At 40.5% G+C, this 52,292-nt stretch overlaps 2 protein-coding genes across 8 annotated transcripts; both read left to right on the forward strand.

Moving 5' to 3' along the window:
• The first annotated feature begins 1,496 nt into the window (after positions 1 to 1,496).
• Positions 1,497 to 30,699, forward strand: LOC114559513 (CUGBP Elav-like family member 2). Of its 6 annotated transcripts, none has more exons than XM_028584166.1 (14): positions 1,497 to 1,868; positions 11,586 to 11,782; positions 15,002 to 15,084; positions 16,783 to 16,831; positions 17,338 to 17,472; positions 18,331 to 18,410; positions 19,573 to 19,734; positions 21,446 to 21,509; positions 22,880 to 23,014; positions 23,809 to 23,934; positions 24,788 to 24,964; positions 25,082 to 25,228; positions 27,534 to 27,714; positions 28,737 to 30,699. In XM_028584166.1, exons 1-13 carry the CDS (start codon positions 1,798 to 1,800, stop codon positions 27,659 to 27,661), a joined length of 1,554 nt encoding a protein of 517 aa, XP_028439967.1. In that variant the 5' UTR covers positions 1,497 to 1,797; the 3' UTR covers positions 27,662 to 27,714; positions 28,737 to 30,699. The 6 variants fall into 6 exon arrangements, with proteins under 6 accessions (XP_028439967.1, XP_028439965.1, XP_028439968.1 ...); XM_028584164.1 differs by having other exon boundaries at positions 1,498 to 1,868; positions 22,877 to 23,014; XM_028584167.1 differs by having other exon boundaries at positions 1,498 to 1,868; positions 25,085 to 25,228.
• A 3,805-nt stretch (positions 30,700 to 34,504) lies between these two features.
• On the forward strand, positions 34,505 to 50,699 carry dhtkd1 (dehydrogenase E1 and transketolase domain containing 1). 2 transcript variants are annotated; one of them, XM_028586103.1, is made up of 17 exons: positions 34,507 to 34,955; positions 35,269 to 35,421; positions 36,652 to 36,863; positions 36,997 to 37,191; positions 37,375 to 37,644; positions 38,903 to 39,074; positions 39,286 to 39,484; positions 40,032 to 40,344; positions 40,433 to 40,517; positions 40,628 to 40,767; positions 41,992 to 42,142; positions 42,257 to 42,363; positions 46,670 to 46,834; positions 46,914 to 46,996; positions 47,249 to 47,415; positions 49,532 to 49,617; positions 49,723 to 50,699. In XM_028586103.1, exons 1-17 carry the CDS (start codon positions 34,787 to 34,789, stop codon positions 49,822 to 49,824), a joined length of 2,769 nt encoding a protein of 922 aa, XP_028441904.1. In that variant the 5' UTR covers positions 34,507 to 34,786; the 3' UTR covers positions 49,825 to 50,699. The 2 variants fall into 2 exon arrangements, with proteins under 2 accessions (XP_028441905.1, XP_028441904.1); XM_028586104.1 differs by lacking the exons at positions 46,914 to 46,996; positions 47,249 to 47,415; positions 49,532 to 49,617; positions 49,723 to 50,699 and adding an exon at positions 43,941 to 44,055 and having other exon boundaries at positions 34,505 to 34,955; positions 46,670 to 46,756.
• The last annotated feature ends 1,593 nt before the right edge of the window (positions 50,700 to 52,292 follow it).

Raw genomic sequence — 52,292 nt, forward strand, 5'->3', positions numbered from 1 at the left:
AGTTCTCTCTCTCCATTTTAAGAGCCCTTTAGTTGGTCGCCATTCTGCAAATGCTTCCACAAAAGGCAAAGCGGAGAAAATGTGTCCTATTTGGATTTGAAGCTCGCCTATTTTTACACCATGCAGTTTGTCAAGAAGGTGTGCAAATTTAAATGCTGGATGATGATAATGATGATGTGTGAATGAGTGGGACTTTAGCTCCACTGCATGAGAGAAAAACATTTGATGTAAACAACAAAAGCATGGTACATGTGGATGATTATGATAGGATTACAGTAGTAATAATGTGAGATTAAGAATAGAAGGCTAGTATTAGAAAGTGCTAGCAACTAGGCATCTGCCTCTGGATTTCACTCCAACAAACATCTCTAAGAAAAGACAAGGAGACGCATAAACTTGTGCAATTGCATTATTAGCTGTACAGAAAGCAGTACAGTATATATTTTACATACCCACGAGAGTAACAGGAGCTGCTCTTTACAAGAATCCTGCTCCTCTTATAACAAATCTATTCAATTAGATCCCCTGAGATCTAATTGAGTCAAAGGAAATATGTGGATGCTGCAGATGGAATGACATTATTGTATTTTTCCTCCATTTTAATGAAACCTGATTCTCCTGAGGTTTAGAATCTTTTTATAGCAGCCCCTCAAGCTTAATGCATGTTGCAAAGTGGGCTCGTCTGCATGTATATGGTAAAATAGGTCGCATATCACATTATGCATACAAACCTCTTTTAGGCACATGCTCTGCACTGGTGCCAAGTTGCCTTGAAATTGCTATGGATACAAGGATTAAATCGGATTTCATAAATGGGATGTTTCTTAACACTCGCTATGAATAATATTTTTGGATTGTGCAGCTGCTGGAGCAATAAAGAATGATTTGATAATTATGCTAGCCCCCCTGCCTCTCTGCTTTGGCAAAAGGCCCCCCTACCTTTCCCCCCAAGTGGAGAGGCCTCGCCCTGCAAGTCCAACACAACAAAAGAAGATAAGCTTCCCCTCCCCCAGGGAAACAACAGCCCAGCACAAAGAGGAACATGACCTATGACCCTGTGGAAAAGCACCACAGCAAGAAAAACTGCATTTTAACCATCTCACTTTGACTGGAAAAGATTTACGGACCTACAAGCTACAATAAACAAGCTGTACATAGTCTTACTTATTTGCGTAATCCAAAAAAGCAGGTGCCTGTATTGGACTGAGATAATATGGAATCAGGAGCAGCATCATTAATCTTAATGATAATGGGTTCTATATTTAAATTGCTCTCTAATCATAATCATTAGATCCCTGACTCATTCTTATAATGTGCAATTTTTCTGAAAAGGCTGCAGAATATCAGTCCTTAAAAGAATATAAATAGTGATGACACACCCGATAAAACATCATAAACTACAAATAGGTCACTAAACTCTCTGTAGACCACGTACCAGTCCCTATGGGGACATTATTATTATTACTATAATTTTACATCGGGGTAGAGGCGCTGAGAAGCAGCAGTAGGCAGCATGGTTTCAGACTTTTGTTGAAAAGGCCACGCCTCTGGTTTGCTGCAGCTCGGTGTGCAGTGTGACAGCGGCTTGTCTGAATTTATTTCAGTCGGGGACGAGAGAGAAATTGGGAGGAAGGAATAAGGCGGATATCGGTACCCGCTCTCTCATGCAGTTTTGAAGAAGACGCCCCCTCCCTGCACCTGTTCTGCTTCGTCTTGTTACCGTCTCGTCGCAGGAGTTGAGCCTCTTGCGAGTGAGCGGACGTCGCTTCTCATTGTTAGATAGACGTTGTTTTCAGCATGACTTCGGCGTACAACCTGGATTTCCACCCTCTGGCCGAAAGTCGGTTAATGGCTTCGAGCGACACCGTGTAAGTATCCAACTAACGATCTACGTTGCATTTCCGTCTCTCTGTGTTAACAGCGCAAACATTTGTGAGTGCTTTTTTTTTATATATAAACAACAGCTCAGGGCGAGAGTTAGCTACCGTTAGCTTAACTGGGATGCTAACGTTGCTAGCAGTGGCGCTACCTTTACCCGGAGTTAAAGTAGTTTGTCTAACTTGGATAATAAGGGAAGTATCCTCAACAGAAGTCTGTAAAGTAAATTCAACACAAGGCCTAACTACCACTGAGCACACATGGTTTGGGCTAACGCCATATTACTCGAAGTGACTGGAACAAAACGCAGTTTGCTAGCAACGGAATCGGATACTAGGCGCCCTACAATAGTCAAGTGACATGTGCTTCCGGAGATCACTCGTTTCGGTATCAGTCTAGGAAAACAGCATCGATTAGCTTTTAATAACAACAACCCGGTTTGTCTGTGTTACTTTACTTGTATACACACACTGCACCACCGTCTTGTTTAGTTAGTTGCAAATGGACGTGTTTAACTTAGCTACGTTGACTTGTGCTCGATCGAAACGGTGACTGTTATGTGTTAAAGGGAGTTGAGTTACCGTGTTAAGTTGACGTAAAGTTTGCTAATAATGTGTTGCCGACCTGGTATGTTTTTGTTTTTAGTTTAATTGGCTAAAGCTCAACCGTAGAATTTAAGCTTGTTTGTAGGCAGCACACGGGCTATTAGCTCGGCTTCCCTGGCGCACTCCCAGTTCCTCTCTGCTAGCTATCATCGTTAGCTGCACCTCCGTAGGCTGTGGCGCTTCCGTCCATGTTGAATGTAGAGTGCTTACTTAACGGCAGAAAACACGTGCTTTGCTACATTATTGAGCCATTAATGGACATCTTGTGACAGGGCACGTACACAAAAGTATGAATGCCCATTTACACCGATGTGATAAGAAAACATGATCATGCAAGTCAATCGAATGAGTTAGCTAGTGTTTAAAAAAAAAAAAAAAAATGACATGGTATATAAAGTTTCTCATTATCTTGAGATACTAAGTCATTATTTTGAGATACTAAGTCATCGTTTTGTGAGTTTCTTATTGTCTTGAGATACTAAGTCATTATTTTGAGAAACTAAGTCATTATGACTTGCATGATCTTTTTTTCATCACATTGGCGCAAATGGGCCAAAGGAGAAGACATTCACCAAGCACAGAAGTCCATATTATAACGGTCCTTTAGAGATAACGCCAGCTAACCCTGCTTGACAAAGAACACTTCCAAAACTACAGCCTGCTTTTACAAGACTGTTTAAAATTTAAATGGTTACACTTTCAGGAGTGCTGTCTTATATTTGACAGTAAAATAGGCCTGGTCCTTTTTTATTTTTATTTTAATGGTCTTACACTTAAGGAAATGTCACGAAAAAAGTTATTTTTCTAACTTTATAATTTTGTCTTTATCAGTGTTGTTGACGTGATTGGCCGCAAGGTCAGTTGTTGATGGGTATTTTCCATCCTTTTACCCTTTATTTTGTTCTACTGTGCGACAGAAAAATAAATCAAATACCAAACATTACCTAGTTCCAACTTAACATTTGCTGCTTGGAAAGTAATGGGTGCCTGTATATAATGAATAGTTTGGATTTTTTGTATATATTTCACACTTTCACAGGATATTCTGAAAAGAATTTCTCATCTGTTGGACTTGAGATGGTGAGGTAGTGATTAGATCTTAAAGCTGTATTTGATTGATTTATCCCCCTGATTGTTGACAGTTAGTGACTTAAGTGTGATCCTTTGGCAGCCAACACATCCATAGTGCTGTATCAGTAAGCTAAGCGCCACAGTGATCCCTTTTGTTGTGGTCGGGAGCTGTTGATCTGTGCAAAGTGTAGGATCTTGGCACATGGTCTGAGGGCTGGCCGGGCCAGCTGTTCTGCTCACTGTGAGGGTGGTGGAGGTGGGGGGTGCCATGCAGCCAGATGTTGAAGGCTAAAGGCCCGACACACCAAGCCGTCGGCAAGGAACTAGTGGCGACGAAGGCCAACTGCCTCACGTCGCCTTTGTCTTGACCGAAAATTAGCACTAGAACACACAGCAGAGACAACAGCCGAAGGCCAAGTACCATGGACGTTCTGCAAGGTTTGTGTTTAGTGGTACAGACGGTGCAGAGAGAGGTAGGTCTTTTACGGTCTTTATGTCCAATTTAACTGTAACGTTAACGCTAGTTTATTTTGTAATGTGTAGGTATGTAGAGATCTTTTGAAAGACATGTTTATGTTGAAATAAATATACGCAAGTAGTTATGTATCTTGATGTACATAGGCCAACGTTTGCATCTTATGGACATAATGTGCAAAAATATATTTCAATTGCTCAAACCTGTTTTTTTTTTTTTTTTTTTTTTATTAGGAAAATTTGATTGTCATTTTTAGCCAGTTTTGACAGCTCTGTGTATTGGATTGATCAGATGGGATACAAATGAGAAGAGCCTTCTGTGTGCCCTCTCACAGTCCGTTGTTGGCTTTCCTTGCTACCGTTTTCAAGCAGAGCAGCCAATCGGATGGATTGTTTGTTCAGCACGTCAGACTTTTTTTCTGGGGAAAAAGGCAGACGTGGCGACGGTGCGGGACACACCGCACAAACTAGGGCGACGGACGCTCACCAACAGCCTAACTTGGTCGACAGTCGCCTTGGTGGGTCATGACCTTAAGAGTAGGAAGGCTCGGATCTGGCCTGTCACCTGTTTCTCTGCTCCTGTTGCTACCTTGGCTATGCAATAATTACACGACTGGCTGTCCTGGAGCTACATGTACAGCCTTGGAATGCTCATAAATACGTCCCCTATGTGGTACGGTGTGATCGAAGGTTGAACAAATTCCTCTGCAAGCTTAGCAAACAGATATTGTGGGTAAGAGTTACATAAGACCAGATGCACCCATCATGTCCATGTATTTGTCAGTACTATGCGGCTGTTTAGTTATTAACAAAGTCTACACTCATGTTAAATCGGTGAAATAGGCTATGGGATGTCTGAGCTTATGATTCTAAAATTGGGTATCAGTATAATATTTTCAAGATTATTCACTGTTCAGGTCAGCATGCTTGTGACAAGTCAGTGTCTGCAGTACGCATGAAGTCGAATTTGAAGAAAAAAAAAACCGTGCTTCCTGAGTGGAAGTGGATTCCAGTATTTGATTTCAATAGTCGAAATTGAAAGCTCATTTTGATCGATTTTTGATTTGAAATCGATTCGTGACACCCCTAATGATTAAGTCAGGACAGTAAGCACACTGTCAAAGTAATCAAGTGTAATTGCTGCTTTTAGTAAGAAGTTTGTCGGTTAATTTGAGAGGCATTAGTAAGTAAGGCTGAGCAATTTTATCAATTCTGCGATATAAATCGATATTTTTTCCCCCAAGAAAGTATCGATACATAAGTCCCATTCAAATCCCCCGTGTTTACCCCCGTTCACGTTGCAGGAAGAGCGATTTGGTCAGCCAGCTGCTAGTGTCGCTGTAGAGCAGCCAACATCAACTGGCGGCCCGCCGCCAAAGCTTTTAGTCTGGCCCGCAGAATAATCATGAATTCACAAAATGTAAAGAGGAAAAAAATGCGTTCTGTTATTTATCATTTAGAGCAAAAACCCAGCCCCCTGTATTTACATCTCTATTCACATGCCGGGATTCTGTAGCCTACAGTGATGCCCTAGCTCCACACACACGGCTGAGCCGAGATGTGTGTCCGTTAAAACACACACTGTGTGTGTGTGTGTGTGTGTGTGTGTGTGTGTGTGTGTGTGTGTGTGTGTGTGTGTGTGTGTGTGTGTGTGTGTGTGTGTGTGTGTGTGTGTGTGTGTGTGTGTGTGTGTGTGTGTGTGTGTGTGTTAAATATACAGAGTTACCAATGGCCGCTGGGGCAGATCAACTCACGCTGGTCTCTTTTCTGTAAATAGGCTACAATTAAACCTTCTTGAGTAGAAAGTCAATCCTTGATGCACTCAATGCACTCACCTGTGTAGACCGGCATAAACATGTAGAAAGCGATATTTCAATCTGCTCAGTCCACCGCGTTGTTTTACGCAAACACAGCTCTACTCTGCAAATAGCGAATTTTTACAAACGAGCTAAAACAAAAGCTGTTGGTTTGTAGTCTAACTGTTTATCTTAGGTTGCCGGGAATCTGGAAATTTTGACAAATTCTTGTAAACCTCACTGCTGGCTGAACAAACCAAACTCTCCGCTAGAGCGGACAATCTGGAGCTACTTAATATGCACGTGAATGACGCGATAGTTATGTTTGAGTGGTGATGATGATGGTTGTATTATTTTGCAACATCGTTTCATTGCAAATGAGGCATACATGACGAGTGCATAGCCTGCTTATCAGTCCATTCATCATTAAAGCTGGGCTTTTGGCTTTTCCACATCAACTTTTAGCTTCAGCGTCTTTGACAGTGACATGTTTACCTGACAACAGCCTTTCTTTCTGCAAGCATTTTCCACCAATCAGGATGCTGCATACTACAATAATGTTTCCATAATCACAGACTTTAACCATCACTCCTCAGTGAACTGCCTCCTAGTCTGAGATCTTTTTCTAGTTAAAGAGCCAGTTATCATTAGGGAGTTTCCATGTTTTTTAGGAGTTTGCTCACACTAATACATGTTAAAAAATAGTAGCATTAATTCAGTAAGAAAGTGAAAATTTCTAACAAGAATAGGCGTATTAGGTATAAATTCATTTTATTTTCTTTATTTGAAAGTCCGGCCGCCAGAGTGCTTAGAAAATTTCTGAAAAAAATGTAGTTGATGATCCCTGCTGTAGACTCTCTGTCCAGTCAGAGACATATATTGTGTAATTGATGTTTTCAGTTCAATTAATTAAATCCAAGTAAATGGAACACTCACAAGATGTCAACAAAATCACTCGGTCCCCTTTAAATCTTTCATAAAATGATGTAAGTGTATCGAAATATATCTAATCGTATCGCTGAATATCGTGATATATATCGTATCGTGAGCTGAATATCGTATCGTGAGATTAGTGTATCGCTACAGCCCTATTAGTAAGGCTGTTGCCTGCTCCGGTGAGCTCCACCTGAAGATTTGAATTAAATATTTAGTTGGATGTGTGACTGTTCATTCACACAAGCTTTGCTTTAGTAACGTCATTCGTAACCGCCAGTGATGCTTAATGTGATTATAGAACTAATGGGGCGGGCCTTGTCGTCAGATGCTGGCCGTCTGTTAACATGCAGGCCATTCAGAGGCTGACTGATCACGTCTGTCTTCATCAGGGAAAATGCAACGATGAAATCAGGCCATATTGAGCTGAATTGGAGTTAATGCCAGGAGGAAAATATCTTACTAACTTGTCATCAGAACCACAATGTGCTGATTAGAGTCGGCCAGTTGGTATGGAAATCAAATAACGCAGCCCTCATATTTCTGTTTTCTGGCCTCAAGCGACATCCATCCTTTTGTTGTCATTTGTTCTTTCAAACCTGGGCCACGAGTCTTGAGTAATTCTTCCTCATGGGTCCCACAGTAAATGTTATGTAAATCCTGCTGCTGTTTTCTGTGACCATTTTTTAAGTTGCAACTCCAAGCCTGTCATAAGGATATTTTTATGCCAAGCGTGTTAAACCTTATTCAACCTGTCAAAGGATATTCTGCCTCTTTTTGTAGTAGTAAAGAAAATAGATGGGACTAGAAGAAAGAGCCTTCATGTACTGCTTGACAGCTGTCAAAGATATTACCATGGCATTAGAGGCTTCTGTGTCTCGTTGAATCAGCTTATGAGGCCACTGGTTTCCTGAAAAAAGAAGTAACCCCTTTTATTTATTTCTTTAGGGTATTACTTGCAAACAGCTGTTTCAGTCAACTGAATTTCCTCTTTTCTCAGAAGCATTACGTGTGTCCATGTGATCTTTGACTTTTTTTTTTATCCCCAATAAGCATGACAGCCGTGTGCTGCTGGTTGCCAAAACAACCCAAGGCAAAGAAGTGTTATTAAATTACTCAAAACAGGAAGAGACTCAGCGTAATGTACAACGTTGCCCTAACAAGACTTGTTCGCTCAATATTTTTAATTAAAGCAACATTGTGATAGTTTAATTGAGTAGCAAATAACATTCATAAATGGCTAGTAATTATTAAAATACAATTATAGCAAGCAAGGGTTTTTAATCTAAGTGACTACAAATATTGCTTTCCATCAGCAGTACAAAACAAAATCATGTGACATGTGTTGCTGCTGTGACCCCTCATGGTTTAGGGTTGAGTAATGTCCAAACACCCAATGCTGAGCTTTCAAAATCGTGTACATTACTAGGCAAATTGGCTGGCTTTCTATTATGGGCATAGCAAAGGTGTCGCTGGCATACTTGCGCGGTCAGAGCTCACCAACAGGACAGACACATGGTCCAGATAAATCACCTGTTTTTATGGGTGGTGCAGCAGTAAGAATGCAACTGTCGTGGCTTTGGCTCTGCATGACTCGTCAGCTGCTGCAGGGCGTCTTGAAGCTCGATGAGCTGCCACATCGCAGGGCTGTTTGTGGAAGCTCAGCAAAAGACTTCATCACTCTGTCAGGTGGTGTAGGGAGCAGAACTGGGCAGTGTTGACATAATTATAATACTTTTGAGTTAGTACCCTTATCAATGATGGGCCAACATTTCTTGTTTGTCTGTTTGTGCCTTTTTATAAAATATTTAATCTGAAGCAGGGTTAATGAAAAGATCAGTGGGGGAGGGGGGGGAGTTGCTAAGGTGGATACAATGGTGGTCTTTTATGGGCAGACGTGTCACTAGAAACTGAATTTGAATTATTTATATTTGAATTGGCTATCTTGAACAATTGAAAATCTGAATAGAATAATTTGAAATTGAATTTATAAGTTTGGAACTAAATACAAACTGAAAGTACTATTAATTAAATTGATTTCAGTTGCTCTAAAACTGTATTTGGTCCTCAATGAAAATTCGACTCTACTTCCAGAGGTGCACCGCTGCTATATGTATATAGCTGGAACACTGCCCCTAGTGGTATTAAGCCATACAGCTTGCATTGGTTACATTTTGTCAGGTTTTGAGCTACAATGTCCATCTTGAGATCACAGGTGTCAACCCAATACAAGAGAGGTGAATGAAATTTCAATTGTGCTTAAATCTTTGAAAAGTACTTTAAAGTACTAACAGCATTGGTCCTGGTTACTCTGACATCACTGAACCCATTGTCTACCGTTTTCATTGAAAACTAATTTCTACTGAAGTATTAACTCTGCTGTATTGACATGACATTATGCAGCTTGACACTCAGGTTCCACTGATACTACTTAATGTCAGCAGGTGTCACTTAAAACTGACGTGCTACTGGCAGATACCGATCCGTGCAGCTGTCACCTTCTGGTAGCTTAGCTAGCATGTGTCTAGCCATAGTTAATTACTAGCCCTTTTTAAAGGAATGTTTCGACATTTGGGGAATGATTATTTGGTTTCTTATCAAGTTAGGTTAGCTGTTTCCCCCTATTTCCAGTCTTTGCGCTAAGGTAACTGGCCACTTGCTTCATATTTTACCTACAGATATGAGAGTGGTATAAATCTTCTCTTCTAACATTCTGCAAAAAAAGAGGCATATTTCCAAAAGATTTTAACTATTCATTAACGACAGCAACGTGAAATGCTCTTACATAATATTTGGCATTTTTTCACCTTCCTGTCTGTTCTTGCTCTTCTCTACAGTTTCAACACAAGTGGTCAATACAGCTCTTAGTGTGCTTATGGTCTGTGCACTTTGAAGAAGACAATTTGAATAAATGATTTTTATTACTATAGCAAGTAGTAAAAGTAAAGTAGCCTTGGATGTTTTTGAATGCTGTGACACAAATACAGTTTTTCAAGTGAGGTTTGCGGTTTCGACAGCAAGATTTCATTAAAGGGCCCTCAGCAAAATGGCGTCCGCATGCCACTGGCTAAACTGGATAAATGGTGTCACCCACCAGTGCTGTGGCCTTAGCAGACGTAGCCTTCGATGTGTTCCAAAGCATCTCTCTGACTTGGCCCATTGTGCTGTAGAGGAACGGTGAATAGTGTTCTCCAGCATGGGCGAACAATATGTGATTGTTCCCCTGCTGTGGCGAAGAAGCTGGAGGTTACTCTCTGTACCATCGCCAAAGCGCCTGAGAAGGAGTTGTACCGCAAAATCTCTGTCTGCAGACAGCGATTTTTGTAGGTTTAGATCTCTACAGTGCTGTTTTCCTTTAGCTGTCGGAGCTGGTGGAAGGGGGGCACTCACCTCTTTTTGGTGGAGAGAGGCTTTTGTTTCACTGGAGCTTTTTTTTTTTTTTTTTTTTTTTTTTTTGTTTATATCTCATCATTTAAATGTATTGACAACCTCCAGGGGAAAAAAACATTCAAACTGAGGTGTGGAGTTGGATTTCAGAAGAACAAGAACTGAAGTGTGATTTGTTAGCATGTCATTTAGGTCCCTCAAGGAGTTTGGTGTTTCTGCGGAACGACTGGGCTCAATTTGTAAGAGATGGATGGCTCGTGTCCAAAGGTCTGTGTGAGCTATTGTTTTTAGTGTGTGTTTTTTTTTTTTTTTTTTTTTTGTCAGTCCCTCCTTTTTACAGTGTTTTAAGAATTGTGGTACTGTGTGTGTGTGTGTGTGCCAGACATCGTTTGTACCATAGTCTACACATATTGTGTTGTACTCCTCTGTGGAACTAGATTGTGTATTGGGAATGATGCTTTATGCTTAGCATGATTTCTCTGCCTTGACATCCATGGATGGCTGTAGCCCCTGCCTCATTCCTGGTTTCCAGGACCTCTGCACCTGTCAGGGAATATTTGTGTGTGAGTGAGTGAGACAAAGGTGCTGTAGTCGTAGGTACACTGGTGGGTATTGATTCTCTGTCCCTACGGCTTGCCTCAAAGGAAAAATGGCTCGATTTAGTATTTCACTCCTCTCTATCGTTGCTTTTCTAACCCCCTAACAACACCCAGATTACTTGATATGTTGTTGACTATGCAATCAGAGTTATTGCACCATCCATTATTGTAAACAATATATTGTTTCAGCATCTACTTCTTTTAAATGCTCAGTTTGTAAAAATGGTTTTGTGGTTAAAGTGCCCATATTGTGAAAAAAACACGTTTTCTGGGATTTGGGGTGTTATTTTGTGTCTCTGGTGCTTCCACACGCATACAAACTTTGAAAAAAATCCATCCATGCTATTTTGAGTGAGATACGGTTTCTGAATGTGTCCTGCCTTCAGTCTCCGGATAAACACGGCTTTCTACGTCACAAGCCGAAACGAGCTGGCTAACGGCAACCGTAAGCATGCTAGCGTTAGGCGTGCTACCTTGTTCTCAATAGCAAAGCACTGCTACAACACACACAAGTTCACCATAATCTACAAAAAAACTACTTACATGTGCACCCTCGTTTAGAAGAAGTCTCCCAGCTAATCCTGCCTTGTAACTGACTCACTCTGTAGCTAAAACAGACAAGGTGAAAAGAGGAGCTGCAGCAGTGAGAGAGAGCTGTGCAGTACAACAAAAATATGGTGTTTTTTGAAAATTAAACAATATAAACTTATTGTGGTACAACCTTAAAATACAATTATGAACCTGAAAATGAGTATAATATGGACGCTTTAACAAAATACAATATCACAAATTAATTTTTGTTTTGGACCCTAGTATACTAATAACAGATTTGTTTGTCTTAGCAACGGCAACGGCAACAAGATGAACGGGTCACTTGAGCAATTGGACCAGCCGGACCTAGACTCCATCAAGATGTTTGTGGGACAGATCCCACGATCCTGGTCAGAAACGGAACTTAAAGAGCTTTTTGAGCCCTTCGGACCTGTGCACCAGATCAACATCCTACGTGATCGCACCCAGAATCCCCCTCAGAGCAAAGGTACGGTCAGAGCACTGAATTATTTTATAAAATAATTAATTTCATTTTAATTAATCAGTTGGATTAACCGATTAACAGGAATTGCACTGTTTACAATTTTACAGGAAGAGAAGATTTTATGTTTTTTTGGGTGTCTTGGTATGGAAGCAGACATTTTGGGGTCTTGTAACTTGTCATGGAATGTTGATCTTTATATTTTATAGAGTAAATGATTTGTTTCATTTAAAACATACATTGTTTATTTTATTTGTTAGAATCGTAATAAATTGGCAGATGTAAATTTGTTTGTTACCTTCCAAAAACGTAGACCTTTATATGGCCACCGTTGTCCTCTACCTGTATTTGCCTTGCTTTTAGTGGTCAAGCACTATACACAAAACCCTGTTATTGCCACGTCATCCACCATCACATTTCAGCACAATCCCCTTAGGCAGTGCACAGCATTGCTTGTCTGCACACGCAATGCAGCTAGGTTTGTGCTTACAGATGAGATGATTCAATAGTCTTCTGTTTTAAGGGTTAACAACTTAAAAAAAAAAAAATTGTCATAACCCTGCGTTATAGGAATATTCTTTTTAGTTTACTTTTGCTGTGCTGGCTTAAAAGCAGCATTGTATGAAGGAAGTGTTTCACAACTGCAATTTTTCATTAAGACATCTATTGATGTTCTTACTTTTAGAAATGGTGCTTGAGTTGAGCGTTTCAGTTTAGTTTCCAATTAGAAGAGATGGTGATACCTGCTGTGTCATTGGAAGTGTTCAGTCTCCTGTAACTAACTGCAGGTGACTAAAGTAAGCGACTTTTTCCCTGCTGTAACTGTCGTGGGTTTACAACATTACCCAAATTTCAATTCCCTTGATGGCTGGATGACTCACTATGGGTAAATGCACTAATCCACTCTGGGGTTTTAATGTAGTGGGACCCTGTTTGATGCTGGACTCCGCGTCTAAATGGACCCTGTTTTGGGCTATCAGTGGTTTCACGGCCCTGACGCACCAAGTCGTCCGGAGCTGTTTGGCCGTCATTAAAGGACTCTGGCCAACCATCGGCCATACTATTTGAGCTGTTTCCAGAGCCATTGGCATTATTTAACCCTTATAAGCCTCTGTTCCGTTGATTGAGTCTGTATAATACTAGTGGCGGCCGTCTGAGAGCGAGTGTTGCTTGACTGGCTGTTCAGCCAAGTGAATCAGTGATTTTACCCATTTAGCGCAGTCAGTCCTTATTTTTTTTTCCTCCACCTTTCCTTCTTTTACAAGTGAAAGACATGCTGACAACAACGCTGCTACTTGGAGACATCTTGCCTTTCTGGCACTTATACTCTCCCTCTTTTTTTCCAGAATTCAAACGTCAGTCTACAGCAGTAAATTATAACATGACAACTGTGTTGTCTGTGTAAATAAATCAGATGTCTTTTAAGTGATTAGCAGTATAATTTTCTAAATCTTCATGGGATGTGCAAAAAGGAACCTCTGGATTTAGATCTAGATTTAGATTCCAGGGTTCCTCACTTAACTGTAATTATTTGGCCAAAATAAGCATTTAGTATGTCAAGGCCCTATGGCAACACACCCTGTGACCAGGACAGCATTTGATTCACATGATCTTTTTTACAAAGATAAACACACATCTAATGTGACCAAATAATCCTTAGTGTGTTCAAAGGTATACTAGAACATCTCTAGGGGTGTGTGTGTGTGTGTGTGTGTGTGTGTGTGTGTGTGTGTGTGTGTGTGTGTGTGTGTGTGTGTGTGTGTGTGTGTGTGTGTGTGTGTGTGTGTGTGTGTGTGTGTGTGTGTGTGTGTGTGTGTGTGTGTGTGTGTGTGTGTGTGTGTGTGTGTGTGTGTGTGTGTGGCCAACACTGCAGTTCATTTGGAGGCTGAAGACTTCAAAAACCCCTCTTTTTTTTTTAGCAGAGCCCTCCCCAGTTCTATGTGGAGTGTCAGCTGTGATGGCCTATTGACATGTTAATGCAATGTTAATGTATTCTAATAGATAATCAGGCCTGATCACAGAGTTCTTTGGCTCACTCAGCCTGTGTGAGGTGAATATGTTGCAGCAGCACCCCCACGCCCATCAATTACTGCCGTCCTCCTTTCCCAGCAGTCCTACTTCTACTGGGAGGAGTAGGGGAAGATTATCTGTCCCTACTTCTACTACACCCTTCACCCCCTTCTTATGTCTTAATCTAGCTTTTGTTTGATTTGTTTGTGGAAAATGCTGTAATCCCACTTCCATTTTGGTTGTTTACTGTGCCACATATCTTCAGAGGAGCCATCAGATTTGCGTGTTTTTAGGTCACGTCTACTGCAGGCCATGAAAAAAATCATCTGATAACTATCACGCCTTTCTGGATGGTTTATTTAGCTCCGGTAAATCGGAGGCAGGGCTAAGCAGCAAAGAAAGGGAGAGAGCTCAGCTGGTTGTGAGAGAGAAGAGAGCAGCTCAATGCATATTGGAGTTCAACAGCCCTCCCTGCGGCCTGGGAGCTCCAGTAACAGCATAATACACACTATGTAGGTCAGAGACGCTGCAGTGCTCCACTTCCCCAACCCAGTGAAACTGACAGGCTGGAACGCCACTGGCGGTCTGCTGGGACGGAAGGATGAGAGGCTTTTTTTTTTTTTTTTTTTTTTCTCCTCTCCCTAGCTCTTATTTTCTTCATCCCCCTCCCCCACCTCCTCTCTCCTCCCATGATTCCTCATCCGTGCTTTCACTTCTGCTCTCTCTTGTTGCTTTGTGCTGTTTTCATGCTTCCTGTGTATATATATTTTTTTGTAATGCGACACCACTCTCTGATGTGTTGGCACTGTGCCCTGGCATGCCCGGGCTGTGTTGACCTGCGGACAGTGCATCAGTTCCTCCTGACAGTGACCTGTGGTCACTATGGCCATGTCACACATCAGCCTTCACCTATCTCATTACTCCATTGTCCTCGCTGCAAGCTCCTACATTAGCTGTGTGCACCATCTAACTGTTGGCGCTAAGAATATCCTGTCACATGTTTCTAACATGTGATATGCGGGGAACATACACTCATCCGTTTAGCTTCTTTCCTGCTCTGCAGCAGTCGTGGCATTACATTTACGGTCTGTATGCGCTGTGTTTTTAATGCTGTTTTTTGTCTCCTCCCCCCACCCATTGTTTGTCTCTCTCTCTCTCTCTCTCTCTCTCTCTCTCTCTCTCTCTCTCTCTCTCTCTCTCTCTGTGTGTGCGCAGGATGCTGTTTTGTAACTTTTTATACAAGAAAAGCTGCACTGGAGGCCCAGAATGCACTGCACAACATAAAGACTTTAAGTGGGGTGAGTAAGCACAGTATGGGCTGCTTTTAGCTGCTGAGCCCCTCAACATCCCTGGTGCAGGCTGTGAGCTGTGTGCTGGCCGATAATGAGCTCTCTGCTCACTGAACGCCTGTATAGCCTGAAAAATATCTTGGTTTCCACTATGCACTAACATCACACTGAGGACTGCCCTGATTCTTAACACACTGAATTGATAAGCCAGCTGACCCTACACACATGCATACACATGCAGGTAGCCGATAAAGTGTGCTTGACCAGGCAGCAGGTTATTCACTGAAGCACAAGACCCGATCGCAACAAAGTGGAACAAATTATCAATGCTTGTCTTCATGAATCATTGATGCACATCTACATTTTTATTTTCCAAAGTTGGCGGTATAAAAGGAGGCGAGTTGAAGTATTTTTAACAGTGAAGCCTGATGACAGGGGGACTATGGTCTCTTAATTCCTTACCTGATTTATCTAGAGATAAAGCCCGGTCAACTGGAATAAGTGCCGTTGCTTGTTAAACCCCCACAAATCTGCCACGTCTATACACAGTTCTAAAATACTCCCTTCCAATCAATTGAATCAATAACCAACAACTCCAGCCGTCGATTAAATCAATAGCCCAGTCTATTGAAAATGGAGCCACTGTCAGCGAGGTTACAGGTAAATATTGAAACCGGGTTGATAAATGAGTGTAGCAGGCTGAGTATACTGGCCTAGATCTCTTTACTGGAGGACTATCAATCAGCCAGACATTTCAAATAAAGTGTGGTCTAACAGCTCAGCTCCTGAATCCCAGTACCCGATCATACAGTTACTGGCATTGACTGCAGGTGACTGAGTTTGGTTGGCGTGACAGTGGAAAAGCTTGGTTCTGCTCCTGTTTTCTCTCCTTTGTGTCTCGCTCTCCTTGGTCAGTGACGTTAGCCAATACCCATACTGAGCAGGCCATCTGTCTGCTTGTTTTATTTAGTGCTTTTCAAAAACAAACCCACCACTTTTCATAAGTACAACCTGCTGAAGCATCTCATGGCTAGATTTATTTATTCTTTTTCATGTCACGTGGCAGGTAAAATGTGCTAAAAATATATTCACTTGAAGTTCTGTGAGTCGCCTCGGACAAATGTGTTTATTAAATTAAATGACCAATCCTAAAGCACTTTCTCGCATAATGAACACCGCTTCAGAAAAAGCGTCACGTTCAGAGATTTTAGGCTGTCTCAAATGAGATTTTACACAGCTCAGATTTGCCACACCTTGTTCTAATTGTATGTGCTATAATATATAATCAAAAACTAAGACTTACTGTACATTTGAAAGCCATACAGAACTGGCTTGCTTGTCCACCATATCTGTAAAATTCATCTAAAGAAGATGAGGGATGTTGACAGGAAAAATCAATAATTTCCATCACAAGTCTGCACTACAGTGAGGAGTGAAATTTGATACTGGAGAATTCGATCCCTGCCATCAACTCATACACTTCCTCCTGAATCTGGCAGTGGTAAGGAATGATGGTGTTTTGAGTGCGAGAACCAAACGAGAGGCAGAGAGGAATGCTTGAAGATGGAGGATATATATGTGAAGATATGAGACTCTTGTGATGAGGGATAACAAGGCCAATCACCTGCATAGTTTATAATGGTGACCGGTGCAGTGTTGACCATTTCTTTACCCTTTTTTTTTTTTTTTTTTTTCTTCCTTTTCCAGATGCATCATCCTATTCAGATGAAACCCGCTGACAGTGAGAAAACAAGTGGTAAGTATAATAGGAAGATAGAGTACAGAGATGTCTGTTGAGAAAACATCTTTTTAGATTTAGCCAAGATGAATGTAGTATAAGATTTTAAAAGAAGACGAGGGCTGGATTATGACTGTTTAATGCCAGATAAAGGCCGGAGAGGAACTTAGTTCAGGGAATGTGCAGCAATACACAATTTCTATATAGTGTCAGGGGTTAGGAGGATTAAGGGCTTTAAAAAGCACCAAGGGGAGAAGAGTGGAGCAGGTACAGAGGATCTGGAGGAGAGCACAAATGGATGATAGTTATCAGTTTCGAGAAGTAGACACTGAGGAAAACAAAGCTGCAAGTTGCAGAGATTTGTACAAGAGGCTGGCACCTTGAGTGAGAGGCAAAAAAATGTGGCAGCATGACAAGGAGAGAGCTGGAAAAAGAGAAGTGCAAAATGTAACGCCTGATGTAACTGCCGCTTTCATAGCTCTATAATTGTCTGAATAGCGTTCCTCTTTTTCATCCTTCTGCAGCGGTAGAAGACCGAAAACTCTTCATTGGAATGGTTTCAAAGAAATACGGCGAGAATGAGATCAGGATGATGTTCGCATCTTTCGGACAGATGGAGGAGTGCCGAATTCTCCGGGGACCAGATGGTCAGAGCAGAGGTAGGTGGGCTTTCAGCACAGGCACAGTGTTCTTCGCGTCACAGCCGCCACCTTCAGCGTAGCAGAGTACATATTCTCATCAAGTATTTATACAGGCCTCTCCCTACTTATTCATTTCACCCCCCCACCACCCCCTCACCCCCAAAATCAAGTGCTATTCACCTCCAGTGGCACCCATTCCATCCCCATAGTCTATCCTCCCTTCACTGTTAAACTCCACGTCTCGCAGCGAAGGACACTGCACTCGCTGTCCGGCACAATGGCCCGTCGCCTTGGCAACCACTGGTTGCTGGTGTTCGTGGGCTCAGCTGGCAGGCGGCTCAGCTCCTCCTTTACCGCCTCGTTCATCACACTCTACAAAGGCTAGAATTAGCTTGTCGTTGCATCTCGTGTTGATGTATACGATAAAACCTCACAGCAGAGACAGTTGGCCCTGAATTAATTTTTTTAAGTAAATGTAACCCCAGTTTGAAATGGACCCTAAACACCTTTTTAATGTTTGCACATTTTTCAAATTTTTAGCAAATCCAAGCATTTCAGTGTGTATTTATGTGTGCATTTTATGTGTTTGTAATCACGTGGACTGTTTCACCGTGATACCACATAGTCAAGCCTCTTTGGGTGGCAATTTAATCCGTCAATCACTGTGCTCATGTGACGTGTTACTGTTCTCCTTGTTGTGTTCTTTCTTCGTGTGCTAACCAGTGAGGGTGGTTCTGTGTGCTTGGGAGTTGCCATTCTTTGTACTGTAATGTGTTTTTTGGGGTTCATAACGAGTTGTCCAAACCTTTTGTCTTGTTTTGTTTCTTCTTGTCCCTCCCTCCCTCCCCCCCTCTCCTATTGTTCCCCCCCCTACAGGCTGTGCGTTTGTCACATTTGCTACCAGGGCAATGGCACAGAATGCAATCAAAACCATGCATCACTCTCAGACTATGGAGGTACTGTACCCCTTAGCACCTATTTCTCATTTCCCCCCTTCCCCCCCTCATACATTCTGCTGCCACCATGTGTTGGAAAGATGAAGAACCTGTCCAAACAGATGGAGTCCATTCATCACAGAGCATGAGTCATTTCCAAAACCACTCTTGCTTATTACAAAATTACATTGTCGTCTGCAAAATAATTGAATAAAACTTGAAACCTTGCCTCTCACATAGCTGCTGTATGCGGAGCTAACTGGACACGACGAGAATTGCTGTCTTCTCTCATTTTGGCCTAAACTAAATGCATCTCGTTAATTGATTCTGATAATATTCTAGAGCCTAGCCATCACAGTCTGCCATAATTAATCTATATAATTTGGACCACAGGAAAAAGAGCTCACACCATCGATAGTTAACAAGAATTAACCCAGACTGGAGTAGCAACTCTTAGATTTCTTAAAAAACTGGGTCCATGTCATCGTGTAGCCAATGGTATCTTTGTGGAAGTGGAGCAGCAGTAATTTGACAGCTAGCAGGTCAGAGGCTCCCCAGTGAAGCAGCAGACCAAGTCTAATTAGGAGCCCAACCAAACATAACACTCCTCCTACCAGATTAAACTCAGGCCCCAGTGGTACTGCCACCTATTGCCCCGCATATCATAACCTCCCCAATTCTCAGCTGCCATGGGAGGTGCTGCTGGTGCAGAAGCCATTTTCCCTGTCCAGCCTGGTCCCTGTCTGGCTCTCAACTCTCAAAATACGTTTGCATCGCATGCCTCGTGTCCATGCGTCTGTCTGAACAATATGGGACTGTCTGTTTGTGAGATTGTGTGTATGGTTATGCATTCTTCTTGTTACTGTCTGCTGACATATCCTTGTTTGAATGTCTGTTTTCTAAGTTTTGTCTCCATTTGTTGTCTGCTTGTCTGTGGACTTAATTCAGCTCCTTGAGAGTGTTAAAGATTCACTGTCTGCAGCATTGTCCTGTGCCCCTTTTTGGAATGTGGCCTGGCTCAGCTATGCATGGCAGATGTGTTAGCTTTGATATGAATGCAACATGCATAGAAAGCCCTTTTTGAAAAATTCAGTGCAATCACTGTCCTTGCTTGATGAATAAACTGGATTCTTCTGTGTGCTTCTGAAGCCGTCTAACGTCTCTGACCTCTTCACTGCTTCAGGGCTGTTCCTCACCTTTGGTGGTGAAGTTTGCCGACACACAGAGAGATAAGGAGCAGCGGCGCCTGCAGCAGCAGCTAGTGCAGCAGATTCAGCAGCTCAACAGCGCCTCCACCTGGGGAAACCTGGCCGGTCTGGGGACCCTCACACCGCAGTACCTGGCAGTAAGTGTTGCCCAAACACACACACTGCAGAGCTATACAGTTACTCATGTATTCATGTTTCAGTTTCAAAATGTATTAATAATTTAGCCATATAAGGCAATACATGGAATCAGATGGCAGAGAGGTGTTTTGTGATGGTGTGGGTGTTATTCGGGGTGCAATGGATCACAAAACTCACGGATTGGATCACGGTTTTGAGTCACGGATCAGATACATTTTCGGATCAGCACAAAAAAGGGGGGACAATACATATTTTTAAAATGCTTTCCATTTATAACTTAATGTCGCTAGTAGTAACTTTCAGTTTGTGTTGATTCTAGCGGCCGCTTTGGACAAAAGCGGTAGTGTTTTTACCACACCTGGTGCTGTATTACTAAGTTAGCTTTACCGGGAGGGCATATAGTTGTGATGAATATTTTGCACAGACAGAAAATCATTAATTTACAATAAGAGAATACGTTACATAATTTAATGTAGGCTACTGGCGTACAACCACATCTCTCATTGTAAAGTTATTTCATGAATAAAATGGACATGTTACATACCCGAGGGGGGAGGCATTAATAAAATCTATATAAAAATAGCGTTCTTTTCAGTCTTTTATGCTGTTACAGGTCATTTATGATAATTAGATGAAAAATTACACTTTCAGAAACCTAAAAAGGTACATATAGTAACTGTAAAGAACTATTACATTTAAAATAAATCATTTTAAATTGTTGTTTTAAAGTATGGATTCAGGCACTGTTTAGGCACCAGCACTGTTTTTAAAGTATCGTTTTTAGGACCAGTATTGGGGGGGGGAACCCAAACGATACCCAACCCTAATGGCAGATGTCATGTTTGCTTTTGATGCTACAACATCCTTCTATTTCCCTTAAATCAAATTGTATGTGATATTTGGATAGATGGAAAGAGCAGCTCAGTCAGTTCAGTCGGTTCAATCTAGTTAATGTGCATGCAGTAGCCTCAATATCTCTAGTTTTCCGGCCAGAACCTGCTCAGCTACTCATGTTATGTCCATGTTTAAGTCACATGCTCATTGGCTCCAAGTCAGTAAGCACATGCAGGTCACATGCCATGTGTCCTTCAGCCAGAACACAAACTGAGTGAAACAAGATATTTCTACTCTGAGCCGAAGAGAATCAGTTTAATGTGTAAACCTTTTATTTATTTGCATGCTCAACCATCACACTGTTTATATGTACTAGCCCCATAATAAGCTAATCTTTTTTAATTACTTTTTAATATTAAACATGTTTTGTTTACGAGGGAGTCTATATTGTAAACAAAGTGGCTACTGCATTTCCATCCAGTCACTGTTTAACAAACAGGTGAACAAAACAGGATCACCTAACAATATAATTCAATACAAAATATGCCTGAGGAAAAATCCTGCCTTTTTCAGTTTTTGTTGAGACTGCGTGGTCTGTTCAAACATGAACCTTAACACTTCCCAAATCTGCCGTTTGTGGCAGTTACCAAACAGCTCCAGGGGCATAACCACCTCTTCCTGGACTGGAGCAGACAGACCCTGATTTGCATTATCCAATCTTTGTCTCACATTCACTGTATAATGGCAACACTTGAAATGTCTGTTGTGAAATTCATCAAAACAAGCAACTGATTTATACTGTTGATGAATTTAGACCTAATAGTGTGCCCCCCATTTGATTCTTGAACTCAGTCTTTGTTTCTTTGTCCTCAACAGTTGCTCCAACAGGCCACATCTACCAGTAACCAAGGCAGTTTCAATAATATGCAGAGGCTAGGAGGTGAGTTCACCCTCTCTGATGTCAAGACCACGGTTCTTAAGTCATCCTCAATAAATGAACAAGCCAACACTTCTCATGTCAACAACCTTGTGACTCTGCCTGACGCACACATGTTTTTAACTACTGTAAATCACATTACGCTTTCAGATCAGTGGCACATTCATAATCAGTGCTGTTATTCCAGGCCTGTGTAGGCTGCTTAAAGACAAACATGCAGCACATAACCATGAATTGATTAAATTAAACAAGACTAGGTCAAAACCTAGTACATGGCTGCACCGTGTATGTTTAATGTGCTTAATTGTGGCCAAATAATTACAGGGATATTCAGCGGTAGTGTCTATAATGGGAATATAGATATTACATGGTCATCTGTTGTGTTCCCAGTTTTGTTTGTTTACTGGAGTATCTTATTCCATGACATGGTAAAGAAACATTAAAGACAAATAATTGAGGAGTGCTTTTCACTACCAAAGTGAATTAATGTTACTTTGTTAAATGGACCAGACCTAGGTTGCACCCCATGACAACTGAACCGCATCCTCAAATGTTGGTCTTGAGGAGCTGCAGTATTTATTCATGCATAGACTGAAACCTACACTGAACATTTACTACCACCTGACAACTTTACGGTGTATTTCTTCTCTGCTGTCTCTGTATTGCGGAAGTTAATCAGCTGATTGATGGGTGATAGCAGAGTTAAAAGCCTGTGTCGCGCCAATACATTTCGAAAGCGTAATGGCCTATCGGGAAACGCCAAAACTGACATCATCACGCTCACTCCGACCAGTGGTGGAACTTCATCACAGAAGGAAAGAATTTCGAGGTTATGAGCCTGGCCGAAAAGGCACACCCCATAACTATAGTGAGGCCATTTTTGTATGTTGAAATATTATTTCAGGTCAAATACTAAAAGCAGTACTGCATTTTCCCATTGGTATTAATAAAGTACTCTATCTAATACAACCCTGACACCAGTGTGAAAACTAAAAAAAACACATTTGGATTGTATTTGGTACAGTAATGCCAAAGTGACCAAATGCAATGGCTTGATTATGATTTAACAAAACAATGAGAGATGATGAAAGAACTCTATGGATGGGTTAGATGGTAACCTGACAAACAAGAGTGAATGGAAAACGGCAAGAAATATTACAAGAAAGCCATGTTGTGTCCAGGCAGTGTAAAATAGAGGAGGCTGAGAGAAAAAGTTTTTAATTGACAGTCCCATCTTAAACCGTAAAGATATATTCTCTATGCTTGAATTCTAGAGAAGTTTGTTCCCTCCTAAGACTTTTAGAAAGGTGCGTGTCTGCGAGAACTTTAGCGTAGCTTTGGAAGTCACCTTTGTTTCTTCGTTCTCGCAGCAGGCATGAACCCCCTTCAGCTGCAGAATTTGGCCACATTAGCTGCTGCTGCAGCTGCAGCCCAGAGCTCTGGCAGCCCGAACTCCACCAGCACCATGTCTGCAAACAGTGCAGCCCTGGGAGCCCTGGCCAGTCCAGGTAATAACTAAAACTAAAACCGACATGAGCCGTAGTATGTGCATGTACTGTGTATACAGTAATGAGCACCCAGTGCGAGTCGAACCCTGTTCGTGGTGATTTTTAGTTTAGTTAGAGTACTTGTTTATGGATGTTTTGCTTGCTGAGTTTTTGACCTTGTTTGCTAAATTTACATGTCTGTTATCTTAGTTTCTCTTCAGACATAACCGTTAAATCTTAAGTGTAAATAAAGAGATGAACATACATTTTCAGTTAGCCCTCATGCTGCTGTGATCGTATCAACCAACTGCTCTGCAAACCTCCCTCCGCTATTTGCCTAACAGCCCCCAGCCATTCCTCAATTATTTTATGGGAGTTAATCAGCCATATATACAATTTTATGAGAGCCCCCATTTCCCTTTTTAATATGTGTAAATATACATTGGCTCCATCTGTCTGAGTTTTGCATATTGCTGCTGCGGTAACGACCTCTCCGCTTTAAGAGACAGATTTTTAACTGCCCTCTCACTGCTGTGTCATCCTCTCGTAATCGTAACAATTTGTGGCAAAGATGCCAGACATACAGTATAGAGTGATATGAGGTGTGTTGAACATGTGCTAGTCATCCCTGTGGTAACGTTTTTATTTTTTATTACATATACTATGTGTGTGTGTATATATATATATATATATATATATATATATATATATATATATATATATATATATATATATATATATATATATATATATATATATATATATATATATATATATATATATATATATATATATATTTTTGTGTCTTGTAACAGTTGGTTCAACAGCAGCGTCCAGCGCGGGTGCTGCCATGAACACCTTGGCATCTCTGGGCACACTGCAGGGTCTCACTGGCACCTCTATGGGCCTCAACCTCAACGCTCTTACCAACAGCATCAGTGGTAAGTGTCTTTTTAATAGCTGGTTAAAAGCTAACAGTTGCACACTAATGTCAATGCTGCATTAAGAAATGGTTACCACTATGGAGCAGCGAGACTTAAAAACCTTACTGTTTTGGTTTGCTGGACTGAAAAGCAAATTTTGCTCTGTTCTTGCTGCTGCATGTTAAAGATAGACCCACTTTATTTGGTACACCTGTAAAACTTAATGCAAATCAATAGAACAGTCATAAATTCTACCTTTTACGAAGATGATAATGATCAATTTTGAGAGGTATTTATTCAACTATGTTTTTATTATTGAGGTTTGTAAATTCTTTTGTATTGTTATACTGGTATTTTTATATTCTTACAGTCATTTCGGTTTTTATTCTTAATATGTTAAGTGAGTGTTGTACTTTGAGAGCAAAGATTACCAGAGTCAAATTCCTTGTTTGTTTACGCAAACCTGGCCAATAAAGCTGATTTTGAGGTTGTAATTTGCTGTGGTGTTGGACTGCACTTCATGATATTGAGAGGTGTTTTGCCCATGCCATTTACAAACATGAGGGAGAAAGAATATTAGTAACTCATTTTAATATAATGCAGTCCAGAACAACAATACCACTAATTATGACCTCAGTAATAAACACATTCATGGAATTAACACTTAGGTAGAATATGTGGCAGAGCTTTTGTTCTGGACTGAATTAGCTTGTATAGGTGTACCTAATGAAGTGGCCATGGAGTGTAACTTGAGATTCAAAAGGCTTTGTTTTTCTGCCCCCTGGTGGCAAAAAACTTGTAATTCCTCAATTTTTTGTAAGCTGCAAAATGGGTTATGAGTGTACAACCCATTTGTTTTTCTGTTTCCCAGGTATGGGGGCCATGAACGGAGGCCTGGGAGCCTCCATGGCCAACGGGTCAGCAGCCAGCTCCATGGACGCTCTGACCCAGGCCTACTCAGGGATGCAGCAGTACACCGCCTCCGCCCTGCCCTCCCTCTATGGCCAGTCTCTCCTGCAGCAGAGCATTGCTGGCGGCCAGAAGGAAGGTGAGCATTATCACTTTTGTTAAATAACATTAACTTGAGGATTAACTAATTGTGTCTGTGGGTACATCTTAATACGTTTCTAACTTGAGTCTTGTCCGTTTTTCTTATCAAATGGAGTAGGGCCAGAGGGCGCCAACCTTTTCATCTACCACCTGCCCCAGGAGTTTGGGGACCAGGATCTTCTGCAGATGTTTATGCCTTTTGGAAATGTGGTTTCTGCCAAAGTCTTCATTGACAAGCAGACCAATCTGAGCAAGTGCTTTGGTAAGTGTGTTGGCACCACTGGGCCCTGAAGCCCTCTTTATTGTATAATTGATGTACGTGCCACGTTGTGTGGCACGTGTTCTTAAAGGAACACGCCAACTTATTGGGACTTTAGCTTATTCACCGTCTCCCCCAGAGTTGGATAAGTCCATACATACCCTTATCAGCTCCGTGCATGTAGTAACTCTGTCTGATGCCCCCACCACTAGCTTAGCTTAGCACAGATCCTGGAGGTAACCGGCTCCAACTAGCCTACTGCTCCGAATAAGTGACAAAATAACCCCAACATGTTCCTGTTTACATGTTGTGATTTGTAAAGTCACAGCGTGTACAAATAACAAGGTCACATTAACACAGCCATCTTCTAACAGTATATAAACTGGGAACTATATTCCCAGAAAAGCGAAGCACTGCCGGGCTTCTCAGGTGCTGCAAGCAAATCACTCCGCCCAAGTAGCAGAAGTTATGTAAAATTAATTAATTAGTTTGAATAATGAAATTATGCAACTCAGAGTTATCATGAAATATTGTGTTTTAAGAGTTAGTTTACTCAGATTTAGAGCACTAAATACTCTTTGAGTTAATAAATGATATGTTCGGTTACTTAATTATGGGGTCTTTTGTTTCTGGCACCAGTCTTGAAGCGTAACTCTTGCCAAAATGCAACCTAGGGTCGTTTTGTGAATGTACCCGGGTCAAACTTTAGTTTAAAAGCATAATTAGGACGGAAACGCCACTTTTAAGATTTACCGTTTTTCGGTCAAATGGCCTTTTGAATGGGAGAGCTAGGGGCTCTACTCTGGTCGCATCAAAATCACTATTTTTACAACACTAAGAGGGCTCAACACAACATGAAACTTTGCTCAAAGTATCACCAGGGGCTCTACGCATGAACTTGAGCATTGAGAACATTGTTTGTGTACACAGTTTACTAAAAAAGGTTTTGAACAACTCACTGTAACTGTTGTTATTCTGGTCGCCGTCCATCTCGTAAGTAAAAAATAGTTGAGGGAGGAGAGTAAAGATGGAAAGCTCCTAAAGCTTAGTTCCATATAAATAAACGGATAATTTGTTTTGTCATTTAGTAAAAAACAATATTGACCTTGTAGTTGAAAAAGGAGCCTCATATAAGAATGACATTTCCTCCTATAGAGTCCGTTCATTCGCATTCAGAGATCAACTCTTATTGACTGAGAAAATGGCGGATAGCCTAAACAACAACTGCTAACTGTAAACTGTGTACACAACCAATGTTCTCAATGCTCTAGTAGAGGCCCTGGTGATACTTGGAGCAAAGTTTCATGTTGTGTCGAGCCTTCTTAGTGTTTTAAAAATTGCGATTTTGATGCAACCATTGTAGAGCCCCTAGCTCTCCCATTCAAAAGGCCATTTGACCGAAAAACGAAAATACAGTAAATCTTAAAAGTGGCATTTCCATCCTAATTATGCTTTTAAACGAAAGTTTGACCCGGGGAACATTAACAAAAAGACCCTAGGTTGCATTTTGGCGAGACTTACGCTTCAAGTAATAATTGCAATGGCTTTCCTTTTTTCCAGAATAAATTCTCTCCTTTAAACCCCCCCACAAAATCTGATGTTGTACACCATGCCCTTGAAGTACCAGGCAATGTTGTGTTTAAAGGTCTCGTGGCATGAAAATTTCACTTTGAGGTTTTTTAACATTTAATATGCGTTCCCCCAGCCTGCCTATGGTCCCCCAGTGGCTAGAAACCGAGCCCTTGGTATCCTGTTCTGCCTTTGAGAAAATGAAAGCTCAGATGGGCCGATCTGGAATCTTGCTCCTTATGAGGTCATAAGGAGCAAGGTTACCTCCCCTTTCTCTTCTTTGCCCGCCCAGAGAATTTGGCCCACCCATGAACGAGAGACATCATGGCTTTCAAACAGGCAAAGTGGCAGTTGGTCAAGGCCACACCCCCACCCTCTACCTTACGTACGCTCAAGTCGGTGTCGCCTCAGTGTGTTTTGAGGCAGTTTTTGGGATCTCCGGGACCCGACTGATCAGTCCGACTGCTTTTTTTTCGAACGACGGTTGGCCGTCTGGTTAGTGTGTCAGCAACATAAGGAAAGCTCATTGTGGGACTGGCTCTAGTGGCTGTAATTCTGCACCAAGGCTGAATTTCGGGAAAGAGACTTCAGATACAGTATTAGGGGACCACTAAGGTCTATATAAAAGCCTCCAAAGAGCACCATGTCATGGGACCTTTTAAATGTGAAGGGGGTGTGTTGAAGTTCAAACGGGGTGTCAAATGTATGTAACATGTGCCCTCCACCTTTTTGTTATCAGGGTTTGTCAGCTATGACAATCCTGTGTCTGCGCAAGCTGCCATCCAGGCCATGAATGGTTTCCAGATCGGAATGAAGAGGCTGAAGGTTCAGCTGAAACGCTCCAAGAACGACAGCAAACCCTACTGATCCTAGCCCTGGGGCCTCCCCCCCTCCCCAGCTCTAATGCTAGCACTGCTAGGGTAAGTTCACCCTCCAGCCATGGTCACCACAGCAGAGACTCAGTGGGGCAGGGGGGAAGGAGTCCACCACAGGAGGGAGACTCATTCTACTCCTCTTAATTTAGAAGAAAAAAAAAAATGGTTACAATGATCTTTCCACATTTTACTGTATTTCATTCCTGCGGTTTTATCATGAAATTTGAGTCGGATTAAATATTTTAATGTATATGATTATTTATGACTATCACTGGAGTCAGTGTTCACTGGAGGTATTTTGTGTCACTGTAATTAGTGGAGACCATCAGGTGTGTTTCCATGCCATTTCATTGCCTTCAGGTCAAGCTAGACAGGTTGACTAAGGATCAGTTATTGTGTTGAAGAGCTGAAGCCAGGCCACGTAGACCCAGAGCTTCAACCTGTCTATGGCTTTTTACATTTAGTCTGTCTCATTTGTTTGTCATTCTTAATGTGAAAATCTTTTGCACTCTAAATTCTTAGATCATTGCTCTCTCTCTGTCTCTCTGTCTCTCTGTCTCTCTCTCTGTCTCTCTGTCTCTCTGTCTCTCTGTCTCTCTGTCTCTCTCTCTCTCTCTCTCTCTCTCTCTCTCTCTCTCTCTCTCTCTCTCTCATATATATATATATCTAAGCCATGTTAAGCTAGGCTACCTCTCTTTTCTCTATTAACAACTTCTTCCAGTCATTCCATCCATCCTCCAAGTCTCCTGCAAGGGAGACTGGTTCTAGATGGATCTCTTTGGGTGCCAAGTATACAGCATGTTGGAGTCTCTGCCATATGTCCTGGTGGTGTCCCTTCCTTAAATCTGTGTATTGTTTTTGTGTGTCAGGGGAGTAGGGGGGGATGTTTACCACACTGTCCTTAATGTATGTGGTGATTGGCATTGTTTTTGTTGGTTTTTGTGCCTCATGGCTAAACAATTCTTGTGCTGTGCCCCTAACTTTCTCTTCTCTCCTCTTTGTCTTCTCTCTCTTGCTCTCTCTCTTCCTCTCTCTCTCTTCCTTTTGTGTTTTTGTTCCTTTTTTAGAACAAATCTCCATGCCTGTTTGCTCATCATTAGCCTAGCATGTCTTCATGATGTTGAAAGCCAAGCCAAACTCCTGGCCTCATCATCCCACCATTGTCTGTGATGTCTCTCTAAGCTCGTCTGACCAATACCTGGCCACCCACTGACCCTTGACCTTAGCTCAACCTGATTTTTCTGCATGTGTATTCATTTTTTTTTTTTTTTTTTTTTATAGAAATGTGACAAGTGGGAGAGAGGTCAAGCAAATCAATGTGAAAAATTGCCTGTGTGCATTCATTTAATAAGAGAACTTTTTTCGAATGTTTTTCCTTTTTTTTTTTTTTTTTTTTTTTTTTTTTTGACTGTTTTAAAAACCAACCTGTGGGATTTCGTATTTTTAATTTAGCTTTGTTTTTTGTGTTTCTTTTTACCTCTCTCAGTAAAATTCACTTGAAAGTTGAATACAGGGATTGGCACACAGCTGTGCTATTTGGTGCCATTAGCAATACGTTGGCTTCTTTTAAAAAAAATTTAAAAAAAAAGGCGAAAATGCTACAGGCCACTTTTCAACACTTTTGAAAGTCTGACCAGTAAAACCCCTCTCAGTGCTCTGTAATGATCTCTACATTTTGCGGGCAGTGTGAAGATTTACACCAAGGCTATTTAAAAATATATTTTCTTTTCATTTACAAAAATCCAGTGTATTTACCTTTTTTTGAACTATTGATGGCACAATAAAAGGTACATTTGCTCTGCTTAGAGAAATGACTACCTACATGAGTCAACTTTTTTAGAACTGATTCACAAATAGACAATCTGTGGTTTAAATGCACACTTAGATTACCTATATTTTATACCATTGAATCTATAGAAGTTTAACTAACAGAACCCAGGCAAAACTTTGGGTTTTTTGTAGATTATGTTGTAATGTCATCTGTGTGTGTGTGGGGGCGGGGGTGGGTCTTCAGTGTATTACATTTTTAAAGAGGACTAAAATCAGTTTGATCAGCGTGAAAGTTTGAGGATCATTTATAGTAAATTAAAAACACTTGAAGTCAAAAAATTCCTCTGCATTAATTGTTATTTCAACATCTGGGAAAAAGTAAAAAAAAAAAAATTCCGTAAGGGTCACAGTATGTAGACTTAATTTCTTTTCAGCGTTTAAGAAAAATTTAGTGTTCAACTTCCACGGTACGTCTTGTTGACTTTCTGTGAGTTTGTCATTAATAATTTAATTAATGGATGTTTTACCTTGGTTTAGTTTGGATGCCTCATGTTGAAAGATGATTACAATGTCTGTTAATCATACAGATGCCAGACAATGTATTTTTGTTTTAATTTGATGTTAAAGTGCCCATGTGTCAAACTCAGTGTTTTTGAATTCACAAGTTTTTTCCTGTAATATTACCTAGTTTTCTTTACACACACACACACACACTCATACACGTGACCACACCGTGACACGCATAACACTTTCTGTGGTTGCAAATGTGGGAGCCCCTGAAGAAGAGATCACTTGGACACAACACACGACCTGTGGGTCTCTGCACATTTTATAGACACACGCACTCTTGCTTTTTTTTTTAATTTTAGTTTTTTGCTGATTGTTCTTTTAAGTGACTTCCAGTATCATGTTTCAGTCATACACGATGCACAGCACATTAATACTACTTACCAAGTCCACGACAAATAGTGTTGGTTTACAAATACATTCCATTTTTTCAACACAAAGTTTACATTTAGTTTTTGCCGGGGTGGTATTTTGTCTGTTGTACTACACGTTGAGACAACCCTGGTAAAATAACAACCACTTCACTCCCAAAGAAGGGTTCCCTAAAACTGCGTACCTGGTGGCGCTAAAAAGTTGTCAACTCAGGGGCTTTTTTTGTGTGTGAAACTAGACACTCACACAGGATTACGACACAAAAATGCACAATTATTCATCATTTGACCTTTTCGGTTTGGGATTTTTTTTTTTTTTTTCTCGAAATACATAAATATTCCAAAAAATATATAATATAAAGAGGTACCAAATTTGAAACTGAAAGTGCTCGAGGAAAGTGTTGTGGTTTTGTAAGGAAACATTAAGCACAATTGTGGGAGCTAATCACTTTTGCAGAATGGTGTGTGTGTGTGTGATTATAATCCCCAAATTTTCAAGGTACCACTGATTTCACTTTTTAATATGGGCATGTGCTTTTTACAGTGTGTTTTTTCTATCCAAATGCAATACAATATTCAAAGTGCCATATATACGTCTAGAAACTGCCTACACATCCTTATCAGGCCTTGGTTTAGAGATTGCTGCAGTTCGCCTTTTTTGTCTATTTATGCCAGTGTAATCGAAAGCTCTTGTCACCTGCTCATGTCCCCCCCCTTCTCTTTCTTCCCCCACACCTTGTGTGTTGAGTTATTGGTAAAATGTGTGTTGTGATGTACTCAATTTGAAGAGTTGGTTTAAAAAAAAAAAAAAAATTGTAGATAAACAATAAACTTCCCTATACATTTGAAGTTTAAACCTCTTTCTTAGTGAGTGTGAACACGTGTACTGTAACACTTTGCGATACAAACGATGGGTGACCAGATGTGTCAGGGAATTTGTTTCAAAATCAAAGTAAACAAGCTAAAACTCAAGTTAACAAAAAACGCTCAAGTGCCATGTTAAGATCTTGAAATGATAAAAAATGTGTCAAACACTGAAATGATTGCAGATCTGTGGTTGGTATGCAGTGTATGGTAAAGTGTTACTGTGAATGAATAAAAAAAGCACAATGTACGGTCCACAGCGGTCCTAACAGGAACTTGACTCACTTCAGGGGCTTCCATCACAAATCCCGTTCAAGCTCTAACAATCACTATTTTTTTGTTCTGTTTTCATATTCTGAAGTGCTATTTTTTTTGACAAGTGTGGTCGCTTTGCATCTCTATAGATATTGTCTTGATCTAAAAGAAAAGCGGAAAAAAAAAATCTTTTCCTGTTATTTTTCTTGTCTGATAATCGGTAGGACTTTGTTCATGTTCCACCAATAATTTAATAGATGTTTTATCTTGTCTTGATGAAAGCCAAAGTGGGTGCATCTTGATGTTATCTGTAATATGCATACAGTAGTTTTTTTTTTTTTTTTGTTTTCTTCTGCTCAGTCAATATAAATTTTTTGAAACTGGGTGGGATTTGAAAAAAAAAGATGCACAGGCTTTCCAATTTCTACAACTGGTTGTTCATATGTATTTTGTACCAGTGAAGCTTTTTATATTGGAAATTAAAGAAAAAAAAATTATATTGGAAAAAAAAAATTGTCTGGCCTCTCAATGTGGCCTCGCCTTGACCAGGTCTCGAGTTTGGCCTCTTGGTGGTGTCAAGCAATTTTTGTTTTGTTTTTTTGTCTCTAAAAGATGCCTGATTTTGATTTTACTCAAATCGCTTTGGGTTTCTCTATTCGTTAATCAGTTTCCGGTTTGTTTGTTTTTTTTTTTTTGGGGTGATCCTCTAAATCGTGGTAAGTTTCATGTTAGTATTTGTGCTGTCCACATAGTTTAATGGTCATGAGGATTTCAACAACTTTTGTGGATAATTGTCTTAGTTGAAGAGTTAACTGTTTAGTTTGAGCCTTGCTTTTTACCTGTGTAGAGTTTTCTGATTTTTCCCATAGCGGGGTGTGTAGCCGAAAGACTGTGTTCTTTTTTGGTCAATGTTTGTTCATGTGTGGTGTGTTTCTTTGCCTCTGTCTCCAAATTAAACCATTTCCCCTAATATGGACTGTGTGTCTTTGTGTGTTGTGCTTGTCCAGTGTTGTAAAGGCATTTTACAACCCCCCCCCCCTCCCCCCCCCTCCTCCTCCTCCCTCCCCCAGTGTGTCATGTCTCGCTAACTTGTTTCTCTTCGTTGTGCTTCTCTTTGCTTATTTTTACGCAGTAACCGATTAAGGAAAGCAGGTTTATCTAAAGATTAATGTGAACCTCCAGGTATCTGATGGGTGTGGGGGTGGTGTCATAGGTAATTACTTTGGGTTTCATTTATAAAATGCCATTCTACAGCTAGTTTGGGTTTCTTATACATCTGTGAAGCTGCACCCTGTGTTTACACAAATAAATGAACGTTTCCTGTCAAAAAAAGTTTGATTAGCAGTTAACACCTTGAGTTTAGACTGATGAGTTGATCAACAGAACATTAATGCTTTTATACCTGAAAATGATAGTCATCGGAAATTAATTGGCCATCATTTTGATAAAAGATCAATGATCATTACACTAGTTTCAGCTTCTCAAATGTAAGGATTTGAAGATATTCTCTGTCTTCCATGACATGAAAGAAAATATCTTTTGGTCTTGGATGTTTTTTAGGGGAGAAAACGAGTCCTTTGAAGATGTTAACTTTGGCTCTGCAAAATTGTGAAGAGAATTTTTTTGAACATTTTCTGAAATTTTTATAGACCAAATGATTAATCAATAATGGAAATGATCATTCGGTGCAACCCTGAAAGCAAATGTTTCTAACATTTGTTGGTTCCAGCTTCTCAAATGTGAGGATTTTCTTCTTATGTGTTATTACAATTTTACATTGGATATATTAGGGCTTTAAACCGTTAGTTGGGAAAAAAATCAATTAGAAAACGTCACCTAGAGTTCTGTAAATTATAATGGGTGTTTTCTCCATTTTCTGGCATTTTATAGACAAAATAACAAAAATAATTAGATTGATAAGGTAAATAATTATAAGTTGCAGCCCTATTCCATAGAAAAGCTCCAAAAACCAGGTGAGGGGTGTAAGGGGGATGGTCCAGAGGAATACCCCACTCTGAGAATTTTTGTGAAAGCCCAAATTTGGTGGCCTCTGGCACATTCTAATGCCACTATTCCATCATATACTACTCTTAATAATTGCATATTTTAATTTGCCTACCGGATTGTAAATGTGATGAATTATTGTAAACTAGAATGAGGCTTCTTGTGTGTTTTAGCTCACACAGTCTGTAAATAGCGATTTATATTTTAAGCCACCGATATTCCTGACTGATCAGAACTTTTGTATTTAAGGATAATTAGACCTTATTTATTGTGTTATTTATTGACTCTTTCATTGTAAGTTTTATCAAGACATGCCATAATGATGGTTAATGTAGGCCTATTGTTACAGAAACACACTCATATATCAGGCTACTGCAGGGAGTTCTATGACATGTTTTATTTTAAAAACATGATTGTGGGCATCTGACAGTTTGCATAATTAGTCAATGGCAAAAAAACGTTCTAGGAGTTACAGTAAGGCTGCATTTTCCTCATATGAGATAGTTCTGTTACTTTGACAACATTCCCTGTGTTTGCAGTGCGTCTTAGAGATGGCTCTGCTGTAAAAAGATGCAAATAACAATGTAGCGCTTTCAGAGCAACTTGACGATTGCGTAGTATAGTAATATCAGTTTAAAATGGTATAATAAAGATATTTCTATTGGACAAAGGGAGCCTCACCTATATCAACATGTCCTGCTGCATTGCATCATGGTCTAATAAAAGTGGTGTGGGTAGAGAAACATCAGGAGGCATCTCTGCTTGTTTTATTATACAGTTTCCTCTGTTGTTGAACTGTATGCTATTAGCCTAAGGAGAATTTGAGATAAATTAATAACTAGAAAAAGCAACATATAGAAAAATAGAAAATTGTCAATTTCTTACCAAAACCACATAAAATCCAAATCACGCTTGCCAATGTTGAAATGTGGAGTCTGGAATTTACAATCAACACCTGAACGCAGCACTGATCTTGTTCCTTGACACTTGCGCTACGTCACGGGGCTACTTGAGTTACTTCGGAGTTTTAACTTAAACACGAGGAAATGTATTATCGTGTATTACAAATACAAAAGTAGTGTTTTTTAATAAACCTGAGACAAAAGTAATGAAAACTTAAAAGTGAAAGGTTTACTTATGAAACGTGTAATGTTACATGAACCTCAGCCAATAGGCTTCCGTTGCGTCGTCTCCTCCCATAACGCCTCTCTCTCGGCAGTATGGCCGCCGACCTGTAGCCGTTGGTGTGTGTGGATATAAAGATTATAGTTTTACACTTTCAAACAATGTCGGCCGTACTTTTCCTTAAAAAGTCGTTGAGCCAACTGCCACCGAGTGTCGCTCGGCAGGTGGTCGGCTGTTGTTATCACACCGAGAAAGGTGTTTACGGATACCGACCCAAACTGACCGAGAGCCACCACAAGTTAAGCGACCGCATCGCAGCACTGAATCAAGGTCAGTATGGGATTCATTTGTTGTGTGCATAATTTAACATCACCCGATAAGAAGAGGAGGAGCTCAAGTAACGCTACTGACTAAGAGACGTGCATTGATTTTAGTTTATAATATAATTGTATTCCAGTATTCTTTGTGTAAAATATTTTTCCATTTAAATTGTCACTTGGCTCAGTGTTGATTCATAGAGGATGGTTGTTGCAGTTAACGTTAGCCGAAGTTGACATTACACCCAGTGGCTGACACTGAAGTGTGTTTCGGAACAGGATTAGCTAACCCTAACCCATGCTGACAGCGGCCTGTTGTCTTGCAGATCATGGTCTTGCCCGTCTGGTGGAGGCATACAGAGCACATGGACACAAAGCTGCTAAAATTAACCCCTTACTACCCCAACAGCCTGTTGCTCACAGCGTCCCGGAGATAAACCTGCTGACTGGCACCATCACAGGACCACTCAACACCTCAGGTAACTGTTACATGACAGCTGTGGATGGAGACCTACAGAAAGCATGCAGAAAGCATGCAGAAGTTGGGATAATGACAATCTCTCCTCCTTGTAACCTTGTTTTATTACTTGTATACATGCAACATTATGTCATTATTATATTTATTCACATTTTCTCATGCTTTGCAGGGTAAACGTCACTGATAGGTTTCATTGATTGTGGTAGAAGTTTAGATCCTTCAATCTAGTTATGGTAGTATTACAACATGTAAAAATATTCCCATACGTGGCCAGGTTGGTTCAGTGGTTCGAGCAGGCGCACATGTACCTGGAGGTACATGTGCGCAGTGGTTCGAGTCCGACCTGGGACGATTTCCTGCATGTCTTCCCCTTCTCTCTCCCCTTTCTCACCTAGCTGTCCTGTCAATATATATATATATATATACACGCACACACACACACACACACACACACACAAGTACAATGTATGTATTCAAAATCATACTGATGTTAGTAAAAGTATGTATCAGCAAATAAAGTTTCAAAAGCTGTGTGATTTATTACTTTTAACTTTTATAGAAAGTTTGTCAGTTATTACAATGTATCATATTTTATCATTTGTATGTAAAATAATTGTAAAATAATACACCTGTCCAATAAATGTAGAGGAGTAAAAAGATATACAATATTCCTTTAAGTGTAGTGGAGTAGAACTTTAAAGTAGCGTTATATTAAAGCATTCAAGTAATGTACAAGTATGTCAAAATTGTATTTAATTGCAGTACTTGAGTAAATGTATTTAGTTACATTCCACCACAGTTAATTGTAATGTAGGTCTGTTGCCAAGTGAAAATGTAACTCTGAAAGAACAAATTTACAAAAACCTGGTAAACGTTCTGAAACGGTGTATTCTTCTATCTTTTCTAATGTTAAATTATCAGAGTATTTGGCGAAGTGCTATACAAAGTACTGTGATTTTATTTAGTTGTACATTTTATTGTTTTATAAACCTAAGGATGGAAATTGTTGGAGGATGGTGTTACCTTTCCGCTGATGTTAAAATAAAAAAATTGAAAAGTCAGGTAGTTGATTTTATTCACCAGTTACACCATGTATAGAATAGTCCTTGATTAGATAAGATTAGACTAAAGACTTTGGTGCTCTCAGTCCTGAGGAGTAAAACATGAAAAACAGCGCTCCCCTCTGTTCACTTGTGGGTGTTATCACGGCTCATTCAATGTGCTTCTGTAGGTCTACGGCACATTGGCAAAGCGGAGGCTTCAGTGGAAGAGGTTCAGGCCTACCTGGAAGAAGCCTACTGTGGCCACCTGTCCGTGGAGACCAGCCAGCTGAGCAGCCTCGACGAGAGGGAGTGGTTTGCTGACCGCTTTGAGGAACTCAGGAAAAATAATTTCTCCACAGAGGAGAGGAGGCAGCTGGCCAAGATCATGCTGGAATCTCAGGTAGGTCCAAGAAGAAAGAGGAGGGCGCAAAAAATGTACTGTCTTAATTGACAGATCTTATCACGTTTTTTTTTGGTAATGTCGTGTATTTTTAATCCATCTGTTTCTTTACTTTTTCTTTCACGGCCTATAGGAATTTGACCACTTTTTGGCCACCAAGTTTGCTACTGTGAAGCGTTATGGAGGAGAAGGAGCAGAGAGCATGATGGCCTTCTTCTACGAGCTTTTCCACCAGTTGGCCCACAGCGGAGTCACTGACATTGTCATCGGCATGCCCCACAGAGGCCGACTTAACCTCCTGACAGGCCTGCTGAAGTTCCCACCAGAGGTTAATTAGCCTTAGACAGCCACATGTACTTTCAAATTATCTGTGACCTGACAAGATTAGATTGTTTATTTTGCATGACTGTAATCAGCAGCACAAGTAAACCGAAAGTCACAGCCAGCAGACAAATTAACAAGGGTAAGATAACATAAACCCACACTGTTCTTCCATCATTTTTCTCTCTAGCTCATGTTCCGTAAGATGCGAGGCCTCAGCGAGTTCCCCGACACCTCGCCTGCCATCGGTGACGTTCTCTCCCACCTCACCTCCTCGGTGGAGCTGGATTTTGGAGCTGGACACCCTCTTCATGTGACCATGCTGCCCAACCCATCTCATCTCGAGGCGATCAACCCCGTGGCTCTTGGCAAAACCAGAGCCAGGCAGCAGCTCAGGCAGGAAGGAGACTATTCACCTGAAGACAACGCCCAGCCGGGGGACCAAGTCGTCTGTCTGCAGGTACACAAAAACTAATACACACATGCAGTCAATAGGTTTAACTTTACAAGAAGAGGAAGAACAACATAATACCTTGCCTTTATTTAATAACCACAATCCAATGGGGGAGAATGTGGTTAAATTATACATTCCCCCATAATCTGAAATTAATTGATAAATCAAAACAAATTGTGATGAAATGTGGTGGACTATTGTATTCATTTTGGAGTTTCATAAAACATATATTTTTTGTTGTTGTGATTAAATCTTTATCACTCATTACTAGAGGGCAAAGCAAATGTATCCAGTTACACTATGTCAGTGATCAGCCCATGTTAAGGAAAAACTCGGGAGCTGCTTAACTTCTGGATACATGAAGGTTCAAGAGAATTAAGGTTTTACACATAAGCATTTATTGATGTTAATTGAGGAGAGATAAAGGTAGACAGTACAGTTTAACAGTCTCGTCCTCAACTCTGAGGTTCTGTGCCTTTTGGCTGATGCATATATCAAGTTTGTGTTATAACAAGAAATTGATGGCGCCAAAATAAAAGATGGTCACCTTTTTAGCCTAGTTCTGAGATGTATGCCAAACTGTGGCAGGCCCCTTTACCCTGTTAACACCGACCTCCAAAAGGAGACAGTCCTGGAACAAAACATTCCCTTATCATACAGCTGTCTAGATTTTGAGGCTGTAGAGACACAGAACATATTCATATATGAAGAGGTGTAGTTATTAAAGACTGGCCGAATGGCGTCGTCCCCTGACCTGTGACCTATGAATGACCTAATGTGTCTAAGCTTTGCCTTTGTCTCATCTTACCATAACATAGTGTTTCTGTAAATTCCACCACAGCCCATGCATGCATATATATGTCACTGCATATAAAGTATTCTTATTCTTCTTCTTTTAGTACCACTATCTGCAGTAATTAGCCGCCCAAAAGGAGCCATTATTTTTTTCTTTTGTTTCTCCAGTCTTTCAATCACCTCCCTTTTACTGTCCATCAAAACATTTGACTATTTTTAAAGCATTTTTTTCAATAACCAATATACTTACTGGAATACTAGAATAAATACAATTTCCACTGTTTCCTACAAAATGTGGATCTCCAATAATAGACCTCTAAATGTCTTCATTACTCTTCTATTCTGATCCGGGGTTCATACTTAGCAGGAGGTGATGACACTTAACCTCTCTGGGCCTTGTTAAAGAAGTCCTTATCCAATCGTCCTGCGGTTTTACTAAAAGCTCAAGACTCTGTTGTCTTCTCCACAGGTCCACGGTGATGGCGCTTTCCCTGGCCAAGGGATTGTTCCAGAAACATTGACCCTTTCAAACCTCCCTCACTACAGAGTCGGTGGGAGCATCCATCTCATTGTGAACAACCAAGTGGGTTACACCACTCCATCCGAGAGAGCGAGATCCTCTTTGTACTGTAGTGATGTTGGTCAGTGAAACACTACTTTCTTATCAAGCATAGACATCTCTGTTGAATTATATTTGCAAATGTGCCTTTGTGCAAATTTAAAGTATTTGAAAAGGTGAAACCTATTTGAATTGTCTAAGTGTGGTAAGAAATATGTTTTTTAAAATATTACTTGACACAGGTCATGTATCCTGTTTATAATTCGAAAGTTATGGTCAAATTTGTTACACAGGTAAGATGGTGAACTGTGCTGTGATCCACGTAAACGGCGATGATGCAGAGGAGGTGCTGCGGGCCACTCGGCTGGCTGTGGACTACCAGAGGCTTTTTAGGAAAGACGTCATTGTAGACCTGATCTGCTACCGTCAGTGGGGCCACAACGAGCTGGACGAGCCTTTCTTCACTAACCCAGCCATGTACAAGATCATCCGGTCAGTTATATTTACCTTGTTTACTTTGTATCACAACGTATTTTCACTTTAAAGGTTACCGTAGCATATACAGCATATTTCTCAGGGTTCTTTAGCAGGTGATAAAACTCTCTTGACCGCACACTCGCACACAACCTACGCCCTAAGTTATTCCTTAAAAGAGTTACTTGTGTAACACATTTTAGTTTAAAGAACATCTTAAAAATACATTTAAAAAACAAAAATCTCCCAATGCACAGCAGGAAGTCCACTTAGCGAGCCGTGGAAACCCTGCAAGCGGAGCCGATGGGAACGGTACCACTGGAAGTTGCATCTTGACTGACATAAGAAATTGTTTTGAGTGTCTTTAAATTCCATTTGGAGATTTCAAGATTTTCTTTTTGATTTTTTTTCCAACATAGAGTAAAACTAAGAAAGTTTGTTTGCCTGAAGCAATTGGGAATCATTTGTATAGCTTAAAAAAAAAAATAGTTTGTTCCCCCACAGACATATTGTGTAATATACTGGTGAATGACACAGACATTGTCATATTGTTGCATCCTCACAGATCCCGTAAGAGCGTCCCCGACTACTACTCCGACCAGCTCATCTCTGAGGGTCTGATGACCGATGTCGAGCGTGATGCAATCAAGTCCCAACACTACGGCATGCTCAACGACAAGCTGTCTAACATGACCCTGTACAGCCCTCCACCCACCAACCTGCAGGGCCGCTGGGGGGATCTGGTGGAACCCCAGGCCAGAGTCACCACCTGGGACACAGGCGTTCCCATTCCCCTGCTGCAGTTTGTAGGAGCAAAATCTGTGGACATCCCTGAGCAAATCCAGCTGCACAGCCACCTTGGAAAGACCCATGCACAGGTGGACCATCGTCTCTGTAATTTCTGTTGGATTGTCTGTTGTTGACACGGCAGCAGCTAGATGATGTTTTCCTCCTGTGTGAACTCAGGCTCGGTTAAACAAGTTAGAAGAAGGGACCAAACTGGACTGGTCCACAGCAGAGGCCTTGGCTTTCGGCTCTCTCCTCTCCCAAGGTCAGTGTTAAGCAGAAAATATAAGTTTCTTGGAATATTTATTTATGATTGCTTATTTATTATTGCTGTCAAGAAATGGATTTGTAGATTTAAAATGATTGTTGTTACAGGCTTTAATATTCGAATCAGCGGACAGGATGTTGGAAGAGGCACGTTCAGTCAGCGACACGCCATGGTGGTGTGTCAAGACACTAATGACATGTACATCCCTCTGAACCACATCAGCCCGCAGCAGACAGGCTTCCTGGAGGTAAAATCCATATAAAACAGATAAAACATCAGTGTGAACACAATCTGTTTAAAGCATGACATATTCATATCCTTAATTCTTAAATTAAAGCTGCAAGCAGCGTTGGACGGGCCCTCGCACCTTTGCGCACGTCAGGGTTACCGGCAGATGCCGCTCCTTTCTGCCCGCAAACCGTCACCACTGGAAAAAGGAACTCTCTGCTGAGTTTAGTGATACCTCACACAAGAGTCTACGAGAAATGGGTCTTTAGTTATGAAAGGGGCGTGGCTAAAGCATAGGAAAACAACCAATGAAAAAGGAACTCTGCTGAGTTCAGTGATACCTCACACAAGACTCTATATCAAACGGTTCATGAGTTATGAAAGGGGGCGTGGCCAACATGTGGTCAAAATGCAGGGGGGCAGCTCAGTATTACATCTAGACCACACATTGTAAATGGCATGTAAATCGGATAAGTTTTGTCATATAAGGCTAATTTCCTGTTGCCAGCAGGGGGGCTGCTATGACTCGAGTCAATATTGGCCTGTAGATGTCCTCAGGCCTGGACCCTTATCGATCACGAGAAATTTCAGGCAGATTGGACAATGTACACTGGAGTTACAACAACTTCATCGATAAATGCTCAAAATGGCCGCCACGCCCACACCGTTTGATAAAAAGTCTTGCTTTTAATAACTTCTCATCTTATGGTCTTAAGATGGCACGAACCTAATTTGAAGTCGATTGGATGAAATCTCTAGGAAAGAGTTCATTAAAATATGATGCGTGGAAATGGCCAAAAATGCACTAATAAGGCACAGTCAATTCAAAATGGCGGACTTCCTGTTGAGTTTAGGGCAGGGCTCCAAGAGGCTTTTTTGTACGTCTTGCCATGATAAATACAGTATGTGTGCCAATTTTCATTTTCATTAGTCTATCTGAAACGTACAGCAGGAGCTCAATTATTATTTTTTTCTGGTGAGTTTCTGAGCATGTTTTGGCCCTCAAAAAGACGATTCATTTGTTGGAATAATAATTTCTTCAGTTTTAATAGGGCATTTGCGTGTGTGTGTGTGTGTGTGTGTGTGTGTGTGTGTGTGTGTGTGTGTGTGTGTGTGTGTGTGTGTGTGTGTGTGTGTGTGTGTGTGTGTGTGTGTGTGTGTGTGTGTGTGTGTGTGTGTGTGTGTGTGTGTGTGTGTGTGTGTGTGTGTGTGTGTGTGTGTGTGTGTGTGTGTGTGTGTGTAGGTGTGTAACAGCCCACTGTCTGAGGAGGCGGTGCTTGGATTTGAATATGGTATGAGTATCGCACAGCCGAAGCTCCTTCCAATCTGGGAGGCTCAGTTTGGAGATTTCTTCAATGGAGCGCAGATCATCTTTGATACCTTCCTCACTGGAGGTACACTCTGACTACACTTGTTCTATCAACAGATTCACAATTACTCTTTTTTTTTTTATCATATATTTCTGGAAATTTCTTCACACATCAGATGTGAAACTGCTGTGTCCCCAGGTGAAGCCAAGTGGCTGTTACAGAGTGGGATGGTGATCCTGCTGCCTCACGGCTATGATGGAGCCGGACCCGAACACTCATCCTGCCGTATGGAGCGCTTCCTCCAGGTCTGTGGGACTGAAATATAAAGTCAGTCAAATGTCAGTTTTTTGAGCACTTTGTGATTTTGTGTTGATAGCCATGTCAACATCCCAGTTGTAATTAGAAATGGGAGACGAATATGTCAGACTTGGCACTTAAAGGGGCGCTATGCAGTTCAGAGATGGGGACTCGAGTCGCACTTAAGTCGCACAAACAGCTGACTTCAGACTTGACTTGGACTCGACCCAAAAGACTTGAGACTCGAGCTTTGAGACTCGTCAACAACATGTTTTCATGCAATTATTGCTTTTTAAATTTAAATTTATTCATGTGTTTCTATTTTCTTTTATTGGCGCATATACGTTGAGGAAACATGACGAGCTACATGTCCCCTGCCCTTTGCCATAATATGCAACGTAGTGCATGCGTTATGCCTTATGTGCGTGCACTCGCATATAAAAAAAAGTACATTGACGATGGCGACACAAAGTCCTCCCAGAGTTGTGCCTTTTGTCATTAGTTTTGCTTTCAATAACTTGGTAAACAGTGGCAGTAAGCCAATAGCTACATGCAAGGTGTGTGGCACCAAGATAAATGATGCCGGATCAACGCCGAACTTCATCAGGCATCTCAAAACGCACCTAAATAGGTCAGTCACTCACACGCTAATGTGAAAGAGACGTTACATTTAGCATATATCGTCACAGGTAACAAGCTAACCATCACAAAGTTTCAAGTTTATTTGTCACATGCATAGCCATACAATTATAACAAGCAGTGAAATGCATTCCTGACTCCACTCCAATGTCCTATCTCATAGCTAATGACATACTTAAATTTATAGAATGATATCAAGTTAAAACATAAGTTAATAATAAACTACAAATAAAAATATACCACCCATATACCCCTACTCATAACTACAATAAAACCTTATACTACTAAAGTACTCACTAAAGCAGATCAAGGGCTTAAAGTGCAAGGTGCATTGAGCAGTTTGTCATGTTTTGATTCAGGAGCCTAACGGCTTGTGGATAAAAACTCCTCCTGAGTCTTTCCATATTTGCAATGATGCTCCTGAATCCACAAGTGTTGTGCTAATGCTGGGAACAGGCACATTGTATCTTTATAGTTGTATCCATATGATGTGACAGACTTAGGTTAATATTTCACCAGGTCCGAGGGCTAGAGGGATGTGTTAAGTAGACCCCATAAAGTTATCCTACAACTGATTTTAATACTGTACTGTCTGGATGGTAGCTACAGGACATGCTTTGAATTCATAAGATTTAACAATACAGTGTTAGGCACAGATCAGATGGCCAGAGACTTGAGACTTGACTTGGACTTGTGGCAAAACACTTGAGACTCGACTTGGACGCTTTTTGTTCGCAGGTTTCTCTATCTACAGCTTCAGAATAGATATTTGGCAACACTGTCGTAAAAACTCGTTGGCGACTCCCATCTTCTCCCTCTGGTCATGTGCATTTGTTTTCAAAGAAGAAGGCAAACGCACTGAGCCATGTCCTCTGAGGTTTTCTCGAAATATTACCCTTCTCTCCCAGGTGCGTAACATTATTCTTTTTTCCTACATTGGCCTTAGAACGCTGTCGGAGCAGAAGCAACTGGCATTTGCCAACATCCAGCTGACAAGAAACTCTGTGGCAGATAAAGTTTCTGATCAAAGATACTTTCAAGTGCAACAGCAAAAACGCCAGGTCAGCATCGGATTTGCAGGCTTCCGTTTGTCTCAGTTCTCACCATTCAGAAAACGCAGGTCCGATGTTTACTCGTGTCTGACTCCTCGCTCTGTCAGTCTGCCGTTTCCTCTTTTCTCTTTTCCTCCGACAATGCTTTCCTAGCTTTCTGCTTCTTTTTTGCTGGCTCAGCCATGACAATAGTGTGAAAAACTCCATCACTACCTTGTTCTTATAGCTAGCCGGTTACTGGATGCGGGCGTGTAACGGCGTGTATGTGTGCAGTTCCGTGAAGCAATTCGTCACGAGACCTGATATCACGCAATACTCCATAATGCTGAGGCTGGCAGCTCGCCAGCCCAAAGTTGCAAGGGTGGTTTTTCCGCTCACAGGCGCTAGGGGGAAGCGAGATGACCACCTTTCAACCCGTAAAAAGTCATATAACCATTCCAATGACTCTGAAGCTGTTCAGTTAAGGTAAATTTAGCTGAAAAAACTGCATAGTTCCCCTTTAATATTACGTTGCTGCCTGAAAATCAAACATGGACGCCTCAGGTCAGCCAAAGTCGTTTAAGGTAGTAAAATCTAAATGTAATGGATATAGTGCTATGTTGTCAACAAACGGTATTTCTTATCCCTCACACAACTACTATGCCATAACCGGTGTAATCAATAACAAATCAACAGAGCTAATGTCTCTTAATTGTCCATTAGAAATCAGCAGACAAAACACATCAGATTGAGGCTGTGTCTGAAATCACTCTTTTCTCCCTCTGTAATAGGCACACTGTAGTTTATTAATTGAGACACTTAACCTATTAGCATTCTTAGCATCTCTTTTTTTTTTTTAAGGGACAGGGGATGTTCACAAAATGTTGACAAAAGGTTAACCGTATTTGCCACATAAAAGTGGTCTAGATCATCTGCATCTAAAGATTAATGTAAGATGGAGCGCAGCACTGTCAAGTCTGACTTTTTTTGTCATAAATTGTAATAAAAATGAATGAATTAAAATAAATTGTGGAAGTGTATAAGGGCTTAGAACATTATAATGGAACATGATAGTCATTCCCATGCTCACTTAGTCTCATAAGTTGTTGCAGCAACTTTTGGGTTGTTACCATTTGTTACACAGATCTGGTGCTATATTTAACAATTTTAACCAATTGAGAATTGATAAAAATGGTCACAAATTCCTCCAAAATACCACATTAAGACATCAAGACCTTGAGCAACACCATAGAAAATTCATGCTGTGATTTGGGATCCAAAACTTTTGATATTTGGAGATTTCTGCAAGAATTGCATTTTTTGGCAATTGGATGGCGAGCACTTCTCTTCTAGAAACGGCTCAAGTTTCAAAAAAATGTCTCACTACGATGAAATGGCTATTTTGGGGACATTATCACACCTGAATAAAATTGGACTCATAGAATCCACACGAGTCTCAGATTATAGAGACCCAATATAGGCAATTCTAAGACTGTTTAGGGACCCCAGTTTGCGGAAATATTAAAATACACCATTTCAGAATAGGTGAAAATAACATTTGTACTGTATGAGAAAAACTGCATGGGATTAGCATAAAGTGGGCATATCTTTAAAGTGGACACTCATGGGTAACCATAGAACCCATTATCATTGAGATTGTTTGGAAAATATGCCATATGCATTAACGTTGTTGAATATCTCAATAACGATATTACTTGCGATAAATAAACCGATGATACAGTGTACTCAGTTCTGCATTTCTGTTGCTTTCAGAATTCTGCTCAAATACAACCAAATGCTTGTTGAATTTAAAACAAATAAAAGGAAATAATTTTTAACATTCTTTTATTGAACAAATTTAAAATTGAATTGAACATAAAAGGCACCACTTAAAAAAGAATGACAGTTACATTTTAATTTGCAGTTTTCCACTATTTTCTTTCAACGCACACAAAAAATCTCGTAGTGCGATATGTTGCAGCCTTTTGTGATATGTATATTGCGCTAGTTGATATCGCGATGATGATTTAAAAAAAACAATATTGTGCAGCTCTAGTTTATTGTTTATTATGGATTCCCATTAGTCATCACCGTAGTGAAGATTATTCTGCCTGGGGTCCAACTCAAGACAAACATAAACAAATATTATAATATAAGATATCTTGAGGTCAGAGGTCAAGGAACCCCTGTAAAAATGGCCATGCCAGCTTTTTTTATCGCTAAAATTAAGCCACACTGGAGCATTATTTAGACCACTTCCCGACAAGCTAGCATGTCATGGTTGGTACCGATGGATTCATCTAGTTTCATATGATGTCAATATCTTCACTCTAGCTTTAAAATAGAGCCTGCTACAGCCTCTGAACGACGGTATATCAGCCGGGCCCGTTGGCGGGCTGTCGGATCATTAAGAGGTTAAGAATCATCGTTATTTTGCGTCGTCACTGACCACTTTAGTGTCACACGATCGTAATCTTTTGATTTTGATTAGTTTTTTAAAGCTCTGTTCTCTCTGCCGTTATTTGTTAACTGCTTTACAGATTTACGTTTGAATGTTTCTTACCTGGCTGTGTGTGTGTTCAACCAGCAGCTGTTTTTACCTGAATTGTAAATGATTGCTTACTTGTCCTGTTTTGTCTCTTAGATGTGTGACAGTAAAGAAGAGGGTGTGGACGGTGACAACGTGAACATGGCCGTGGTCAACCCAACCACTTCTGCTCAGTACTTCCACCTGCTGAGGAGACAGATGATCCGGAACTTCCGCAAACCTCTCATTGTGGTTGGACCCAAGACACTGCTCAGATTTTCTGTAAGCACTGTAGAAACATTTAACATTTCCAACTCCCTTTCACAGATATTTGGCTGAATAATGTGTGTTGTTTTCACAGGGGGCAGCGTCCAGTCTGACTGCAATGACACCAGGAACATCTTTCAGACCAGTGTTGGGTGATACTTCAGTCCCAGCAGAAAGGTAAGGAAGTCGCAACGTCTAATTATTAAAAATGTATTCTGTAGTGTGTCCTAAATGTGGTGAAATATATTTAAAGAAATAATTCAAATTGCAAGGCTTCAGATGTCAATGCAGCGTTCATAGACTACTTTTCTTAAGAGTTTTGTCATTGGTTGTTTTGAATAGTCCTTTTAGAAAAACTTGCTTAACGTGGAAGACGCTTAAAAAAGCATAACCCATACATTAAGCCCGACCATTTTTTATGCTACGCAGTGTCCAGAAGGTGGTGCTGTGCTCAGGGAAACATTACTATGCCCTGCTGAAACAGAGGGAGACATCAGCAGCCAACCAAAACACAGCACTCATCCGTGTGGAGGAGCTATGTCCGTTCCCACTGGACGCTCTGCAGCAGGAGCTCAAGAAATACCCCAACGCCAAAGGTACGTGTCGGACCTCCACCTACCATTAGTACGCATACTGACTTTATAAGTGCCATCACAACAACAGTTTGTTTTCAGTCCGGTCATTGACGAAAAGTTGATTTCTGAATGTTTTGTTTAGGTTGTTGTATGCACTGCTGTAGAAAAACAATTACAAAAGCATCTCCTTAAGTGAGTCATATAAGTTGAATGCCACTGAGCGGTGTGTGGCAACTTCAATGGTCTGACAGTTGCCACTATTATTACTGAGTTCTCAAGAAAACATTACACATCTCACAAAGAAACCAGTAATCTGTCAAACAAAAATCTAAAGTATGAAGCTTCGACAGACTGTTAGTTACTGCAGGGCTATTGTATCAAGTGTCTCTGTTATTTTGTCCACCCTCTGAAGCTCATTGAGTGTCCATCTAGACTTTGACTGGGATTTTTTCATTTTGTTAATTTTAAGACTTTCCAAGCCTGAGAAACTAAAGGCTATCAGTGTCAAAATCCTTGTCTTTACCCATCATTCTTTGAATTTGTGGGTTGTTAAGTGTGTTTACTGAAGAGGATTTTTGCTCTTCTAAAGAACTGCAACACAGTTACGGCACATCAGAAGAGGAGGATGCTGTTTCACATAGAGAGCTTCTCCCAATAAAGGAGCGTGTAGGATTTAGCTACTTTCCAAGTGTGTCTGAGAACCTACGGTAAAAGAAACGCAAAAGGCCCTCTCTAGAGCCTGTGTTCGGTTTGTCCGTTTTAGGCTACTGTAAAAAGATGGCGGTGGAATGTGACGTAACGTATTTAAGAAGGTGGAATCGGAGAATTTGTAACGGATTAATCGATTATCAAAATAGTTGGCGATTAATTTAATAGTTGCAGCTCTAGTTTAGATATGAGGGGCTTATTCTAAGATAATTAAACCATGAATATTATGAATATTTTCCATTTCTGCCAATATATCCCTCCTAATCCTACACACTGCTCTTTTAACTTTTACCAGCACAACAGTATATGTACTTGCATCACTGTAGGCGCCGATATACTTGCTTTTAACTATGCGCTTGCGTATGTAAGATGGCTGCCACGCGTATTCTGTGTTCCTTTTGAAGTGTAGTTTGTGCATGTCTTCAGAAATTAGTGCTAGTGGATATACGTTTAATCCTCAAAGTACAAGGCAAGTATGTGAACAATGCCGTTTGCGTCACAGCCACCACTTGTCTATGCGTACACATTGTTTAAAAGCAATCGGCTTTTGATTGTTTATCGGCGCCTTAAAGGTTCTCCCTTATCCGATTAGATATAATTTAATCGTTTTAAAAATCGTCAGTGCTGTTCAACCCTCCCCATTCAGTCAAATAGTTTGCCTCTCAAATTTGAGTCTGAATTTGTCTTCATCTAATTGGAAATGTTTGGCAACGGCAGCTAAAAACAAAAATAGAAGAGCTCCAACACAAATATTTACATTCTCAATGAATCTGCTGATTATGTTTAGGACCAATCAATCAATACTTTGGTTTCTGAAATGTTCAAACGACCATCACAATTTTCCAGCATCCAAGGTGACATATTATATTGTCGGACTAGCTGTCCAACAACCGAGGATATTCAAATTTACTATAAGAGACTCAGAAAACCAGCAATATTCATATGAGAAGCTGGAACAATTAATCTATTATCAAAATTGTTGCTGATTATTTTTCTGTAAAACAACATTCCAGCCTAAAACATTTTTAAAAGTATTCTGCTACATCCTTTATTATTATTATTATTATTATTATTATTATTATTATTATTTATAATCCCTGTCAAGACAAATGGCTGTGAACCGCTTGAAATACTGTTGAGTGAAGGTACTGTATGTTTCAAGACGGAAGTTTGTTATTTGCGTTATTACAAATGTCATTTGAAAAGTGACATTTAAAAAGTTCAGGTTTCACTTCGGCTCTCTATTTCATTGTTCTCACCTCCACAAACACACTGAAGCAAATCTAGTTTCAGGTGGATCTAGATCAAACCCTCTGTGGTCAAAAGGGCAAAAGAGAAAAACTCCCTAGACAAAAACTACACAGACAAAACACTGAGTGTCCTCTTTTACTTTCAATGTGATTTAATGTTTAAAAAAATTCCCTGACAGAGTTTATTTGGAGTCAGGAGGAGCCCCAGAACATGGGTCCCTGGTCTTTTGTAGCACCCAGGTTTGAGAAGCAGCTGGCCTGCAAGGTGAGTAGTCAAATCAAATAATATAATCTATAATATGAAGCCTAATGGTTCTGAAATGAATTGTTAATATTACACATACTAGAGCATCTCTTCTATCTTTCTCAGCTTCGATTAGTGAGCCGACCTGCTCTGCCCGCCCCTGCTGTCGGTATCGGGACTCTCCATCACCAGCAGCAGGAGGCCATCCTCACCGCTACCTTCTCCTAAGACTCAACAAGACTGGGAACTAAAATAACCAGTAAACTAGCACCACACTACATGCTGGTATTTGCTGTGGTCCTCCAAACCATTGTTGCTAAATGTGCTGCAAGGCAAATACACGGTACCTTTTAGACAATGTGGATGTTGCATTTAAAAAAAAAAAAAAAAACCCACCCACAAGCAGTGTGCAATACTGTACATGCAAGACCACACGTAATGCTTAATAATATAACAAACACAGGTTTTAATTATCATGTTTATGGTTTGAAAGAAATGCCTGAATTCATGTCTGCCTGTTTCTAAAGTTCCCCACTATGCCACTATTACTATGCCTGTATTTTATGTGTTCAGTGGCAAGGCACAATGGCAACTGTGAATCGAGGCCTTAGAGACCGTGTTTACAATGTGATGGAAGCCCTGTTAGCTGACCATCGTATTTGTAGCACTGGGGATTGCATCTTATCTGTGTCAAACCAGTTCGAGCTCCACGTTTTAGGAATCAAAACTGTCTGCACAAGTTTTCTATTTCTTTTGTCTTTTTTTTTTTTTTTTTTTTTTTTTTACTGTTCTGAACAGAAAATATCAGTATAGGTTGTTAGAAATATGTGTAAAATATTTCTGCAAGAACAGGGAGCACTTGAACTGGATTTCTGAAAAGACAAAAAAAGAGATGTCTAGATTTTGACTGTTGAATGCTTATCCAACTTTGAGTTATGTATTTGGACATTTCATGGTACAAATTTAAGCTAAGAAATACTTGATTATTATGTAATCATTGTTCAAACTAAGACTTCAATTCAAAAATAAAGGGCTAATGTAAATAAAGCAAATCAGATGGATTTTAAATGGAAGTATTTTCAAATAAATATATTTTCACGTCATGTTTCGTTTCTCCTAATCTTGTGCTTGTATAAATGCCTGTTAAGTTTGACTTAATGTAATATGAAAATAGGTTATTATTTATATATATATTTATATTGTGTTTTTATTCCACAAAGTCTTTATTGTCAAAACCTGGAACAATCATCAGGGAATTCTCCCGGTGCTCCCTGTAGCCAGTCCAGACTTGAGACCCAGTGGACATAAGTCTTAGACAGGTGTGAAAAAATGCTGTAAACTCAGAATGCTTTCAAAAATATAAAATTGTTTATTTTTCTCAATTTACAAAATGCAAAGTGAGCGAACAAAAGTGTATATTTTGAAAAAGCACAAAGAAACGGGCAACGTTGAGGATCGTAGACGTGGTGGTCAGCCAAGGAAACTTAGTGCAGCAGATGAAAAACACGTCAAGCTTATTTCATTTCCTTGCAAAACAAGGGGTGTTATGCATGGCGGAAAAAGAACACAGCATTCCAAGAAAAACACTTGCTACCTACAGTAAAATTTGGTGGCGGTTCCATCATGCTGTGGGGCTGTGTGGCCAGTGCAGGGACTGGGAATCTTGTTAAAGTTGAAGGTCGCATGGAATCCACTCAATATCAGCAGATTTTGGAGAACAATGTCCAGGAATCAGTGACAAAGTTGAAGTTGCGCCGGGGCTGGATCTTTCAACAAGACAACGACCCTAAACACTGCTCAAATTCTACTAAGGCATTCATGCAGAGGAACAAGTACAACGTTCTGGAATGGCCATCTCAGTCCCCAGACCTGAATATTATTGAAAATTTGTGGTGTGATTTAAAGCGGGCTGTCCATGCTCAGAAACCATCAAACCTGACTGAAATGGATATGTTTTGTAAAGAAGAATGGTCCAAAATACCTTCTGCCAGAATCCAGACTCTAATTGGAAGCTATAGAAAGCGTTTAGAGGCTGTTATTTATGCAAAAGGAGGATGCACAAAATATTGAGTTAATTATTCTTTTGTGGTGCCTAAATGTATGCACATGCCTAGTTTAGTTTAAATAATTCTTGCACACTTTCCATAAATCATATAAACTTTATTTCACTTCTCAAATATCACTGTGTTTGTCTCCTATATGATATATTTAACAGAAATTTATTATCAAGACAACCAATAATTTATAAAGGAAAATCATGAAAATGTACAGGGGTGCCCAAACTTTTGCATACCACTGTATACTGCATCAGCAAGGTCTCTCCCAGACAAATACTTCAAAGCAGACTGGTGTTTCAAGATGTGCTGTTCAAGCTCTTTTGAAAAAGCACAAAGAAACGGGCAACGTTGAGGATCGTAGACGGCGGTGGTCGGCCAAGGAAACTTAGTGCAGCAGATGAAAAACACATCAAGCTTATTTCCCTTCAAAACTGGAAGATGTCCAGCAGTGCCATCAGCTCAGAACTGGCAGAAACCAGTGGGACCCAGGTACACCCATCTACTGTCTGGAGAAGGCTGGCCAGAAGTGGTCTTCATGGAAGAGTCGCAGCCAAAAAGCCATACCTCCAACATTGAAACAAGGGCCAAGCAACTCAACTACGCACAAAAACATAGGAACTGGGGTGCAGAAAAATGGCA

Source organism: Perca flavescens, chromosome 8 (genome assembly GCF_004354835.1).
Source record: "Perca flavescens isolate YP-PL-M2 chromosome 8, PFLA_1.0, whole genome shotgun sequence".
Lineage (NCBI taxonomy): Eukaryota > Metazoa > Chordata > Actinopteri > Perciformes > Percidae > Perca > Perca flavescens.

Coding starts and splice junctions, on each gene's coding strand:
- LOC114559513 (XM_028584164.1), top strand. CDS start 1,798: ATGACTTCGGCGTACAACCTGGATTTCCACCCTCTGGCCGAAAGTCGG. Junction 21,510..22,876: donor TAATATGCAGAGGCTAGGAG/GTGAGTTCACCC, acceptor TCGTTCTCGCAG/CAGGCATGAACCCCCTTCAG. Junction 24,965..25,081: donor TGCTGGCGGCCAGAAGGAAG/GTGAGCATTATC, acceptor TATCAAATGGAG/TAGGGCCAGAGGGCGCCAAC.
- dhtkd1 (XM_028586103.1), top strand. CDS start 34,787: ATGTCGGCCGTACTTTTCCTTAAAAAGTCGTTGAGCCAACTGCCACCG. Junction 39,075..39,285: donor TTTGTACTGTAGTGATGTTG/GTCAGTGAAACA, acceptor TTTGTTACACAG/GTAAGATGGTGAACTGTGCT. Junction 42,364..46,669: donor GTATGGAGCGCTTCCTCCAG/GTCTGTGGGACT, acceptor TTTGTCTCTTAG/ATGTGTGACAGTAAAGAAGA.